Raw genomic sequence first — 71,417 nt, 5'->3', positions numbered from 1 at the left:
CAAGGTGCTGCTATTGGAAACTCGACCTGCACTTAGAAACCAAGCTCTGCAAGCCTTTGCAATAAATTGACCTAAATATCTACTGGCATTTGCTAAGGCAGGTGACAAAGTTGAGGGCTGCAACCAACAACTGCTCACCCTGGAGACTAATAGCTGGGGACAGCATGTGTGGGAGTCCATGAGGCTGCCCCGTGGCCATCCACTGCAGCATGAACGCAAAGAGATGGGATGTAATGAGAGGTGTCAGAAAGACAGGCAACCTTCTGCCTCCTGGGGAAAAGGTTTCTCCTGGGAGGATGGCATTTCCCAGGGCAAGGGGAGGCAGCTTCTTTAGAGAAACCTGCTGAACTCCAGCAGTCAGGCTGGCTCCACGGACCTGCCTGAGCATAAGGCTGTGTCTGCTTTTCTTTTTGTTATTTTTTGATTGCACCAAATAGGAGTTTGAGAACACTGACTCTCCCTCAACTGGAAGAGTCAAAATCCCAGTCGTCAAGGGACCCCTGTACAATTGGGCATTCAAATCTTCTCTGAAAGGGGCTTGCACCCTATCTTAAAAGGATTGTAGAGGCATCCCTTCTCTCCTGAAAGGCATGGTACCTCCTTTTGTCTACGTTTGGAAGAAAGCTTTTGGTACCTAACTTTAAGAGGAAGTGGAAGGGTAAGGGCAGTGAATCCTGAATGCAGGCTCATCTCTCCCTGTGTGAGAGTAAATCTGGATGAGGGGCAGGATCCAGTCCCAGGAGCTGTTTCGCATGTTTTCTCCTGGCCACCTCTGGGGAGCCCCTGCTTCATTTTGACAAGTTACTGTTACTGGCATTGGAGTAGTCACACATTGTATCTTACATTCCCGACCTGGATGACAGGCTTGCAAAACAGAAGATTAGCAAGTGACAGACACTAACTTGTCCTGGGGATCCTGCTTGGGGCAGTCTCCCTCCCTGCCAGCCTGAAAGAAGGTAATCAGGGAAACCAGAGAATTGTAAAGAAGCACTGTGGGTTCAGGATGTGTGATTTCAGCTTTCCCACCCATCTCCAGAATGGGAGCGGGATGTTCACAGTGTTGTGTGCCTCATGTACATCTCCTCCAGTTTTTTGAGTGAGATAAGAGCAACATGTTTATCAACAATACTTGCTCGCTGTGCTGGAGTTAATGTGAGCATGTTCAGTGCTGGGGACCCTATGTTTTCCACACAGGACACCACACTCAGACCAGCTCAGATAATTTGTCAGGAAATACTCCACAATCCCTTTTTGCAGCTATCATTCAGCTCAGCCTGCACCAACACCCCGAGGCCTTGAGCTGGGGCTCTGCATTGCTGCCAGGACTGAGTCTGTTTTCTCCTCCTTTGGAGGAACCCTTTCTAAGCCTTGAACACCTGAAATTCCATTTTTTGTCACATTAATCCTGCTGTCTGCACTGGGTTTCAGCTGGATGATCAGCTGTCTTTCCGGAGTTCCACCAGCACAGCTCTCTTTCACTCCCAGGCTGAGCCTTAGTACTGCTGGGATGCAAGAAGGCACTTGTATCCCTTGGGTCCCAGATAGGTTTCTGGAGATGTAGTTTTCCTTCCTGTCTTTGCCACACAGCATTAAGCAGATGATCTGCAGTCAGGTTTTTCAAGCACGCAGCATTCATTGGGTAACTGGTCAGAGCCCGGTCTTCAAGGCATGCGGGTCTTGCAAATGGACCACAGTGAGGGACCAGAGTTTTAGAAGGAGACTTCAGATACTGTTTTCTTTTGCCAGCCACAGAACTGTGATCCTAGAGCAGCCCAGCTCTTTGCCCAAATGGAAATTACACTCTTCCTGCCCTGAGCGTCACTTTCCTTAGGCCTCCGTTTTCCATCAGTGAAGCTCCACTGCAAATTCCTCACTGGCATGTTTGTAAGACAAAAACATGGGCTTTTGAGGGAGTGAGCCTTGCGAACTAACACTGGGGCCTGTCCTGGGCACTGGAACAGGGTGGTTACTGCTGTTACACTGCTTGAATGCTCCCTGGCATGCAAACAACTTCCCAGATGTAGTTCAGGCCAGGGACCTCTCCTGACAAGACATGTTGTTGTGGAGGTTGAAAGGGTTCAGTGAGTGGGATATGGGTTGGCCTCAGGGCCAACAGAAATGTACCCACAGAAATGTCATCCCAGTTGCTACAGTACAGGAGAACCAAAGAAAATAAAATGCATAATATGAGCACTGCTATTTGAGAGGCTGGTGTTTCAATTTATTTCACTGATGGTTGAAGAAGTCATATGTTTAACCCCATGCATAGACATGGACACTTCACACTCAGAATATGAAATAACACAGAGTTAAAAACACAAGTTTGGACTTTGCTGGTTTGAATGGTGCTCTCAGGCTTTCCTGAATGTAATTGTTATTTGCAAGTGTTCTCAAACACTTCAGAAAAAAAACATTTTTATGCTGTGGGCTGTCTGCAAATGTTAATTTTGACAAGTTGCTGTCTGTTACTGGTATTGGACTAGTCACACAGTGTATCTTATGTTCCCTAACTGGATGACAAGCTTGTAAAACAGAAGAATAGCAAGTGACAGATACTAACATGATTTCTGGTTATTTTTTATAGTTCCTGATTTCATGGGCACTGGAAGCTGTAGGAATATCATGAGCAGGATATTAGTAATGAGAAGGTTATTGGAAAACATGCCAGCATGTGCCAGCAGTGGCTAACCTTGTCAGAAAATGAAAGGCTCAATGATGAATCATGTTGCTTCCCTTCATACAATTAGCATTCAGTTGGTAAGATGTACAAGGAAGGGTTTATAGGAAATAATCAATAGGACACGGTAAGTAAGGTTTGATATGTGAAAGACTTGTCTAAAAGCTCCTGGCACATCAGAGAAAATGTTTCACAGGCTTTTCACTCATATTTAAACACAGGGGAGAAAAAAGGGAAATATCCTTAAAGCTCAAAACAACAGTTTAGCAGCCCAGAGTCTAATAATCTTCTCTCTCTCTAAAGATGTTCTTCTTTTTCTACTTTAATGAATTCAACATAGTTTCAAGCTAGAACAACAATTGTACTGAAGCACTTTGTTCTTAGGAACTTCTACCTAATGTGTACACAGCAAGCACCTGCTTTCCCAATTAATTCTCACATAGAACAGCAATAATTAACCACCTGATTCCTGGATTACAGCTCAGTGTAAATTACCAGAATAACAAACGAACATGCCATTCATCAATGAAACAAGTTATTTAAATTAACCATAACAGCACAAACACCTCAGGTTTTTAACTGTTTTTTTAATATATTTTTTAATAAAAATATGCTTTAAATATTAATCTTTAGCTAAAAGGATTAGAATTTGTTCCAAAAAAATACTGCAATATAGGGTATATGGCTCTGGTAGCTCTCTTCAGCTATGACAAGAGCCAAGAAATTCTATAAGGTATTTAAAGGATGGTAGGATATTTCTCTGGAGTGCCCTTTGCAGTTATTCCACAGACTCAGTTCTTCTCTGCTCAAGACTTCATGGTCTAAACTGTCAGACTTACGGAAAAGGATTTTGAAGGTGAAACATGACCTTCAAGTGTGTGTCCAAGTTAGGAGGTGGATGCTAAAGGAAAATGTTTAATACAGCCCCCTTTTCCTTAAAGCTCCTTAAAAAGAAAATAGGCCTGCTTAAGAGGCTTTGGATTATAGTATCAGCACAAAGTCATGTGAACCTTTTGTTGGTACCAGTTGGTCCAAAAGGTCTAATGTTGTGCACAAGCCCTTATAACCTATATGGCAGTAACAGACCTGTCAGGGGACCAGAACAAGAAAACTGTTACCACAGTTAAAAGGCAATATCCATATTAACCACACAGAATAAGAAGCAATCTTCCTATCATCCATGCAAACAGGTTTTCTGGAACTCAAACTTTGTGCCTTTTGGCAGTTTATTGGAGATGAATATCAGGTAAGAATACCCACAAATGTCAAAAAGGTATTTAAATGAGTAAATTTGTGACCATAGTGGTGAAGGGCTTTGGAGAACCTAAACCAATGTAGCTGAAGGGCAACACAAGGCACAGAAAATGCAATGCAGATAAATGCAAGAAAGTACCTGCTAAAAAGACAAAAATCAGTGCCAGCTACACATTGCAGAGTCCTAAATGAACCCATTGACTCTGCAAAGACATGTGGGCATACTGCTAACTTTAAGCAGGGGCCTAAATGAAAAGAGAAAGTCTGCATACAAATAGAACATGGTTCACATACCACATCTCTCCCACTGAGTGTGATGGGAACCAAGATGAAGAAAGGACCATGAGCTCAGCAGCAAAGGCACCCTCCCTCTACATGGCAGGCATCAGCAGTCTAGAAAGGACTTGCAAGGCCCCAGTAAAGAGCAGGTCTCTCCTGTAAAGACTTTCACTTTAACAAATACTTCCACAGGCAGCTCTTACGGGTTGGACAGCACAGGCTTAGCAAAATGAAGGGATTCAAATTTATCTATAAATTGTGAAGAGAAGTCAGATGAGAAAAGAGGTTCTCTGAGGAACTATTTCAGCTTTAATGCTATCATTAAATTCAAATCTTATGCCAGCCATCCAGGTTTAAAGACAGAATGACCCATTTCTGATGAGGGACTGCAAGTGTCATGCCCTTGCTGTAAAAGAAAGACAGAAAGGCCTGAAAAGTACAAAATTTATCTAAGTTAAGGTAGTTCTGGACCTCACTCCAGCAACCAGTGGCACCTTTATCACCCCACATATTCAAGAGGGAAGAACAGAGATGTTATTCCTCTCTTGCTACAACCACGGACAAGGTGGAGTCAAACACCCATCAGCTGAGTCAGAATTCACCCAAGGCCAATCACAGGAAGCTGGGTGGCTGCTGTGTGTCTCCATCTCGTCTGCAATCAATGGAGAGAGATTAGGCACCCTCAGGAATGACTCACCACCTCCTAAGTGAGATGCTATAGAGTAGGTGGTGTGACTCATGCTTGGGGTGGTCCTCTCCACCGATGTTCACAGCATCCTAGATCACAGCATAATTTATATGCCTGCCTTTCAGATAGGAGGCAAAATGGATTCCTGTCTTACATGACAAGACATTACTTTCTGTGTTTTCTTGCACATACTTATGACCTAGACCTTCTGGAGGAATGCACGACTTTGGGACCTGACGCATTCAGTTACGTACACAGGAGGCTAAAACTGTAAAAAGGTTTTCACAACTTTAGACAATTTGTGCTTCAAGTTTATATCTCAGAGCCTTTCTTTGTGTGATGGCAGTATCGTAAAGGCCAGGTGAGAGTAAGGTCCAAATTCTGGCAGGTGACCAGTGTAGGCAGCACTACACTGGTTGCCATGTTGAAACCAGCAATGCAGAACATTTTATCACTAAGGTGGTAAAACATATGGGACATTAAACACAAAACATTCTGACATCCTGTTCTGTGTTTGCCATCTTCCCATGAATCCACAGCATCATTAGCAGATACGCTGAGGAGAGGATTGTCAGAAAGTCTGTAGTCTTATTTAAGAGCTCATTATGTAAAGACCAAAATTGAATAAATTAGAATAGCTTAATAAGCAGCCACAGTGTAAGGACTTTGTTTTTCTTGTAATAATAGAACCAAGAAAAAAGTTCTTACTTTCAGTCAGATGCAGAGAGAAAACCAGTGATTACGTGGAACCTGCACCAAGCCCTCGGTGTGCCTGGGCACCTGTCAGGCAGCTGTCTCCTCTCTGCACGGGGACTAACTGCAGTGCCTGCACAGGACCCACAGTGTTAGGATTTCCTTTCAGGGTGATCCAGAGATCTGCTAGTGGGCCACCTGGGATGCCACCTCTGCTCTCTGATCTCTGTTAACACATCTCTGGATCAAAAATATAAAGCCCTCCTGAAGGCAAAAAAGAAATTGTTTGGCTTCATCTTTTTGGAGTCAGGCCACAGAACAGGATCCAAAAGCTTTTCTTTGCATCCAGATGCACTTTTTGTTATCTTCCCTAAGGGAAAAAACACCTTCCTGTCTGTCAGGCTGTGGTTATGTTAAATGCTTTAAAGCCATGTCTCATAATGACCACCCCTGAGAGCGTCAGCTCTGTAGAGCAGATGGCTGTAGAACATGAGTGTCCTGAGAAATCCAGGGGACAGTCCTGAGCTGTGCCTTTATGTTATTTGCCTTCAGCTGGCACTGAAAAACCCAATACATCACTTTGACACTGAGGGTGTTAAGCCTCCGCCAGCGTAACACCCGAGCAGAGGTCCTGCCTTCCCTGAGGTGTAAAGTTTGGAAGTGTGATTTCACTTCTTGTACATAGAGTGTCCGTTTTACACGTGTAAGAATACCTTTTGCCCCTCTCATTGCTAGCTGCTTTTTTCTTGACACAATTGGAAATGAGACCTTTCTGGGCACCTTGGAAATGTGAAGGAGTGGATAAAATCGCCTTTCAGTAGAGGAACACAAGCTGAGCACTGTATTTCAGAACTGGTTAATAATGTTCATGGAGGGCTTGATTCCACCAAAGTTAGTCATGCCGAGCAGTTTCTTTTTCCACAAGTAGCCTATTCATCTCAATTAGATTAGTCACAGCACAAGGAGAGCAGAACTGGACTCTGAATATTTTCAATTAATTTTCCACTGTAAAAAACACTATTAATTAATATCTCCTGTTTCCTTGGCATTTGGCAAATATGTTTTAACTGTGCATAAATATTACTCACTTTTATACATTTTCTTCCCATGAAACACATGTTGATGCTTTGTCAAGTTCCACTTAGCTTTCTAATACAGTTTTTGTCTAAGCATAATTATGTGCATAATCTAAACAAAAGTGCCAGGCCAGAGCAAGCATAGCTTCATAGCTAGAGGTTAGGGTACTTGCAATTAGGGCCACAGGGAGAACTATATGAATGCTATAATGAAATTACTGATATTTAATAGTATCTTTTCTATGTAAGAAAGTGCTTAGTCTTTTAATATTATCTTACCTACGTAGGGAAGCACTAAGTTCTGCATTTATGCAATTGATACATCAAAACTCTCCTCCACTTCCCTGCTGCATTGGGTCTACTTCTTTGCAAGATAAGATGTCCTCTTCTGATAACTATAGTGTGGGTGAATACATTGCAAAGTATCTGTATGCATTTATCTCTAAATACATGGAGGGAGAGGGAATCTAACGGAGAGGGGCATCTTATGGAGATTCTAAAGCATACATATGGCCTCAAGTTCAGAGGCTTTGCTCCAAAGTACAACTGAAGGAAGGAGCTGTGCTTCTAGAAAGAGATGCTACACCTAAAGGAAGTCCATCCACCATTGGAAGGTAGTGCTTCCACTGCACCCAGGTAGGAGAGTAGGGGGCATTGGCCTCCAAGAGCAGGGGTGGGAGTTTGTTCCCGAGTTTAGCCCTGCTGGTCCCATGTGCTAAGTGCTCAGTTTCATGATCAGCACTGCAGATCGTAAGCAATGACATAACCAGTTTATGAAAGGTTCAGCATAAGCTTTCAGAGCGAAATGGAGGGACAATAATCTGCCACTGACACCACCAGAAGGAGGTTGAAGAGGCCAGGGCAACTGGGTAACCTTTGGGTTTGAGGTTCACTAGCTCCAGTCTGACAAATGTTCCTGAACCATTTGTACAGACAGAGCTGTTCTGTGACTCTGCAGATGAGGAAGGGGCAGAGACACTGTTTGTTTCGCTGATCTGCACCGGGTAAATGCCAGCACTCACTGGCACTTTGACAGGTTTCCGTCAGAAGTATCTTTAGCTGACAGAAATATCTGGCTAGCTCTGCCCAGGGGAGGCTTCCGCGAGAGCCTCTGGAAACATGTGAACAACATGTTCCATCTGCTGGCCCCCATATCCACAGTGGTTTTAGGTGGCATTTGATGAGGTCCAAATCTGTGCTCATGTCTAAGAGCTCATCTTTGACGTGCTACAAATGAGCTATAAAGGTTAGAAGAAAATCTGGAAAAAGGGAGCATCTGCATCTGGTTTTGCTGGATGCTCAGAGATTTCTCTTTTTCACTTCTCCTGTGAAACTGATACCTGTCAGAAGTTTCACTCTGTAGCCTTACATAACTATACCCATTCTCTCCCCTGTAACACAGCACCTGACAGACATACAGTTGCCCCCTCCCATACAGGCAGCTAACAAGAAAATTAAGGAAAGACATTGAGAACCACAAAGCAGACAGATGCCTCGCTTCCACTAATTGCTATGGGTATTAGGCTGTGTTACAGACTGGGACCTTTGTCATTCTGAACACAGAATATAAGCCAAAGAAAAAGTAATGTTATAAATGTAAAAGAGGTACATTTGTTTCATGATGCTGCACTGGGTTATACAGACAACATTACATAGGAGTAGCTTTGGGGAAAACTATGCATCCTTGAATACTAAAAACCCATGAGCAGAGAAACTCTAGAGATGATCGGACCAGTCATCCAGAATGCAGCATTAATTTGCTGCTCTACCAAACCCTGAAATGCCATCCTTAATAGACAGGGACTGATGTGCTAAGTTTGGTGTTATTTGCCTCTGGGATTTATAGGGATAACAGCCAGATCAGATAGAATTAACACTTTATCCTATAGTATCTCATTCCTCTGAGAGCATCTGAAAACATTTTGGAAATAGCAGTGATCCCCCACTGAGGGATGGCATGCCAAGTACACTGCCAGCTCAGAAGAATGGATGGAAGACCACTGTTGCTCCCCTCCCTAGCAAATATAATTATAGGAAAGAACCAATGACAACTTTCTTGACTGCTTTGCTTCACGGACATTTCTTCTAGAGCACTCCTTGTAAAATAATTCAAAATAAATGATGCACATAGGTACTTTTTTCCCTTACAATAGAAAAGATCTTCCCATAGGACCAGTAACGGCATGGTACAGCAGCAGTGCTGGTTCCCATAATCTCAGGAGCTGCATTTTCTAATTGCTGACACTGAACAGCTGGTCTGATTTGTTTCACATAACACAGACGGTATAAATTAAGTTGCCATGTGAATCAAGAATGAATCCCCCACACAAAGAGATATACAATACCTTTTACTTAGCTTTGTGCACTAGAAGTTTTCACAATACTGAAACCTACTGTCCTGCAGTGAGGGAAAGATACATATTGTGCCATTTCTTTGAACACTAAAGACATTCCTTTAGGCTTTGATTTTATAAGTAGGTGAATCCATATAAAATATCTGCATTTATTTTCACAGCTTTAGAGAAGATGTCTGCAGTGTGGCTGTGTTTTTCTTCAACAATGTAGGGGTTTTATCCTATTTGGCATCCACACAAATACAGTTACATACAGGGGTTAATGAACACCCAGTTTGCTGGTGGTACCCCAGGGATCTGTGTTTTATTCTCATGATGGAACTTTAATAGATATCACACTTACCTGTCAACCTGGAGGTGTGAGACTGAGGATTTCTGCATTCTCACTTCACTCATAGAAATACTGACTTTAAAAGAAATTGTTTCTGGCAGTGGTCAGCTGGCATTTCTGAATGACCTGGTTCCCTCCTGAAGGATGAGTCCTAACGCCACTTAATTCAAAGGCAGTGATGCTTTTTTTATTGAAAAACACTTTGAAACAAAAGAGTTCCAAATTCAGAGTTGTGTTTATCTGGCCAGCTCTTCTGCGCTGGCTCAGAAATACCGTACTTTCAAGAGAAAGTTCATTTTTGGCATAGCCAATCTAGTAAGGGTTAGTGCCTCTCATGTGTGAAAAAGATCAAATAGGCAGCTTCAAAGAGTTATCCCACCATTTGCCCATTTTTGCTCTAGAAGTATTGGCCTCTGCCTGTCCTTCCAATGGCCAGCAAGGGGAGGCAATGGGGGACCTTGCCAAAAGGGCAGATTCAGCCTGGCTGGGCCTCCTTCTTCTTTCTCTTTTGAGCAAAATCCTCTCCGAGCCCATTGGAGGGACAGGCCGTTTTCCTGGTTCAGTGTATCTCTACATCATTTCCTCTTCTGGAATAATGCCATCATGTTTCCCTCTTGGAAGAGTTTTCCCAGTATGCGAAGGCCCTACCAACATGCAGCCCCCAGAGAGGGCTGAAGGCTGTACTGTTTGAGGAACAACACCACTGCAGTCTTTCCTATAGCTGTAACCTGCTGTACAGCTGCCCCCAGCACCCTGCAGGATCACAGAGAGCTTTCATGGTGTGAAACGCTCACTAAATCCTGCTTATCTAGCAAGAAGATTTGCAAAGAAGGGAGCCCTCTGCCCCCTCATCTTGCACAGACAGTCTGACTCACTGGACTCAGGATTCCCATCTGGATGCATCTTTGAAAGATGGGTGCAAGCCAAGGAGTTTGTCTATTCTTAGCCTTATCTGTTATAGTTTTCCCCATGAAAATCTCCTTTCATTCAGCCACCCCAGAGAACACCTGTCTGTAAGGAAACACAGCAGCCGTAGCACTGTGAATCCTGTTCCCTGCTCATTTTAATGAGGTGTTAACATCAGAGCCTGCTAGAGATTATGCAAGTGCTAACATTGCTAAGCAAAACTGGAAAAGAAACAACAATAAATGGAAGTCCAATCATCTGAACCCTGTCACCTTGCCATGCCAGCTGCAGGGACGCGGACGGCACTTTGAGGTGGAAAAACCTTCTGACATCTCCTGTGCCCCAGAAGTGACACCGTTTGCTTGCCAGCTTCTCCAGCCGCATCTCCCCGCTTTGCCCCATGCTGCCAGAGGACATGGTGTGCTCCGGCTGACGTGATCCGCAACACTCCCGTTCCCTGCAGCCCTGCTCTGCTCCGGATTCCTGCAGGAGTTCGGCACCCGGCAGCAGTGCAGCAGCAGAGAGGAATGCCAGAGGGGGCAGTGTCTATTAAAAAACAGCCTCGCAGCCTCTCAAACCGCCTGCAACAAAATTTTGCAATAACTGGCTTGTGCTCCCATGTGATCTTATCACTGTGAGCCAGGGTTTTCAGAGGGAACTGAAGGGAGCGAAACACCCACTGGATTCTGCTTCACATCATCTAAAAAGCTCGGCTGTTCCCTTCATCCTCCTCTCTTCGCATTTCACATTTGCTCACTGTGGTATTTCTCCCTGGGAGCGCCTGGGAGGCCAGGCTCCTTGCCAGGTCTGTTTGCACACAGTCCTGGGGTAGGTTTGGGTTGCTGGCTAGTTTCCCTTGTGTCCTGGCTTTCCCTGCAGCTTGGAGCTCAGGCAGCCCCAGACATCTTCCAGCAGGAGGCTGGTATGGCCAGGCAGGGTCAACCAAGTGTGGGGTGGATTGGTCCAAGCTGCCACCCTAACAGGGCTAGGGGTGCAGGAGGACCGTGAAAGGTGGTGCTATGGGATAGACAAGATGTGGAGGCTGAAGGCCAGAAGAGAATAAGAAAGAGAAATCCTCATCACTAAATAGTTCAGACAAAAAGAGATCATAGTCTGTAAAAAGGAAAAAATCATAGCATACCCATACTAGTGTGTTGGGTGGTTCCTGTGCTAAGTTTATGAAGAACATTGGAGGCCACTGAGTTTCTGATCCCTTTGATGTCCATGGCAAATACCCAAGCCTCCTCGTTTCCCACAGATGTACCTTGCAGCATGCCCCACCTTCAGGTGGGATCTCTCGTTGCAGCACTCTGCCTATTAGTCAGGATTACACTATGGGGCTGTGTTTTTCTGCCCACAAGTTCTCCCTGTGGATGATCAGTCAGGGATGCAGAGAGACATGAGTGATGCAGGGAGACATGAGTGACTCAGGGAGCAGGAGGCTGGGGTACTGGGGCAGCATCTCCAAAGCAAAGTACTGGAATCCTCTGATAGTCTGTGGTGAGAATTGAACACATCTGGAGTCTGATTCCTCTTGTCACCATCCAGATGTCTCAAGAAGATCAGGCAAAACACCTTTTAAGTGCCTGCTTTCTCTGACTACAAAGGGAACCCAGTTGCGTGCGACAAGAGGCATGGAAAGCACTTAATTCAGGTGATACCAACCCATCACTTCTTTAGAAACCAGGGCAATTTCACAGAAGGTCTTGTTATATGGCACTTATATGTGGAGATACTTATACACTTGCATGTATAACATTATGCCAATGTGTATGAGAAAGTATTATCCTTAAGATAATACATACAGTACCCTTAATCCTACAGGCTGATAGCTGTAACATCATACAGCCTTTTACTGCTTTGAAGTGGGGAAAATACCAGTCACCAGGAAAATGCCAGAACTGGTTTGGGAGCAGACTGATCTCAGAGCTGCCGAGCCCCACATCAGCAGTGTGTGACAGTGGGCCTCATCCAGAAGTCATGCATGTGCCACAGGTTTCTTTCTTTCTAGTGCAAACTGCCCTTGATTAGTCACTGACCTGGTTCAGACATTGCACCATTATCACTCAGGCTGCGAGTGGAGTACTCATTTAAATATAACAGGCTCTGCAATCATTTTAAAAGTGGCCCAGATCTAAGCCCACGGGGGTTGTAACTAATTTGGTAGAAACTGCAGCTTCTAAATAGAACCACCTAAGACCTCTCAAGGTCCGGCTACAGGGTTCGCTGTCCCAGCATGAAGTCTCCATTGAGGTGACCTGACTGCTTCACAGCAAACTGAGGCCAGTCCAGGGGGCAGCAGGACCTGATCGGCATCCTTCCCCGTGGGAGTTATGAAGCAGATCATGGGAGGAGAGAATTATGGTTTCAACTCCCAAAACCCCTGAAAAGCTGCATTTTGCTCAATTTTGAGTCAAAACCATATGCAGCTCTATGGTTTTGGCTGTATGTTGCCTTGGGTTTTTTCCAGCTAACTGCAATAGTCATTGATCCAAAAGGTAGGAGTAAGTAAAGTCACCGTATGTTTTAAACCTTCCATACTGGAATGTTTTCATGCAGTATTCAAGTCCTGTTTTTAATGTCAGAAGCTCTTCCCACCCGAGCTTTTAAGTTCTTCAGCATTGACTAAATTACCTCTGCAAACTCAGGACTAAATACCTGCCTTTTATCAGCAAGCACAACTTTATCAAGCAAATAGGTATGTGTATCTGTAGCGAATTTGCATTAGCATATGCTACCTTTTTCCATTAGCTGGTACTCCTGTAGCCTCCAGACCACAACACTACAGGTACTGGTTCTACATAGGCAGGGAACAAAATGTTGGCTGATGGTGAATGGCACTTAGGTGCTACTAAACTAAAAGAATCGGTCTTCAGACAGTACCACAGCTGAGATTCCCTTGCCCAGCTGTGATACTGCTGAAGTGGAAATCAGCCATTGCCCCAGGCTCTTCTTCAAATTTCATTTCTTTCAAATTTCATATCTTCCTTCTCTAAAACAAGACTGTAATGGAAGCTTTGAGATGCAGTGCTATAGCTGCTGTGTTTGCCTCCAAATCACTTTCCCACTTCTGTAATACAGCACAAATGCCATGAAACCATGATAAAAGGGACATAAAGCAAGTTTTAGTGGTACTGAGTTTCAGGATCATCTTTACTTATTGTAGATGATAATACAACAGGCATTCTGAATCCAGTGCTACTGGCAGGGGGGTTGGAACTAGATGATCTTAAGGTCCTTTCCAACCCTAACTATTCTATTATTCTATGATTGTATGATTATTCGAGACCAAATATTCCAGTGTAGGTAAGGACCACCTGTAAAAATGTAATAAATACCAACTGCAAATTGTTTGCTAAACTAACTTTCTTGCATTCAATGAATGCAGACATTCCTCGAATGTTTATTATTTTCTGCCTCCTCCACACCAGCACAATCAGCATTGCAGCGTCTGCGACATCCACAATGAACTCCACATTCCCCTAGATCCCAGTCATTAGAACTATATCGTGCCCTTTCTTGCCTAGGCCACAGGAATAATGTTCAAATCTTGACCATCCAAAGGGAGTCTTTCCCCCAGGATTTGAGCAGGGAGGGACACAGCTCCTCCTGCATGCAGACAGGGTTAATTTTCCCTTCTTCCTGCATTCTTTGCACAGCCATCCCAGAGGAAGTGTCGTATTACCTCACCTCTCATTCCTAGGTTTCGAAGTTGGACCTGGATTTGAATTTCCCTGGCATTAGAGAGGAGACTCATTTGGTGTTCTGGTTTGGATCCATCTTACAGTGGTATTTGGGACCTCCACACAAAGCGAGTTTGATTTGCTTGTTCCTGTTTCAGCGCATCTTGTTTTGCACAAATCCTGGTGTCCAGTCTCCCCCCTTTTGTGAAGCTGTAGAAGATACTGGGACAAAGCACTGCTTTAAAGAGGAAATAAAGCACTGTCTTCCCATGGGAGAATTCCTGGAGACAGAAAGGCAGGGTGGTTAGCACTGCAGCCTTGTCCTGGCTTGTCTACACATGAAAGTTACCCCAGAATAAGCTAGGGGTTGAATATAAAGCTGGATAGACATTCCACAACTGCTGTGTCTGCTGCGAGATCTCAGCAGGAGCAGTGGGTCAAGGTAGCTGCCTGCTGATTCAGTGGGACTTCCCCATGCTTTCTTTAGCTATGACCAACAGAAAGAATCAGGCAAGGATTTTGAGGAGTTTTCAGACAGTATAATACATACAAAAGCAGAAATAAACTAGTGCAGAACAGCCAGAGTTAAAGAAAGGATTCGTATTTTCCTGACTTCATAAAACTGAAGCAATAAAACATCTCCAGGGCTTCTTTTCTTCACCTTTCATGTCCTTTAGCTTGGAGTAGGATGAGAAAGCAAGGCAAAGATGCATGAAACCATTCAAACCACTGTGTTCCTCCTGGGTCTCACACCAACGATAGCTCAGCCCTTCCTTCAGCTGCACTGTGCAGCTCCTGAGAAGTTCTTCACCACCTGAAAGGCACACTGCAGCGCAGGATTGTTCCAAGGAGCTGGGTCCCCGTCCAGAAACATAAACATCTGCTCCATTTTCCACACCAGCACAGATGCAATCTAAAGACAAACACCGCCTGGCATTGGTTTAGCCGGATTTCATCCAAGTACTCCATTACCCCTAAGCACCAGCAATACAAAGAAAGGTTCCTCTCTATGGCCTTTAACTGAGACTTCTCGAACAGCCTGGCAGTATACCTTTGGCCTCCACCTCCATCCCTCCCAGCTGTCCACTGCAGGACAGAAGCAGGGCAGTCAGACCAACATAGACCCCACCTTGAAGGCATCAGCTGCCCACCTTTTTCCAGTGCCATGAATATCTTCTGCAGTGGTAGGCGTCAGACCTTTTCTGAAGCTAGATTCTGGTGACTGTTTGCACACTCATTAAACACTCACTAGTACACCTTGTCTGACAATGACAGCACCCAAGCATAACGATCATGCTCTTTATTAGACTCTGTTTGCTTACTTAGGGTAAAGATCTTCTTGGAGCACATGCTACAGTTCTACTGTCTGTTCATGCAGTGTCCCATGGAAGTGACACCTGCATTATTTGGCATTAAACGAATGCCAAAGGTTTGAATTTTGGATTTGCTCTTTAGATGCTGTGGTTTTTCCCAGCTACCTGTGCCCACAGTTTGCTGGAAAACTCAAATGTACTTCTGTAGGGAGAGGGCAACACCAGTACTACATCATGAGGCAAAGGAAAGGAGGAGGAAGATGCATTTTAGCTGTTTTTCTCTGTGTGCCTGACAGCAATCTGAAAGCAGTTTTACTTCTTGGTCCCATACATATGAGGAGTTGCAAAGGAGAGGTCCTCACACATGCCAAGGCCATTTGAACAGCAAGGCACAGGCTTTCCTCTGCTTCTCAGAGACCCCTGCAGCCCATCGCTCCCCATTGCCACATCCTTCATGTCTCCACTATAAAAACACAACCCAAACCTTCCTTCCCTGCTCGTTCAGCCCTGCTGTCAATCCATTCTGCTCAGTGCCTTCCTCCTTCCAGACACAGGATGTCTGCCTGAGGTGGAAAACAAGCAAAAAAACAAATTGTGGGAACTGGGAATGAGGGTGAAAGGTATTGTGTTTTATTTGGGGAGATAGGCTGATTTATACTAAATTAAATGTAGGTAAGACTTGAAAAAGCTTTTACACATGAAAAAAACAAAGGTTCCGTTTTGAATATATTGGAATAAAATGTTTTCAGAAGGATGACATCTGAAATGAACACAATTCAGTGCATTCAGCATAGATTTACTCTTCCCTCTGCAGTGTGGTGGACTCCAAACTCTCCAGTTAGCCAAAGTGAAAACACTTTATGCCCCCCAGATTTAGGGAATATTTCCCTTGGATTTAAAAGGATGCATTCCCTAGAACATGATGAGAGACTAATGAACAAAAATTCCTGTAACAGTGGCTTAAATACTTCTTTTGTTTTTTTATCTGACAGTCCTAGGCTATGTCCTTATTGTGAAAAAAAAAATGTATCTTAATGTAGCCATGAAGTCCAAGTTGAAACAGACGTTCTACTGTTCTGCCACAAACTGACTTGACGGAAAGGGATTGGGTTCAATTTTCAGAGGGTCTTTGCAGAAAATCACTTAAGCATTATTTTGAGCTTCCATGGAGAAATCTGGGAAACTGCATTATATTACCTGGGCCTCACTGTGTGAAACATCTCCAACTGTGAGCCATGAAGTAAAAAATGTATTTGAACAGACATAACATCTTTGGAGGGGAATGAAAGGAAAGCACAATAAATCACATCCATTTGGTAAATCTGACCAACACTCCCCAACTCCTTTCACCCTGTATGTTGGCAATAGTCCTGACATTTTCTCCTCTCTGCAGTGAGCAGCTCCTACCCTGTCCTCTCCCTGCTTTCCACAGTACTTTTCCCCAAGCCCAGAGGAATGCAGTCAGGGAACATGCTGATGTCTTGCTCCTGTTTTCTTCCGCAAGGATATAATTCTTTAGTGAAACACATCAATTCTATAGAGGTAAAGCTTCAAAACCAGACAGATGCACAGTGCTCCAGTGAAGAGTTACCATCTGCCTTCCCCGCTCCTCCTCCTCCTCAAAGGAAGGAAGAAAGAAATTTAGCAGGGGCTTAGCTCTTCATTACCTGCTTGCACTGACATTCATGAGGTTCCCTGCAGGATTTTTCTTGCTACCCAGGCAGGATGAACACCCACAAAAACTGGCAAGGAGATGACTTTTAACTCATTGCAAAAGCTGGCTCTATTTCAAGTAGACAGTGTCTCTCTGGTATCAAACCAGGGAGAATTTGGGTTTGCTTTTCTCTGAAAAACAGAAAAGGCAAGTAGCCTTCCTACTGGTTGCCTTGAATACTAACAGAGAAATGCGATGTTTCAAGGATTAAAAGGTATACAATTTCAGCTGTGACAGCCTAAGTTCTGCATTTGCCGGATAATATCTTTCAGCTGAGCGTCCTAAAAATATAAAGCAGAGTTTGCTTTCTGCATCTTCTACTCCCCTGCCACTACCCTAGAGATGCAGGTGGTATTGGCTATCACAGGGAACACTCAAATGTCAAACTCAGAGCTTGGCCATTGTGTCAGGAGAGAGCTGTTACTGCTACACCAGTTGTTACTGTGCGACATACATACAAATGATACTTGTATGCTGGGAAAAGTTGACTTCTGGTACAGAAGCAAAGAACTAATTTTGCTGGGATAGTGTTCTTAGAGTGACAAAAGTTAAACCAGCTTCCTCAGCAAAAAACACAAACAAACAAAAACCTCCAACCAAACTTCTTTAGCAAATGTCCCTTGAGTAAGGAAATGCACTATCTTGACAGAACTATACAAGGCTTGACAAGGATTGAGACAGACTCGACACATGATTGAGAGTTTTAACAGAAATGCAGAGAAGCAGCGGGTAAGAAAGGACTGTTGTAGAAGTGTGGCTGCAGAGTTACTCAGCATAGGAAGGCACATGTAGTTTCAAACAGTATCAATCTTAATAAGCTTTAATTTAAGACAGTTTTTTTCTGGGTACTACTAAGAAGTGTTAGCCCTTACATGTTATTCAGGGGGGGAGGAACTAGATGATCTTAAGGTCCTTTCCAACCCTAACTATTCTACGATTCTCTGATAGTTTCCTATCTTGGGCTGGTTCCTTTTGGGCTTTGAGTTACAACTCAGCTGATTTGAGTTTCTCAGGGCAGTGAGGTCTGCGTTTGTACATACAAAATGCTATGTTTGAGAGACAACAACCAAGCTCTGCTTGAGCCACATGGAAAAAGACAAACTTGCTATACAGTTCGTATGCTGCAGATAGGGAATATGTTTCTTTTGTATGTCCCCTACTGCCAGCTCGGCAAGCAAAGCACTGTGAGGAATTAGCAACCAACAGAATTACCTGACTGAGGCTTTTATCACTTATTGGAAGTCTTCCACAGCCCGATGAAACTGTTGCAGTTTATTGCATCGATAAGAGTGCTATTTACATTAGAAAGTATGAGCGCAGGTTTTATTACAGGAAATTATTGCCATAGCTTGATGCCACTTATTACCTTGAAGGTGAAGAGCAATAGCACTACTTTGTAGTCATTAACAATAATAATGAACAGCTCATCAACCTTAATACCTCCTGTGGCAGACAGGGAAACTTTGATGCAATCTCTACCGTCTACAAGTATAGAAAGCAAGTAAACTCCTGAATATTTGCAGAAATGGGACGGATGACACTTTCATATTGCCACAAATACATGATTCCTAGTACATCGCAGGAGCCAGTTACCTTCCACCACTTTGTCTTGATCAAGATTTCTCATAGGCCAAGCATGAGATTTTTACTTGCCATAGGAACCTACGTGATTTCCTTTCACCCATGCTTTTCAAAAGTATCACAAGAAATACTGATATATTTTACTTCCTGGCTTATGTTGGTCCAATGCTATGTAAGGAATGGACTCTTGCTCCATGTTAACATCAGCTGGATCAACTTTTCTCGAACATGCTTTAGGTCTAGATTGTCCTGTCACTGCATGTGGCTGTTCTTCACTTCAGTTTCAAGATGGATTCAAGATAAATCTGTTGTTCAGATTTACCACCACTCCTGTTCTGGACACGGTCTAGCAGGAACAAGAGGATCCTTCTGTTTCATTCACCTGAATGAAAAGTCTGACCCAAGCTTCAAATCCACACACTCCGTTCACTGTAGATATCTCCATTTTGATCCTATGCTACAGAAGTTTTGCTAATAACTGTGCACATAAATCCCCTGCTCCCCTGGCAAGAGAAAGCCGTGGAGACGTGTTGTTGATACAGTTAAACCACCTCACCAAAAAATTCAAGCTTTCTAGACAAAAGACTCTTCTGCTTGTATGTGTTGTGTCTGCTTTGGCTGTGCGTTCCAGGAGAGGGGCCGGCAAATCTTTGTCAGTGAGTATATTCATTTTCCTACTCCTGAGCCAGTGGGGCTGTGCCAGGAAAACTTGGTATCCAGGGCCTGCCTTGCATGACTCCAGTCCACTTCCACCTCTCTCTGAGCTGACTTTGCAATGATGTGCAATATCTCACTTCAGGCAACTCACCAGTTCTTGCTCCCCAGATTGCTGTAGCTGCAAGGAAAACCAGTATTCCTCAAATTAGACACCTACTTGAAAGAACAGCGTGCCTCACAGTAACAGACATGATAAATGCTATGAGTAATGACAGATCCATGTGTTAACAGTACTCTCTTTCAGCCACCTACTGGCTCATTTCTTCTTTTGATAAAGGCTTTTCTCCTCAGGTTATGTATGAAATGCACACTTCTCATGTGAAGGTGGATCTCTCTGCAGAAGCAGTGGAAGTAGGAGGCAGAAGTTCCCTAGTCCTGGCTGCGGCTGTGAAGCAGACTCAGTGTTGATCAAACAACTGGCGCTCTTTGCCTCAGTTTCTTCACTTGCAATATGAATCATGTCTTTGTCGTAATCATGCCACAAGGCGTAGTTAATATTTACACAGTGGTGCTTTGGAGATGCTAAGCATCAGATAATCCCAGGAGACACCAGTATTGTCAGTAAATCAATTGTATCTACACGGTGAACAAAAGCAGGCACAGATGCTACCATAATCTTATGTATTTTGGTACAAAATGAAATAAAAATCTTGCCTTCTGACCTCAGATTTCTTGTCAAACATTCATTGTTTCACATGATGAAGCAGTTAGTAATACAACGCATATTTCTATCCTACTTCATTTTACATAAAAAAGTGATTGAATCTTAATACAAAAAAAAGGGCTGAAGTTACATTCTCCTGGGATCATCTGTAGCAAAGCATAATAAGTTGCTCAATATCTGACCTAATTATATCTGTCCTTCTAAGTTTTGTTTCCCATAAGAGCTAAATGTCTATGGTTAAAAATAACATTTGAAACTCCTCCAAGTTCCAACAGAACTTTTTCAGCCTCTCTCAAATTTGATATCTATTTTTGTTCTAATTTTTCACCAACTCTAAAAGTTCTGATTTTGAGGCTGGCATTCTGCTTTATTATCCAGCTCTGAAAAATGTTTGGGTTAGATAAACTTGAGAGCTGGGTGGGGGGATTATATTACATATGTTTATTTCATGTTCGAAGAATACCATAGCTATCGAAACTAGGGACAGAGAGGCATGGGGAAGGAAGGATGCCTTGTGGTTGAAAACAAATTGACTCTGTTAGAAATGTATCTTCTGGGTCATGCTGAGTTCTCTTGACGGACAGCACCAGGCAATGGCTGTTTGTATCATCTGTCCCCACCTGAGCACCCAGTTTCAGCACTGTCCAGAGCAACAGTGATGGAAGGTGATACAGGCCCCAGCCCCTGTGACCCACTGGTACTGCTTACTGCTCCCTGTATCTGTGCAAAAGCTGATAAAGTGTGCTACTGTTGGGATGGCAGAATCCTTCATACTCATCTCTTCCTGCTGGCCCTGTTATTAGAGAGCTGGCATAGGCCCAGTGCTGGGATACCTCGCATCTGGATCTGCTTCACATATCAGTCAGAGATCCCAGTGGCCATTTAAAACCTTTGTGCCTCAGTTTTCCACCCATAATTCATGGAATAACAGCACTGACCTTCCTGAACAGATACTGTGAAGGTGAAGTCCTGAAGTTTGCGAAGGGCTAATATATCAGGTATAAGGTGTTTAAGAAATACACAGGATTATTATAACCGGTCATACTCCATTGCCAGGGAACCTGATAATAAATAGCATTTATACAGCAGCCTCCATTGCGAAGAGGCCAAGAGAAAAGGGAGCCTGCAACCAAAGAACCAAGCAGGATTGCTGGATGGGAGAGTCAAAGCAAACCTTCTCTGTTGAGAATCTTTTCTGGCCCTGTGGAAGGAAGAATCTGGAGATCAGATTGACTGTTTGAATATCCAGCCTTGTGCACCTACAGGAGTCCTACATCCATCACTGCAGACAGGCCATAAAGCCTCGTCCTGGAGCTTTATAAATAGTGCTGCCTGGTCACAGGTGTGGAGCTCCATTTTCATGGTTCAGCTCACGAGAGAGGGGTGCAAGCTTAACAACAAACGCAGTGTGTAATTGCCTGGCTGTTCTGCTCCGAGGGGCTGAGACTTAAATGTCACAGTATACAAATGGGAATTGCTGGGAGAAATAGAGCAATACAAGACTTAAAGTGATTTCAAAGGCATGAGAGCACAGTGCTCTCTCTAGTTCACAGCACAGGTTCAAGGCTGGAGCAGATAGCTGAAATTCCCTCAGAAAGAGGCAGGGAAGAGCCAGGAGGATGAGACGGCAGCTCCTCCGTGGGTCCAGTTTTGTTAAATGGGTGACAACACAGTTTGGTGGTTATGGTATTCCCGAAGGATGTGTGCATTCAGATCCCTGCAGGCTGAGATGGGCCAAGCTCTCCAGTTTCACTGACCTTGCCTGAACGGTGAGGTTATTCTGCTGGTGCAAAACGTGATTGCAAGCTTTGAGTCCTAATTTAGCTGAAGCACCTGACTTGTTCCTAAGAACCCATGTGAGGGACACGTTTATACTTTTCCTGTGGACTGCCTTAGGACCACAGGCTGCTTGCTGCAAGTCCCCAGCTTCAAATGCAGCCCTCTGCTATAGGAAATTCAAGTCAGAGCCAGATGAAGACTCCTCAGAAGGGCTGGTGGCACTGAACATTGCCATCTTGATGACAAGGGGCCAGGGGTCGGTTGCTCCTGCCACAGGAAAGGGGAAGGAAGGGCAGCACTTTGGCGGAAAACCAGGCTTATTACCACTGCCTCTACTGCAGAGATAGGAAGGGTGAAGACAGAAGTGCTGTTGCAGGATGGGGCCCCCCCTTTGTCCCTGACAGCAACTGTTACCCTCGCTATCCGTGCTCCTCTGCGATGTGAGCCTGCATTCGTAACACATCTGCATTCGGTGGCAAAACACCATCAGGTCCCTGCAGAAAGCTTAGCTAATACCTCATACCTAACTGGACTAGGTGATCATGTAGGTTCCTTCCAGCTGAACTATTCTATTCTGTTCTACTCTGCTCCGCTCTATTTTGTTGTGCTTTGCTCTGTTGTGTTCTATTCTATTCTATTCTGCTCTGCTCCACCCTATTCTTTATCAGAGCCACCTTACTCTGGCCAGTGGTGGGATCCCATTCAGCGAGTGTTTTGCAAGATGTCTGGAGTTAAGGCCTCTCCTCCAGAGAGGGGTGGCTCATTATGGGGTGGCTGGGGTTGGCAGCAAGCAGAGCATCCCATGTTTATACCCAGAACACCAGAACAACCAGGCAAAGCAGGAAAGAAGACAAGATGGCAGAGCTGGGCTTTACTTGCCTGGGAGTCCAGCTACTTTAGTTGTGGACTAGAATATAGCTCACTTGCAATGCAAGGAAGGATTTTACACAGAAATTAAATGCAATGTGCTTCTGTTCTCCATTTTCTAGCTTTCTAAAGTAGAAATTAAGGCTCCCAGACAATTCTGCAAGCTCAAACAGCCCCAATTTTGGAAAACGGTTCTTTTTTTCACTAACATCTTTTCTAATAAAAAATGCAAGCACTAAGCACATGACATTCTTTAATGATAGATCACAGCTCCACCTCAACCACACTAGATGGGAAGAACCGCTATTACAGAAAATCCAGTGTAGCTTTATCTTGAAATCAGGAGTCTACAGATTTACCATTTGAACATTAGGCATCCTATCTGGGGAGAAAAATGAAGAGAGGATTGGTTTTTTTCCAGAAAATATTGACATTTCCAAAAGCAAGTTATTCATAGGTGATGAGATTGATTTACAGCAATATGTGCACACAAACACTCACTTGCTCTTAAGACTGCGAGCAGGAATGTCAGAGACTCATTTCTAAATTGGGCACTTGCACCTGCATGTGCAATATTCCAAACATAGTAGGTGCTTCTGACTGTTTTCCCATGTCTGATTTTGAAAAATCTGTTCCTTGCTAGATTGAACTCATTACTTCCCAAATATCTCCCTAAATATGAGTTTGCATGTGATATTCATCCTGGAGTTCTCTGCAAGATCAGTTCTGATGTTATGCTTTCAGATGTTATTTGTTTTCATTCTGCTGTAACATTTTTCTGTCCTCACTTTCATCTCTATCTGATCTCCCAGTAAACCTTTATAATCCTGATATTCTGTTTCCATAGTTTCTCCAATAAACTTTTTGAAGAGACTGGGCAAGATAGAGCATCCCTCAAATGTTGTCAAACATTTCCCTAATGTGGACATTATGTGTGCCAAGAAATTCCTGACTTAGTTTGAGTGTTTCCATACTGCGTTCACGTATGTCAGCAGCACTCACGGGAGCTGTCTGTCCTTGCTCATTCACAGAGAGGCTATTTTGCACCTCTAGGTCACCACATCTGCCTCTGCCAGTCCCAATACAGGGTTACCCATCCCTCACAGGAAATACTCACCCTCACCAATCGCCTGCCCAAAGCCCACCATCACAGTCTTCAGCATCCTGATACACAATTCAGATAGCCAATATTAGTTGATGTTTATGGCTAAATACTGCCCAGATGTCTCTTTTTAAAGAATGACCTTTTTTTATTTCTTCTTCTTTTTTTTGGTGCCTAGAGAGAGTTCTGATTGCCCAAGCAAGGCCAAAGCAAAGACACTTTAAGCAGAGAGACACAAAACCAGGATCCTCTCCCATGGCAATTTTGCATTTCCAGCAGAGCTGCTCTTCAGTTCTTGCAACAGCCTTTACACAGTCAATGCTCCCCCACCTCTGTAGGGATATTTCAGGCTGCTGAGCTCAGCACCATGCCTCCCTTCAGCGTGAAGGCCGTGGACAGGCGGACAGACTGGTGTGACAGCAGCCAAGGTGCAGCTCAGTTGTACAGCTCACTGGGAGGTCGGAGCCTGCCCACTGTGCCCCTTCACAGCCTTCTGACCCCTGCGTGGAAGGACAGGGCTCCTCTGGTTTCCAGCTGCTGAAGGCTTGCTAAAGGGAATGAGGGTTTGCTCTTCTATCTCCATTTGCGAGAGTGTTCAAATACCGAAGTTAAATCCAGGCTTATCCTCTTGTTTCTTTACAGAAAAGCTTCCACTCAAAGCAGACATGTTCTCAAATCTATTATCCTCTATATTGTTCATAGTGGTTCTAATTTTTCCCACGTTGCTCAAAGCTCTATCCTCAGGTGACTGTTCTCTGAGCTTTTGCAGTTCAACTTTACCTTTCAAATAAGATTTATCCATTAAAAAACAATTCCACTGCTTTTTGCAGCTATCATTTTGTCACATATGGATTTATTCAATAAATGCTTTTAATAGCAACATTTCTAGGCTTTGTTTGTCAAGGGCTGCCAGGCTTTTACACGCATGGGCTGGCACAGACGCTGAATTGCCCCTCTGTACCCAGGGGAGAGTTCCCTGCTGGTCATGACAGAGGTCCAGCACATGCAACTAAATGAAAGAAAATTAAAAATGCGAGCATCTACATAATTCACAGCCAGTAAACAGTGGTGAGTAGCAGGCTTCCAGCAACTTCTGGACCTCAGCAAAGCTTCTAATAAAAGCAGAGAAATGTGATTTTAATCTGCAGTTACCCAAAGCCCTAAAAGCCAATCTTCAACACAAGAATCAGGAAAGGGAACTATATAAAGGCCATCAGCAAGAGCAAATCCAGCCAGCCCAAGGGCACTGGGAAGTAACAGCTGACAGGAGAGAGGGGAGAGGTCAAGATCAGTATGCCAAAAATCTTCCGTTCCTGCGACAGCCTGAAATGAAGCAGCACTACTGTTGTCTGTCTGTTGCCTGTTGCAATGGGTGTCCAGCACTTGCCTCTCAGTGTGTGTGGCATCCACCCGTGAGGATTCACACATCTCTCCTGAAGAACTGTAAAAGGTAGGGATTGTTGGAACAGAGACTGGGTCTCTTCTTTTTTTCTGCTTCCCCTGCTTCTGAGGTTTTCAGATGTCTATTGCTAAATCCTTGGCCCAAATTCCCCTCTTTAAAAGTGGCACAGTACTAAGTTTGTCTAAAGCAAAATTGAAAGAGAAAAGAGAATGCATTGCCTAATACTCTTTTGTTTGTTTTCCAAGAATTATAAACTCCTTTTGGTGCCTCTTCCGCTTTCTTTCAATGAAATATTTAATATACTCAGACATTAGGAGGACTTCTTTTTGCTCAACTTCCTCCATTCTTTCCATAGTTACCCAGTCTCACAAGGACTTATTAATTAAAATCTCTCAGTACAGTATTATCTTTCTCTGTCTATCTCTATTTTCTGTACTGCAGCTTGGGTACATTGTTGAGAGGAATCAGAGAGAGCAAAGAACCAAATAAAATGATCCCTCCAGGACTACAGTGTTCATTATACAAAGAAAACCAGCAGTTTAGATTGCTCATCCTTATTTCCCAGAGGAGGCCTCAAATGTCTTTGTTCTTTGGCTTTTTAGACAGATTTTCCTTTTCTGGTAAAATCATGTTACCTGTGAAGTGCAGGGCAGGTTTCTGGTCACATTTACCTGCTTTTCCATTAGTGGCTGTCACATACTGTTCTTCCTCATGCTCTGCCTCCAACAGTTTTGGGGTGTTGTACAGCACTCCCTGCCCATGGCTCTGTGCCCAGGCTCCAGCTCTGGGTTTCCCAGGGCAGCCTGGCTTCATGCGGACATCAAATGACAAAGTGCCATAAATGCATTACTGCTGACAACACTGATGATGAGATCCTGAAGAGGCCAGGGAAGGAATGAGCGTGGGGCTCAAAGCCCTCTCTCATCTACTGAAGTGCTGTACCTGTTCTAAGGGCAAAGAACAATTTCCTCTCCCAGAGCTGTCAGTCAAAGCCAGCTTCCTCAGTGCTAAAGTTACTATAAATATCAGAGTAACTCTTACAAACACAAATGGGGCGTACAGTGACATCTCTAGTTTATCAGGTGTTGCAAGCTGTGAACATCCTGCCTCCTTGGAGTCCACAAATTCAGATGACTCACAGACAACGCACCTATGTTACGTGTGCATGCATGTTTTATATGCTCAGTATTTTGCTCTTATCTAAACACAAAGCTGTAAAATGGAAGGGGGGAAATCCTTTAGCTGCTTTACACTTTATGCTGAGAACCTGGTATTACCTCCAGTTTGCCATCTTCCCAGCTGGCTAGATATTGTATCGTTTACGTTGGACCTCCTCCAAGATTAATGGCATCATCTGTGCAGTTTTAACAGTCTAATCTCGATAAATCTCTTTGCTTTGAAATTTGATTGTGCCCGATCTTCATTATTTTAATTGTTTAATTCATTATAATTAAGGCCCAATTAGATCTAACAGATTCCAATTCAGCCCAATGTATTCACATCTGTCTGTGAGCTGCGGGAAGAACAAGACAAACTGGGCTAATTCCACACTGGTTTTTCAGCCCAGGGACCAGGTACTATTTTTGCCACTGTGTTATGTTTGACTGCAGGCAAGTCATCTATCTTTCTGTTCCTCCAAGGGGTTGCAGTGTTTATAGCCTAACTGGGTCCCAGCACAGGCTGACATCTTTGCAAGCATTATGGAAATAACGAAAACAACCCAAAGCCCCATTCCATGCACAGCTGCCTCCTGACTGGGATTGACTCCTGCTTGTGAGGAGCACCTCAAGAAAGACTGCAAACACGGAGGCTTGTAAATACGCATCTCAGCATAAAACATGGAAACCTCCCTTCCCACCCACCTCATACCGAGTTCTAGCGAGATTCTGGTGCTTCCCAGGGGACAGGCTCTGCCTACATAGAGGGATACCTTTTACTTGCTGCGCAATTCATGAGAGTCATCACCTGAGAACTCTGTGGCTGCAGCATGCACAGGCCTGGCTTTCAGATCCCCTCCAACAGTGCATCTTTATTCTGCCTGCATCCAGGTTGCAGGGAAGGAAGGATCTCTATTTGCCAGGAGTTAAGAGACAGTTGCTTCTTCTGAAGATGGAGCAAGCAGGTATACTGTGTTCCTTTCAAACAGTGAACAAAGTTGCCTACCTTCACTTCCCCATTACCTTAACCCAGCACTTCAGTAGGAAGAGCACTCACCTAGAGCACAAGGGCCCCAGATTCAATTCACTTTTCCATCTAAGAGAAGAAACCCACTTCTTCAGGGCACACACTTGCTATCAGGCTCCACAAAGGGACCTTTAGCTCCTGATAAAAATTTGTCACATTTGCCCCAAAAATTAATGATATAACATTGATCCTGAGAGCAATCACAGCCTGCTGGCCGGCTGGCCAGAGCAAGCACCCAAGGGCAAGGAGATTTGATTCTGCCCCATGCCCTAAGGACTACTTCTGTGTCTTATCTGGTGATTATTACTGTGTAAAATAAATAAACTCAGACTACCTTTCCAAGGAGTATCAGGGTTCCCTAGCACCTTCCTTGCAGCAGTATGGTGAAAGACCAAAACCACCACTGATAACAATCAGACCTCGCCTTTCTTCACCATGAAAATAAGTAGGGAAGAAACAAACGTGCACAACCTGCCCTTTTCATCTCCTTGAGAAAACCACATGTTAACGCCCCCCAACCTGATAAAAGACATTCCCTTTGGCACTGCAGGCCACCAACTGCGCGGGGTCACTAATGTGACAGTAATGGACATATGTTCCCAAGAGGACACCACAGGAGTGACATAAAAGGACTACATGCACTTGGTCCAGCAAAGATGCCCCCCATGAGGTTACAGAACAAGCCCCCACTGGTTTGCAGTGGGGGGTTTGCAGTGAGGGTTTGCAGTGCCAGGGGTTCTGTGGGCTCACATCCAGCCTTCTCTGAAAGTGTTTTGGTCAGATTGAGACCCTCCCTCCAAAAAAAACCCCAAGGAAAACAGTATCTTACTTGGGAAACTTGGTCTAGAAGCAGCAGGAAAAAGGCTCTCCAGCAAACATGGAGCTAGAATTTACATTTTCAGCCCTAGGAGGGGGGAAAAAAAAAAGAAAGAAAGAAAAAAAAAAGAAAAAAAGTGCCTCCTTTCTTTTTAAATCCCTTTGAACATTTTCAGATCTGCAAAAATATTCCGTTAGAACAGCTGTAATCAAAATAATATACTGTGTACTTCTGTGAGCTAGTTTGGGGATTCTTTCCCACTCCCAAGACATAACAGGTTCGGGCTTAGGCAGAGAAACATTTTCATTTTTGCAATTCATTTTTTCTCCGCAGAAAACGCGCTTTCAAATTCCACGCGGGACGGGGTCAGGAATTTGTGGTGGTTTGCAGGCTGCTGGAGCTGAAAAATACTTTGAGAGTCTGCAGCATTTTGTCGGGGTATTGTGACATCCATCTGGCTCTTTCCGTGATGCCTGGTACAGTTCAGCTGATGGTGACTTGCTCTTTGTTACACTGTGAGCGGAGCTGCCGAGCGTTCCTGACTCAGGTGGGCAGAACACTTCACACGCCGGCAGCCATGACCACAGCCTGAGAGGAGCCTAGCAGAAGCCACTGTTCCAAGGGAGAATCTGTCAGAGCAAGGATCTCGCTGGGAAAAGGAGGAGCAAACCACCAGCAAGGCCTGTCTATGGGGAGAAGACCATGGCAGGGAGGGAGGATTCCTGGTTGGTGGCATACAACTTTAAGTGGCACATGTAGCTAAATGAATGCATCAAAGAGGCCTCTGAACATCCTGTGAGCTGCCATGCCTTAAGCACTTGGAGAGGTGATAATGTTGGAGATCGGTGCTGTGAATGTCGGAGTGGTGCCAGGGGCAGGACATGCCCAGCAAACTCCCTGGGAGTGCCAGAAGAGGCTTCATTTACAGCTGCGGTACAGGAACATCAGCTGAGCTTGGTACCTGAAAACCTGCAGGAAAAGCCTTCCCCACATTTGCACCCAGCTGTTTGAGGGACAGGTATTGCATACCAAGCGCCTGTACACCAAGAGCTTAAAAGTTTCATCAGAGAGAACTTCTAACCGTGTTTGCCTCATCACCAGCTGTCTGTAGGAGATGGAGAAAAATAGTTCAGAGTTTCCTGATCAGGGCTGAGTAGTTGTAGCACATACCACGCTGACTCATGGATTTAAGCATGCTCCATGGAGTTCAGGACATTTCAAGAACTTCCTGCCTGAACAGCAACCATAGCTCTAGCTGGACACTTCCAAATCTCCACCTTGTCTTATAATCTGCTTATTAACACCCTCTCACCCCACGTGCTTTCCAACAGTTGCAGGTTGCAGTACAGATCTTTCCATCCTTTAACCCTAACCCTATGATTTCACCTGTAGTAGTGATTTTTAGGAGCGCTTCTTTTTCTTCAGCAAAGTCCTGAAACTAGATACACTTCATACTTTTATTACCCTCCTTCCTTCTTCTTTTCACAGAGGTGGAACCTTTCCTACAGTAGGTTTTGGGGGTTTAGGTTTTTTCCCCAAATCTCATCCCTCCACCTGTTGTCCTTAGAAGAGCACCCAATCTCTGCTTTTGAGTTCTGAGCTTTCCTTGTGCAAACCATCTTCCCCGAAACTTGGCATCTTAATCCATGGCCTAGCAAGTCTCCCTGTGCACTGTTGTCTCCATACAACTTTTTTGCATTTGCAGGCGTGAGCTGTAACCAGCTCTGGTGACAGTTTTTCTCGCTAAAGAATAAGAAGGAAAATGACATTGTAAAATCTGGAGCTGATCAACAAATCTGTTGGTGAAGCTCAGAGCAACTTGCAGCATTCTGCAGTTAGTCTGCTGCTATTACTGCAGCTCGCATGCTGCTTAAGGTAACATAGAGATCATTTGGTACAGGCTAGTTACACTTCTAATGAGCCTGGCCAGAAGCCTGCCAAGTTTGAAAAAAGAATGTCTGAGAAGTGAGACATTAACTACTTGAGAGACAATAACATCCATAAACTTGGATTTTCAAGTTAAGCAAGAAGAAGAAGAGAATCCAGAAGCTGAGGGACAAAAAAGAATACCTGCCCTGTGAGGCCATGGGTCTGGAGTTTTTGCATCAAAAAGCTTTCCTCAGCACGTAAGTTTCAAAGCCTGCCCTAATAAATGCTGAGAAAGGTTGATTTGGTAACTCTGGCCCTGGCTTGCAAGTGACCCGGTGGGATCTCAGCCCCTTCTTAGGCCTCACATTTTCCATATGGCCAGAGGCAAATCATGCAGACATTCACCTGAGAGGTTTGTCCCCACAGAGCCTTATCCTGCAGGACTGGGTGTATATGTCAATTTGCTGCTGACCTTTAAACGACTGTAAAACTGTACCTTGGCCACACTACAAGCACTCCCACTAACTTTATACTTCCTGGGGCTTATTTATTATGCAAAACCAGGCAGGTTTTGCAAGCTAGGAAGTTGTGCAGAAGAGCAGCTTTTATCACAGCCCAGTGTATTCTTTGTTTTGACATCAGCTCAATTTTGTCCTGTTTGGATAACTGACCAGAGAAGAACTACAAAAACTTTCCATGCTAGATAAGGTTATCCATCTTGAGGAAGAACCTGACAGCAAAAGACAAAAAGGAGACAAGGCATGTTTTCTTGCTTCTCCAGCTAAGCTGATTTGTAAAATATACAACTTTCACACTGCTTTTTAGAGTTAATACAGATCCTTGGAGATCCTATGGAGTTGTAAGCCTCCATAGAATATTCTAAAATCTTACAGAATATTCTAAAAAGACTGCAATGTTGGGTTGGATATACTATTTGAAATGTGCATATAGATTACAAAAATAATTGTTTGATTCTAGTTAGCTTCTTTTAAACAGGATTCATTTGTCCTACCACACAACAGCTGGGTCTTTAAAATGTCAGGTAGCTGTCAGGGGGCACAATAAGAATCCACAAACATCTGATGAGTATAAATATCAAAGCAGGAGATTCTCCAGTCAGGGTGGAAAGGGGTCAGTGCTGATTAGTTTTGTTACAGCTACTGACATCAGCACATCCTAACAGCCTGGTTGAACTTTTTGGATGAAGAAACAGACATTAACTGGCTCCCAGCAGGGTATATCTGCGACCTCATTACTAAATCAGACAGAGTTCTTAGGCCGGTTAAGTTACAGGAATTGATTCTGAGCCAGAAGAGCAAGGGAATACAAAGATAGCAACAGACTCTGAAGATTCTGGGAGGAAAAAGGTGTTTGGGGTGGGAAGGAGGAGGAAGAGGCAGGGCAACAGATTCGAGTTGCTCTGCAAGAAATAAAACAAACAAGGTGGGGTTTGACTGACTGTTTTCGTGGATTTGTGGTTATCTCCTAAAATCTCCTCTGCTGTAACAACCTTGGGCTCTCTCCCGAAACCCACTCTCCATATAGGGCACATGCTATGCTCAATCAAAAATGTTTGAGCATACTTTGGCAGGCTGGCGGCTCTCAACCGCTATATAAAGGCTGGCTTCCACCTGCCTTTTCCACAGCACAGGCATTTAATTACCCACTTTGTCCTCTGTACAGCTGCAGTTTTTCACAGACCTTATTTATCTTCAGATTTCAGCTCATCTTTCAAATTTGGTTGAAAATGGGTCCCAAAGTTTTAAGGGGAATTGCTGAATGTACAGAGAGATAAACAACACAATCTCACAAACCTCATTTCAAAGGCAACCAGGGCTAAAAAAAATGGCAGTTTTTAATTCCTGATCCTGTTCATGCCAAATGTTGTCTAACATTTCAGTAGCAATCTGCGGCCCTGAGAGCCTCTTTAAATATCCTATCAAGAACATAAAATAAATTGTGATAAATGTAGTCAGTATAAAATAAAATGAATTGAAATTGGTTGCTGGGATGCAAAACTGAAGTTGACAGGCAGTTGTGAGGAAACTTGCAAGAAAATGCTTATTTTATGTATTTCTTTGGGGCTTAGCAGCCTGGAGCTGTCAAGATGGTTTTGCACATGCTCGGCAGCAAAAACAAGGGAACGGAGCAATTTTACCAGTGGAAAATGTTAAATTCCTACTGCATCAAGCAAACCTTCAAGATTAGAGATGCTATTAATACCTGTAACTTAAATAAAGTTACTTACATATATATGTATTTACGGGCCTAAGATGCCCTTGTAAAACCCCATCTTTAATATCTTTAATAGCTTGCTGTAATAATTTTACCAAGGACTTGTGAAAATCTAAATAAAATACGTAAATTCACCTTCATCCATACCTATATGAACCATCCAGATAGCAGTAAGAGATTAATGAGATTTTTCTGTTCTATATTGTTTCTTAGACCACCTCATAATATAACCTTTGACATACAGCATCATTTCATTTTAACTTTAAATGAACATCTAATACATAATTCACTTTATTAATAATTACTTGGATTACTTTATAAAAATACAGGTTCAATACATTACCCATTGATCCTTTTAGTGGCAAATGTTTAAGGTGAGAGTTTGCATGTATAACAGCTACACTGCTTTGTTTTTGAGGTCCTCCAGAAAACCTCAGTGTGTTCCCTATAAGACTGGCAATTTGCACCTTAGCAATATTTCTGATGTATTCAACTCTAACAGCTATGGTATATTTCTAAAGACTGTAAAGCAAATAAATAATTTATCATTTAAAAAATAAGAGACAAACTCAGGATAAATGCATACAAGACAAGAAGCTCTGAAATTAAGTGGCAGAACTGATTTGAAGCAAGACATTATAGAGCCTTTTTCCTGACAATCAACATTAAAATAACATTACCTAGTAAGCTCAAATAAATAAAAAATAAGTCCAAAAATAAATCAAAGTAGGTATAATAGAATGACATTAGTCTCAAGTTTGCCTCAAGACATTCTGTCTCTTCTGGTAACACTTCTTAAGTATTATCTATCTTGCTCACTCAAGAGCGGTTACACATCATAGAAGTGAATACAAGCTGAAAAGAGTTCCAAGTTCCCAAATCCCAATGATTATTATTTGCAAAAAGAACAGAACTCTTTTCATCTACAAACCAACATAATTACTCTAGATTCCATAATTCAGTCCTGTGTGGAGGATCAGGATAAGACTAATGCACAGTGAATTCATCAACACCAGATTAAATTTGCTTGAACTCATACCTCCAGCCTGGGAGGACCTGTGTTTAGCCAGTGTTCCCAGCAGACTGGGTAGCCAACTGCCTTCATGCACCCAGGGCAAAGCACGCTGGTTTCAGCATCATCCATCTTGCTTCCTGTAGAAGGAAGTGGAGAAGAAAACATATGTGATATGCTCTTTCATTTTATCTTTGGAAGACACACAAACACCTCAGCACTGGGCCATCAGTTAGGAATGAGAACATAATAAAATCGTAATGTATAAACCATAGATTCCACTTGCAGGCCTCTGTCTAGGCAACTGCTTTCAAACACTCAAACCTCCTTTTTGTTGCTGATGTTGGGGATATTTCATTTGATTTCTTCATGGTTGTGATGACTACAGCAGCATCCCTAAAACGCTCCTTAGCTGCATCTCAAAATAGTCTGATTAATCAACCTGATTTAAGAGTGATGAACTTTGTTCTTCTGCACAGCTTTTGATTTGCATCTAATCTTTTTGATTTTGCATCTAAGACTGTAAAATCAACTCGGGTACAGAAGCAAACTGAATTTTCCCTGGGAAAGTAAACAAATGCAAAGCAATGCCAAGGTGCCCATTTTCAAAATCAGCTGTCAGCAATGCAAGAATTTGCACACTTTTACATTCAATATGTCACTAACACTTAAATGCTACAGTGAAAACACCCATATGAGATCCGTTAATAAACCTATTTGTACATGACAGCTTCACCACCCAGCCCTATCAAACCCTCTTTCCAGCTAACCAGTTACTGAAAGTTATTGCAGCCCTTCAAGTGCAGCCAGATCCTAATGTCCTCCCCCATCTCATATACTAAATGTCAGGAATTAAAGTTATTTAGATTAAATTCAGCCCTTAGTGACCCCTGTGCAAACTTTTAGTCTTTCATAAATTTTAGAACCTTTTTCTAAACAAGCAAGAACAGCATCCAGCTTCCTTTCTCAGAAAGGTCAGTAGGAGGTAGAGAGCAGTGCTGATTTATCTTCATCGTTTGGTGACAGGTTCTGTAAAGGAAGCTGCCTTTTTACATTACATTTTTTTCAGAATTGGGCAGGTGACAACTTACAGTTCGTCACTTCTATGCCGTTCATTTGGTGGGCATCCTTCATCCATACTTGTTACTTGGGTGACAAGATGTTGGCAAACGTTTTAGAGTTATTGTTGTGAAAATGAACTTTGCATTTTACCAGCAGTCGAATCTGAGAAGTCATCCTTGGAGACACTTCCAACCATGCATTAACTCTCCAATATATATACTTAAATCAGTCCATATACAAAATCATTTGAGGATTTTAATCCAAGGTACAGGAATGCTTATGTGGGATTCACTGGTACTTGGATTCTTCAATGTTTCATTTTTTATGAAACTAAACTATGGACAGAGAGGTGAGGTTAGAGAAGGTTCTCAGGACATCTTCAATGACACCAAGAGAAAGGCAATGTGAGGTCCAGCAGCTCCAACTACTTTCCACTCCATGATGGAAAATAGCAGCTTTACCCACAATTTGTTTTATCACTGGCAGCTGACTGAGAGTCAGAATCTGACTCATTTTAGACTGGGGGGAAAAAATGGAACAAAAAGAAAATAAAGGCCTAAAATGCATCCATCCTTCACTGAAGTCTCTCAGTTGGGTCCACCTGCAAGAGTGTCCTGAGGACAAAGGATGTCAGTTGATCCAAAAGCACAATCAGACTACAAAGGAGAAGAATAAGAGATCTCATTCCCTTGTACAAAGCTTGAAGTTTGGCTTGAAAATCACAGGCTGTGGGCAAGGAAAGAAATTAAGACAGCTAGGACACATTCCTAAGAATGCTAATAAACGTTTTATTCCAGAAAGGTGGTAATATTCCAAAGATCTTGCTTTTGGTGTGTGGGGGGCATGAAGTTCAAAGCCATACAAAAGCACACAAAGGCTGCATCAGAATGCTGCTATATACATTATATATATGTGTAGCCTGAGGATCAGCACATAAAGGTATGTAACAAAGTCACAACAGTCAGGATTTTGAGCAAGCAGCTTTTGGAAAAGTAGCTCCTGACAGCAGGAGAGCACACAACAGAGCTGCCAGCTCTTCCTTTTTTTTTCCCCAGAGGCCATAGATTTGCAGAATCATCTCTGGTCCCCAGAGAAATGCCCTTTGCTAGGCTGCCTTTCCTCATTTTCCTGTTCCCAGGAAAACAAAATACAAAAACCAAACCAGTCAATCAGAGCATCTCTATTTTCTAGCAGCACCAAGAGTAACCACCGCTGCGACTTCCAGTCCTGACAGCATGTGCTGACTTTCAGGAGCTATTCCTATGGACTTCCTGGACTTACTTCCCCCCCAAACCCTGACATCCTCTTCTAGTGTGTGGATAACCCCTGCCTTGCCACTCATCCACTTTTAATTAAATACGGTTAAGCACAGGGAAGAATAGCTAAGCACTTACAAGAGAAACGATGGGAGGGAAGAAGAACGAACTAAATGCTGTGCTAGAGGGAGAATAAAAGATATCGGGGGTCATTTTCTGCCCCATTTCCCTCCATTTCTTCCTCTCAGATAAGAAAGTAAAGTAAGAATGTCTGTAAATAAGCATACATTTATGTGCCTTTATATGCAAATGTGTCTAACGATACAAATGAGTTTTTGCTCCTAGCTGCTGACAAGTACGCCTGACAGTCTGAGATAGTGAAAGTGCAAGTCACCGAACAAAAAGCTGTGTGGAGAGCAGCAGAGAAAATGGGTCTGAAGGAAAGGGAAACTGCTTAAAGCCTATCTTTTAAAATAAAAACATGTTCCCTGGTCAAAACAGCAACAGGCAAGACAAAATAAAACATTCCACACTGGGGAAAAAGTGCAGGAAATATAAGAATAGAAGACAGCAGGAGAATATCTGTTCAAGAGACAGCATATGCAAAGGTGAGTAATGTCTAATTCCTCGGATCTGTTTCAAATGGCAGCGTTCATGAAATCCAGAGAAGTGGAAATGGTGTTTGGCAAAAATAGCCCACTTAAAGGGGAAGGAGTGCAGTGCCTATTGACATATGGGACTGTTAGCAAACAAAAAGTATGGGTAGTGGCAATTAGGGTTGTGGCAGGCGACATTCCATTCACTCCAAAACCAGAAATAATGGAAAGGACTGACTGGAAAGGCTGATGTTTCCCTTCCATGAAACTATTAACACTGCCTACAACATTTCAGCCTACTTCACAAGGGCTTCCCCTATATTTTCCTGGAGATATCAAAAAGCAATACATGCGCTTCATCTAACGTATCATCTGGCCTGGATTCCATGTGCACTTTTAAGGATTATAAATCAGTTAATTTTGCATCATGCTACCGCAAAATATTCAAGCACCTCTGAAAACATATAGTCTACATTTGGGTGGTTGCCATTTCAATGAGACTCTTCTACAAAATAAAGGTTTAAAGCTTGTGTTAAAAATGAACTCTGTAACATAACTTGAAGCAAGTTGCAGCAAATGCTGTGCCATCATACCATCTGTGTTCAAGTACAGCTCTCAAGCTCTCCTCCTATTGCTTCCTAAAGTGGAAAATAATGGTAAAAAATAAAATCAGATAAGATGAAGAAGCATTGTGCATTGGAATATGTTATGAACCTGAGCCTTACAACGCTTGTTTCAAAAATTGACTTCTCTGTATCTGTATACCCCAACAAAGCATCATTGTGGAAGTAAAAAGGAAGGTTATACGCTTCTTCATATTTAAATTAAGCAACGTTTTCACCTGACACAGCTAGCAAATTCTGGTGAGCTTTGTTCTACCAGATACTGCTGGCTTTGCTTTATTTTAGCTCTCTCCACAAGTGTTCCAGCAATATTCCATGGGAACGTGAGTGAAATTTATTAGATCTTGGAGTAAATGGAAGGCACTAGAACTGCTGAGAAATCAAAAAGAAAAAATACCCCACTGTTAAATCAATGCCTAAGATAAGAGGAATTGCTGGAGAAAACTTACACGGAGAAAAATGTACAAACCCCAACATACATCTTAGGCCATGAGGAAGTGTAGTAGAAGATCCATAAACAAACCCTAAAGGTAAAACACTGAAAGCCTAACTGTTCTTTATATGATATAATTTTAAAGGTAAATTAATAAAAACCCTACCCTTAAAAAATCAACTTTCTCATATGGAGCTTAAATTAGCACCTTTCTGACAGTGAGTCAAAACACAGGATCATAGTTTTGAAGATGCAGAAATAACCCCCCTGTTCTGGTCACTTTATCACACTCTCAAGGTCTCCAGTCACTTCATCACTGCAGAGCAGAAGGAAGACAAGGAACATGCTGGGAAGCTATCCCAGAAGTGCCTCAAGAAGACAGAGAGAGGCATGCAGGCAAGACCAGGAGGCACAAGGCAGAAGGCAGAGCACCTGCAGAAGAACTTGATGCTCTTTTCTCTGGTACCGTATCAACCTGGTCCTGGCCAGTCACTCAACAAGAACACAAAGACATTCGTAACTTCCTCTTGATTTCTGAGAAGCAAGCACCTCGCTCTTCCTATGCTATTCTCACATACTGCTTTACCAACAGATTTTTATGACTGCCGACATAAATATGTGTCCGTCCTGTGCTGGTGGCTACGTCTGCATGAGCTGTTCCAAATGATCAGTAAAGCGAGTATGTGTGACCCAAGCAGGAGCCACTCGGAAAGCTGCTGCCACTTGATTTCCAATTAGGCTGTGCAGCTGGGACACCGTAACTGACACTGTGAGAAGGGCCTGAGGCTTCATATGAGACCTTGTAGTGGAAAGGAACAGGGTGGAGCGCTCAGTGGAGTCTGCCATAGGCAGCAAGCTCCTGGGAGAGGGTATGTCCTTCTCCCCCAGGAGATGCTCCTGATCTGTGGAAGAGAAAACCTCCCTACCACCACCCCTGTCCTACTTGACCCTTTCCAAAAAACATACCAAGGTGCCTTCTCATCTTATTTCTAATTCTGTGAGATAGTGCTGATCCCAGAGACCAGGAAAAAGCATGAAAGAGGTCCGCACACTTGAGGCAGGGATTCAAGCTGGAGCATGCTGCTCAAAAAGGGGACAAGGGAATGCAGGCTTTGATCACCTTTGGGAAACACTCTTCTCAAAACCGAAAGTGTTTCCAACAGCAGCAATGTTTATTACTTTTACACTCTTTTCACTCCTGTCAGCACGTTCTCATCAAGGTTTGCGTGGTGCTCACCGCAATGCCCATCTGCCTTTCCAAGGCTCAGGCTTGCAAAAGGGCTGGATGTTTGTCATCTGCGTGGCCCAGCAGCATGTCCACCCTACTGGGCTCCGCCGCAGCTGCCGGGCTCCTGCCGCGATTCCATGTGCCCTTTACGGGTCTGTCCTGCCAAGCCCACACCTCCTTCCCACTCCCGGCCCAGGATGGGGCTCCCGGCAGCAGCGCGGTGCCGCGCTCGGCAGGGACGGGCCTCACACGGACCTGGGAGCACCGGGACCCAGTCCCCTCGTGTCTCACCCACCGACCCGGCACAGCGGGAGCGGCGCTGGACAGGCTCTGGGGAAAGGGGTCTGACCGGGAGAACTCGGCCCCTGCGGAAGGCCCAGCGGCAGGAGCAGACCCTCAGCGGGTGCGGTAAACGGTGAGGGATGTGTGACACCGTACAAAGCACAGGACGCACCGCGTGGTGCCGCCACACGCCCCCTCACCCACTCGGCACCGATGCCCGAGACCCTCCGCCACCGCCGCTCACCTCAGCCCACCAGCGGCGGGGCAGAGGCGGGTGAAGGGGGCTCAGCTGCAGGGTCAGAGGCCAGTGTGCAGGGGCGGCCGCCTCGCCTCGCCTCTGCCCTCCGCGGCCCCGCAGCGCACGGGCCCCGCCGCTCGGCGCCGCAGGCGGGGGCAGGCAGAGAGGGAGGGGCGGGGGAGAAGCGCGCGCCCGCGGGCGGGGCCGCCGGTGTGAGGCGTGTCCCGCGGCCCGCGCGCCGCCCGCGGCGGTTGGCGACTGCGTTGCCATGGCCCCGGCTTGACGTCACGGGCGGTGCGCTGCCCGTGCGCTGCGGCGCGGTGATTGGCGGAGACGCCGTGTGTGGCGCTGGGAGAGAGGCTGCAGCGCAGCGAGCCGCGACACAGGCACAGTCCGCGCCGCCCGCCCGCCCGCCCTGAGATACCCGCCGCCGCGCTCCCGCCGCGCACAGGTAACGGGGCCCGCCGCGCCGCCCCTCCTCCGGCCCCGCGCCGGGCGGCCGCCCCGGCACCCTGCCCTCCGCCCCCGGGGAGCTGGGGGGGGGGGAGGCGGGGGCCGAGGCGAGGCGGCCGGCGGGCAGCGCCGAGCAGCTCCTTGCCCGCCCCCACCCGCTCCTGCCTCGGTGGCAGAGAGCGGGGCGGCGGGAGCAGCCTGCCCCAGGGGGGCCGCCGGGGAGGGCGGTGAGGGCCGCGCAGGTGAGGCCGCGTCTGCCCCTCCCCGCTGGTGAGGAGCGGGGAAGAGCGGCCGGGGGCGGCGGGCGGGGGAGGGGGCGGCAGGTGAGGGCTCCGCCCGTGCGGCGGGGGCGACCGGGCGACCCCGCTCCCGTGGGCGCGTGGAGCGGGGGGTGGGGGCGCCGCCGCCTCCGGCGGGCGGGGGCGCTGGGTGTGGTCTGCCGCCGGGAGCGCTGCCCGGGCGCGGAGCAGCCGCAGCGGCCGCCCCTCGGTCGGTCTTGCTGCTTCCGCCCGCCCTGCCCCTCGCCCCCACCCATCCTGCCCGCCCCGCCCGAGCTCTCCGGCGGCAGCAGCGGCTCCCTCGGGACTACAGGGGGCTCCTCCTCCGCCGCCCCCTCTCACCCCCCTTCTTCGCATCTCCCTGGGGCTGGGCCCGTGGGCTGCCCCTCGTCAGGCCGCTGCCGGGGCGGGGACGCGGCATCCTCGTCCGCCGCCGCCCCCGGCGTTGGGCGGAGGTGAGCGGGATTAACGCGCGCTGAAGTGGGCAGGGCTCCGGCGCCGATCCGCCATGACAAAGGCGGCCGGCGAGGCGCTCCGTGTCTCCGTGGAGGGCGGATGCGGCGGCCGCAGAGCGGGAAGGGGAGGCGTGAGGGGCGGCCCGAAGCGGGCCACCGCGCCTCGGGGAATCCTGAGGTGCTGCGCCGTGCCGCCTGCTCCTCCCTCGGGCCGCTCCATTTTCTGCTGTCACCCCGCGTGTGGGGGAAGCGCAGCAGCGCCCAGCCCCGCCGCGGGCGCCCTCGGCCTCGCAGAGAGGATGCTGCCGTAGAACTCGGCGCACGGGCTGTGGGGCTGGAGTTTTAACGACGCTCGTCCTGCTCACTCCCGGTGGTAAATAACCGTAGCCAAAAACCTGATTTAAAATGGCTCCTTAACCGCGCTGTTCATGGTGCGGTCAAGTTTTCAACGCATGTTTGCAAACGCTGCTGAGTTTCTGCCCCGATGGTGGGGGTAGCAGATACGCAATCTTTCCCTTTCAGGGACTGGAATGTTAAACATAGGGTTAATTTATACCGAAATGGAAGGTAGAGCTGCTATTGTTTGTGGTAACTTCATGCAGAATGGCAAAAATGTTAATGGTTAAAAATTAAGCTGCTGGATTGTTGTGTATGGAACATACAGAAATCCATAAAGCATACATGACCAAAATAATTCTTGCTTTAATAATATAATCGAACTTAAATGGAGATGGTGTATCCCAGAGTGCATTGCCGGGGCCTCGAAATGATCAAGGTACATAAAAGGATGGGGTATGAGGGAGGAGTAATCTTTGCTGATGTACCAAAAAAAAACATTAACTGGTACTTACTTTCAGCAGACCTTGATTTTTTTTTATTTATTTATTTTTTTTTAAGTGCTGGTAAGATGCAGGTTCTGAAGCATCTCAGCCAGGTCACACTACCTCAAATACTGATGAAGTAGTATTTTTGAATAGTAAAATCTCCTTTTGTCTCTGAAAGCATAGCCTCTCAGGTGGAGCAGCAGTACTTGGCTCAGGAGGTCTACCGTATCCCATTTTGGGAGAGGAGGTTAACTCTTTTGAAGGGTCTGCACCTTCAAATTCAGATACTTAGTGCATTCTGGCTTTTTAACAGCCAGTGTGGGATTTGATTTGCAGATCCCTATGCCAAGTCCTTCTGCATGTAACTGTAAGATTCTGATAAGGCACAGAGTTGGCTGGTGTTGTGTGCCTAGCCTTTATGTGGTCTTCTTCTGTGAAAAACTTAGGAGTGAATGTTTTCTTTCTCAATTTTGTTATATTAATAATTGGATGCAGTTGGTGCTGCAGCTTGAATATGATGTGATGAGAGTGATGGCAAAGAACTAGGATCATTTATGTGCATAAGACAGGAATGATTTGTTTTCAGTTCACCTCTGGATGCTTTTGTTTTTATTTCTTAACATAATGTACTTTCAAAAGTTAACAGTTTTTCAGAAGGAAACGGTAACTTTAACTCTTCACAAATCTGCATGTTTGAGCATCAGGTGCTTTGACATCTTGTAATGCTTTTACACGTTGTGCCCTGGATTTCAATTGTACGTCTTGCAGTTCCAAACTACTTAAAGAATGGTTGCTCTGCTATGCAAACACCTTTGTCCTTGATCGTTGTCTGAATAATGCCTCACTATTTTTCCTCTTTAGAAATATCAGCATGGATAAAAATGAGCTGGTGCAGAAGGCCAAGCTGGCTGAGCAGGCTGAAAGATACGATGACATGGCAAGTTGCATGAAGTCTGTGACTGAGCAAGGAGCTGAGTTGTCCAACGAAGAGAGGAATCTTCTCTCTGTTGCCTATAAAAATGTTGTAGGAGCTCGTAGGTCATCTTGGAGAGTCGTCTCAAGTATTGAACAAAAGACGGAAGGCGCTGAGAAAAAACAGCAGATGGCTCGAGAATACAGAGAGAAAATTGAGACTGAGCTAAGAGACATCTGCAATGATGTGCTGGTGAGAAATAATGAAACTGTTGATCCGTCTTTACTTAGGGTTGCAGGGTAAATGGTGCTGGGCCCTCTGGGACTGCTTCTAGTCTGTCAGTAAAGCTGTGCTCTCCTATGCTATTTCTGAAGGACAGTATTTAAAGAATGTCTGACTTTTCTCTCTCTGTAATGTATTGATTATTTATATACAAATCATCATAGTATTGAATGCTACAGCATTTGGAGAAATGTTGAAATGCTATATAAAGTAATAGTTACAAGAAATCAACATATTTCTTTGAGACTGAACTACATACAGGTGTAGTTTGGGGTTTTCTCGTCTGCCCTTCCCCCTCAATGCAGTATTTGTATCTTAAATCACTGACTTCTGCAACTCTAGTATGCTGCTCTAGTTGTAAGAGTTAGTTCTTACTCTACGGAAATTGTGCCCCTCCCTGGGCAAGATGATGTAATGTTAGTTATGACTCAGCCATGCAGAAAATTGACTGCAGGAAGAGGCAGTAGAAATGCTGTAATACCTTTTTAAACTTAATTTTTTTAACAGCAAACTGAAAGGATATTCAAGTTGGGCATTTTCTGTGGCTTGTAGTTCTGTCAAAATGTGCATGTACCTGGCAGACAACCCTGTATTTTTGTTAAGAGTCTGGTTTATGAAATCCGAAGCTTGTTCCAGAAGCTTTCGGAAGATTGTCAGGGTTTTTTCAACTGCATGTGCCTGTGGTGCTTCAGTGAACCCATGATTAACGGATGCCCAGGCCTGTGACCACCTGTGAGGTAGATATTACTGTCAGCAGTAGGGTTGTCGACTGGACTGTGGGCACTGCTGGTGTGTCATCCCATATGTGACAAGGGATCACATACCTGAAGGTGACAGAATGACATGTGATAGGAGGGAAGTGTTAAATAGCTAAGCATGCGCTTGAAGATCTCATGTCAAACGAAAATTAAGATCAATGAGTAGCATGACTTTTGCTTGCTGTTTAACGTAACTAAAGGACAAGTGTGGTGATCACTTGTAGAAGACTGGTTCTTCAAGGGCGTGTAGAAGTCGGTGTGGATAACTTCAAATCTTGGCTTCCAGTTCAGGCTGGCTTCCATGGTTATTGTGACACACCCAGTTTCATGTTGTGTTATCTTGTGTAAGGATAACTCTTAAACTTCCTCTGTGAAAATGGAAATGTCAAACTTACACATAGGAACGATGGATTTGCTAGTTCTTGGGTTAAGTGGTGGGGCATTTATTTAAGCCAGGGAAGTAGGGACCCAAATCTGGCATTCTAATTTATTGCCATTTCTTCTTTTTTATTTATTTTTTTTTAAATTATTGAGCATTTCCTCAGGGGTGGATGCTTTCAGGTCAAGAGTGATCTGAAATTCTTTTGTAAACTATGGTTGAAAATCATTTTAATGAAGTCACTGGGCTCAGAAACCCTGTTTTAGAAGAACTCAGTGTTTGCAATTGAATTTCTTTTTCTGATAATAGAAACCAGATCGAAGTGAAATTTTATTATACATGCTAAATACAAAAACTAAAACCCTGAGCTTTTGAGTTTGCTGAAGCAGCTGAATTATCTAGGCAGGAGGGAACACAGGTAGGGAATGTTGTTAAATCTTCCAAATCTCAAAATGGTCTTATATTTCTTTTTGTGTTAATGAGAGTTACATATATAATTCAAATAAATTCTTATTATTTGCTATGTTACTACTTTTAGGAAGCTAATGTCTTACTAATCTTCAGTGTTGCTAGTCTAATTGTTCTTAATAGATTAAGGAAAAATGACTGTCCAGAAGAACAGTGCCTTAGGGGTGATTAGCAGTAATAAAACTACTTTTTTAGAGTTGGGTTTAAAAAATAATAATAAAAACTTGTTTTATTGTTCAAGGGATAGGATTTAAAAATGCCTTCAAATGTCAAGCACTACCTTTGACACTGGTAATTGCATTGAAGAATTAGATTTGTATTTAAAAAATACTTTTGTTTTCTTTGTTGGAATGTCCTGTTCACATATATTCTACTCACCTAGAAATGTGACTGACATATTGCTTTATTTGGCATTTTAATAGAGAAAAAAGAATTGTGGTTGACATATGTGAACAGGAATCTTCGCAATGCTGCATGCAAACATGGTACTAGGAGGTGGTTTAATTTTTTAGTTTGTTTGTGTTTTTTTTTTTTATTCAGGAGCTCCTCTAATTTTTGTATGGCATAATCTAGACTACAGCTGTTCACAGAAGTGAAAAACAAGGTTTACCAAGTCTTGATTGCAAAGTATACCAAAGTATACCATTAATAAGACCTGAAGTGCTAACAAATCTTCAAAGCTTTTGGTCAAGAGCCTCAGCAGTTACAGTGCAAAAGCAGCTCAAACTTACATCATTTATTAAGACTCTGAATCTTTTTGAGCTGTTGTTGTGTCTTCACTTGCCTGCTAGGCTCTTAAGTAATGTATAATACTCTGGGGTGTTACGTCACAGCTGAGCGTGGAAGTGACTGATGTCCTAGCTTGTGTTGAAGGGAGGAATCCAATGAAGAGCATGTGTTTGTGACTAGCAGAATGTAGCCAGAGCTGGCTTCTCTGCTGCTTCTTGCTCTCTTCACTCATTTCTTGGAATCAAATTACTAGTGGATTGGAAGAAATAGCTCCTGTAATCCAGTAGATGCAGAGTATATTAAGCTGTGTGTGGGTTTTGTTCCCAGCTCTTCCACTGACTTATGGAGTGAATAAGAGCAATTAGTGCTGCACTTTTTTCTTGCTTCTTAACTATTAGACTGAATGATAAAAACTGTAGCAGTTATATGGGTCAGGTCCGACTGTTTATTTTTCTCCTTTGCACTGACCTTGCAGCAGGAAAAGGCAGCATCGTTGCTGCTTCCTAAATCTTCCCTCACTTGAGCCTGCTGTGGAGTACCTCTATAGCTCTACAAACAGCTGAACCCATCTTTTTGTTTGCTGCAGATTCAGAGTGCTGCTGTACAAAGAAGGGACACCTAAAATCTCTTTGTTCCGTCAGAGATACACCAGAGGATATTCAGGTGTAATATAACCAACTCTAATTTGGAGTTGGTCTGGTAGTGCTGATAAACTGCAGATAATTGTGACATATTCTGCGTAGTACAAGTTTCTTGCACTGCACAAATAAAGACTGAATTTCCGGATTCTTCAAGAATGATACAGTGTGTGTGGGTCAGTCCAGTGCCATACTTCAGCATCTTAAATGTGCCTGAGTAGTATAGAAAATCTCCAGCCTCAGAAGTTTTGTAGTGATACAGGAAATTGAGTTTAAGTACTTTTCCTCGTGTTAGCCAAGTTTGTGCTTCACATCCTGTTTCACTTTCTGTAGTAGAGGGGAGGATCTGCCTAAAATGCCAGTATAATGATCTTTTATTTGTTGTTTCAATAATAAATATTATTATTAATCTAACAGGTGTGTATTTTCTTCAGAATGCTTTTTGCAGTTAATTTAAAACAGAGCTGTAACTGATGTGGTTCAAATTAAAATCTGTAGTAAGATTAAATTTTCAGCTAATGAGAATTCTGAAATAACGGAAGAAAGTATGGAGAGGTCTCTAAATGGCTTAACGTCTGATCCTGCTTGCATGTTAGAAGTTCTCAGGAGATTCAAACTGCTAGTAACTTTCAGGCAGTTTCTGACATGAGCTAAATGTAAACTAATAATTTAAAAACAGAACTGGCTTCAGTATGAATGTAATGGTAGACAGTTACGCTCTCTTCCTTAGGCTGGTACATATGGCAGTAGTCCCCTGCACATCTGTATGCGACAGTTCCCATGTTCTTTCCCTGTGCTCAGCCTTCTGGGTGATGTCTCTTTGTCCCACAAGTTCCCCCTGCCCCGAATCGTATCTTGAGTAAATCTCTTTGCTTACAGTGCCCATGTGCTGTTTCAGTGTTTCTCTTCGATTTTGGTTGTTCTCCTAAAAGTGTAGAAACTCCTCAAACTTTGTCTTTCAGCCTTCTGAAGTCACTGTTGCACTTAATGCTATACAGCACTTTTTTCCCCAGTCCCTGCCAGAAGAGCTGCAGGTTAATGGTGCTGTTCAGGACGCTCTTAATAAGATGGAATTGTTTGTTTTCTTTGCCACGTTACTTCTTCCTAAGTTCATGCTCAGAAGCATAAAGTGGTACTCCTTGTGTGCTTCTACTATTTAGATTTCTTTGCACTTGTTACGGATGTTTTACTTTTTAGAAGTTGTAGTTGTTGGGAGGAGAGAAGGTACAGTAAAACCACAGTTAAATGACTTTTGGCTTGTGATTCTTTAATATACTTTAATTAATATACTGCTTGTGGGGGAGTAGCAGAAAGTTTAGTGACTGTCATGGGGCTGCAGTTCACTGGGGGAAGGGTGCGTAATTCCATTCAGAATGCATCTAAATGGCTTTTTAAAGAACATGCCACAGAGTTAATGCCTATTACCATCATACTGAAATCACTGTGGGACTATTCCCTAGTTGCCTGCAAACATCTAATAGGTTACTATGTTAACATCTGTAAAACCTGTTCCTGCACTGATTCTCAATAACAGGGTTAGAAAATTAAGTCTTCTCTCCTATATGAAACCATATGCTTTTTGATATGCACATGTGTGAGGTATTTTTAAAATCAGTTGTTGTATGCTTAGTGTGTCCTTCTGATGGTCAAAAAGCATGGCTAGCCTATAGAGTGGTGCTAACATGCTTGAGTGAGTGTACTGTACGATCCTCTATGCTATGAAGATACCTGATACTAACAAAAAAATTAATGTTCTGACTGAAAATTGCTACCTGTAGTTCTGTGACTCCTTCAGGCTTGCTTAGTTTTTCAGTTCTGGCTGCACTTTGTTTCTGTCTTTGAGATCTGTGTCCTTTATTCGATCTTTTTGGAAAAGAAGGGGAGGTGTTTGTATAAGCTTTTATTTACAGAATGTTGATCACAGAAGGGGGCTGGTTAATTTGTTGGAATCTAGGAGCTAGGTGACCAGAACCCTTGTTTCAAAAAACTTAGTTCTTATTAAGCTGTTTTAATTGAGTAATTTAGGTTGGAAGGAAGGTCATTTAGGTCAGCTCTGCTTAGATACAGTTAGATCACAATGCTTATGGCCTTGTCAGTCAAATTTGGAGTGTCTTCAAGGATGGAGATTTCACAGCCTTTCTGGGTAAGCCTGTCAAAGTATGTGGTCATACTTAGGTTAAGAGGAAAAAATAAACATAAAAATCCTTTTATGTAATCAGAACTTCTCATGTTTCAATTTGTCTGCTGCCTGTTGTCATTTTACTTGTAGACCTCCAGGAAGAGTCCGTCTCCATCTTCTCTAGGTAACTGTACAGAGCAGTGAGATCTGCTGCTCTGCTCCAGGCTGAAGAAACCCACCTCTCTCAGCCTTGCCTTGTACACCAGGTACTCCAGCCTCATAATCATGCTGGTGGCCTCCACTGGACTCACTTGAGTATATCCATGTGTCTTATACCATGGAGGCCAAACCTGGATGTAGAACTCCCTATGCTAAAATTTGTATTAAAAGATGGTAACTGGTAATGTGCTAGTGGTGTATGTGAAAATACGTGGGTACCTCTGGTTCACAAATGCTTCTCTGAACTTCTGTGTATCACAGAGCAAAATATAGCCAGGGTTTACTAACTTCCCAGGATGGTTATAATTTAAGCTTTTGATTAAACTCTCCCAGTCTGGCTTGTTAAGTTAGGGTTTGGCTGGTATAATTGCTCTCTTATATTGAAGGTAGGAGGCTGAGGCAATTTGCATCAACCTCATCATTTCACTTTGTTAATCCTTTAATCACTTCCCTGGTTGTGGCTTACATCCCTTCAGGGTTGGCGGGTTTTTTTGGCTGTTGGGTTTTTTCCTCTCTTTTTCATGTAGTGAAAGCACTGCCTAAACTAGAGCAATTTTCTTAATTTTTTTTTTGTTGTTGTTGGTTTATTTTGTTTGGTTTTGTTTTTAAAAATGGTGGGGGTTTTTTTCTTAGGCAAATTAAGCTGTTGAAAAATTATTGAATCTTGGAGAATTAAAACATCATTCATGGATCCATTCAAATATGAGATGACTTGGTTTGGTTTTTATTTATTCTACAATGTTCATGTAAATGCATGAAACTTCAGCTCGTGTTTGACAGGATTTTAAATTCCAGCATATATAAGAAATGCATTGGTGGTTGGGCTGCATGAGCAAAGGAGAGCAAGTACTTATTAATCTTAGCAAGAAGTTCATCTATAGTGTTGATATGTATTTAATACACCTGCTTATCATAAAACGAGCTAAGGTGCTCTGCATAAATGCAAAACAAAATTTAAACATCCAGGTACCACTCATGCTTTCTTTAGCACTGCACACTTGTGTATGTACACATACATACAGATGTCTGTGTCCTCTTGCATTTACTGGAAGTAGAAAAAATCTTTACTATAGCCTGTAGTCTGCTGTATTAATTTCAGTTGGCATTAATGTTTAATGATAGGCTTTGATTTAAAAACAAAGTACATAATGCTTATGCTGTTCAAAAGTATCCAAGGAACAGTTTGCTTTATCTGACAGCCACCTTTGGTGTTCAGGTACTTCATGCACTTAATGCTGTTCTAAGCAGCAAAATAAATCTGATCAGTTTAGTTGCCTGTGACAGATACTCTCCTTCCAAGCTCTTAGAAGCAAGAACTTCAGTGTGTGTACTTGCAATTTTATGACACCACCAAGTGTGTTTGTTACACTGGTTGGTTACTTAAAAGGCTGCATTGTTAAGGTACCAGCTTTTACTGTGAAAGCCTTTAAGTGGTAGAAATACGAAATCTAGGATATGAACAGAATTGGTGTGTACATCTGTATAAACAGATGCCACACTATTACTGGTTTTATCTGGAAACTTTTGTTACCATGTCCTTGACAGATGTACATGTTTCTGAAACAAGTTCTCAAATGCTTTACTTGATCTTTGCTGTAGGCAGACACAGTGGCTCCTGGCTCCAAACCTGAAGTTGGTTCTGCATCCCGGCAGTAGCTGGCTGCCCTTTTGCAATAGTTTGAGAAAGCTTCTGCTATTAGAGTTGATTAAAGAGCATTTATTGTGATTATTTCTTAAACTTGTTTTTTTGCTCTTATGTAGTTACTAATTTTTCTTGAAATATGTCAGAAGATTGGCAGTGCCTCTCCTAACGAAAAGTAATAATAAGTCATGCTGCTGCTGAGGTGAACAGGGAGTTCTTAATTTTTTTTAATCGGATCTAATGCAGTTCAAATGAGCAGAGAGTAGTTGCGGATTGGTGGTGGTTTTTGTTGTTAGTTTTTTTTCTGGATGTTGCTACCTTTTGTGATTATGTGGGTAACAAAATATTTACCAATGGGAATCTGACCTCTAACTGATTGTGTTCTCCTAGTGTAGAGTAGGCTTACATTGAGAAAGTGGCATTTTGCTAACAAAATGCTTTTATTAGTATTGTATGCTATAATGAACTCCTAATAGGATACATAGTCTACTTCGTGAGATATCAGATCTGCTCAGAGTGTAAGCTGCTAAAGATAAATGGTTCTTACTTCTGGTTCTTATCAAGGATTAAAAGAGTTACATCATGTTTATGGGGGCATTCTGCTAATATTTCTTCAGAGACCAAAACTGTAGAGTTGTCTTGAGAGAGCTAGAGCATGCTATGCTTTAGCCACAATGGCTATCACAGCTCTCCAGGAGAAATTCTCATCCAGCTCAGCTGGTTTCAATTTTATATTAGCTCAGGTTTCTCAGAACATGCTCTGTTTCTTCAAAGAATAATGATCCTTGCATTTGGCACCATTCTGTTTTGTTGCATGGTCCCAAATATTCAAAAAAATAGGTTACTGAGGTGATGCAAAAAAAAAACCACAAACCCAGGTAGGAATTGTGTAGAATCATAGAATGGTTTGGGTTGGAAGGAACCTTACAGTTCCAACCACCAAGCATATTGGCTTTGATCTTCAGTGGAGACTGGTTGGTATATTAATGTCTATAGCAATGCCTCAACAAATGAAATACTGGAATACTAGTTATTTTTCTATTAAGTGTCTTGCTGGGTGCTGCCTTTTGTATGAGTTTTCTCAGAGTTTGTTACTAAACTGGAGAAGTGATTTTACCTGTGCTTCAGAATTTGGTTCCTTTTCTGTCCATGTGCATGTTAAGTGTACTTCAGTAAAAACCTGCAGTGATTCACATGAAAGACCTCAAAAGTCTCTTGAATAATCTTCAAGAGTATATCCTGATACTACATACATTTGCTTCCCTTGCCATAATTGTGAATTAGAAAGCAAAGTGATAGAAGGGGCAAGGTAATAAAGGGTATAATAAGTCTTAAATTGGGGAGGATAAATCTGCTATGAGAGGAGACACGCATATGACTGTAGAAGTGTAAACTGAGGTGCTGTTCCTCATTGCCTCAATTCCCATTCTTTTCTTGTTATGCAGACCAGTGGTGTGTCTATCCATTGGTGCCATGTCTTCTAAGTACCCTATAGGTATTTTAGTGCATACACCTGCTTCTCACTGACTTAGTTCTATCCCCAGCATACATGTCAGCATAAAGATGATTTTGCAGGGTATCCTACTTACTCCATGTTTCCCCTTGCCTGCCCGTGTATATGCAGCTGCTTTTTTCTAAAGAAACACTTTAGACCATTCTAGTAGTATTTTCTTGCATAAGCTGAAATTTCTTGCCATTCTGTGTCACAGTACTCTCTCTTCTCCAAGTCCTTTAGGTTTTTTTTTTTTTTCAGTTGCCATCTTACTACTCAAGGCTCATTTCCTCCATTTCCCTCCCCCTTTCTAGATCTTTGCCAGATTGACTGCTGATCAAGTGTATCTTCTTCCTGTTCTTACAAATCCTGAATGTGCCTGTGCATGTCACATCTCCCACTGTCCCAATCAGATTCTTCCCTGCCCCCCTGAAGGTTCTTTGTCCCAGATTCTGAATTCTTCCCCTGCTGAGGCTCATCAGTTAGCTCATCTCTTCCAACCAGCCTTCTCACCTTCTTCAAACAACTTCTGCTGTCTGTGTGAGTGGGCAGCCAGTTTGGTGGGAAGAAAGAATAACTGGTACTGAGAACAGGCAGCAGGCTTGTTTCCTTCTTCAGCAGATGATGTACCACAGAGAGCTCCAGTGCCACAGCATCTACTAGTACTTGACAGATTTTCTTGTATTCCTGTTCTAGTGAGCAAATGAGAACATAGAAATCTGTAGCTGACATCAAACAAGTGGCTTTGGTTTTGGCTGGAGTAGGCTGACAGTGGAACCGTCTTTTTGGTTTTCCCCCAGGAGCATTGTGATGCAGCAGTTGCAAAGCTCTTACCCAAGCTCTGGATAGAACTGTAATCAGAAGCAGCATAATGACTGTCTGAAAACAGCCTGGGTTTGGAAGGTGTTGTCTAAAAATATTTTCTCCAACAGTTCCTAGAGACATGCGTAAATGAAATTTCTACTGGCTGCAAATAGTTTGGTTAAACCCTTTGTAGCGTGTGTGTCAATCTGTGCAGTGCAGCTAATTGCACGTGTTGCTTCATAACCTGAGTAATTTTCCAAACTGTGGTGCTAAGGCAGAAAACACATACATCGAAAATCACTCACTAGCTTTTTGCAGGAATAGTAGGTGTCTTGAACTTGTCTGATCCAGGTGGCCTGCTTTGATGACTTTGTCACTTTAATAGAGTTCTGTAGAAGAATAGCTTAACAGAAGTGTGCTACAGTTACTGTGCTTGTTGGTTAGTGGTTCCGCTTGAAAATGGGATATTATGTAGCTCTTCCCACAAAATACATATCTGAAAACATGGTCCTAATATGAAAATACTAGGTCATTGTGAGTGTGAAAGAGGTTTCAGGTGGAGCTGAAAAAGACTTTCAAATGTTACATGAATTTAAAAAACTATAAAGAGTTCTTCCATGTCTTCATCCCTATGCCATGTTCCACAGATGGGTGACAAGTGAATTAAAGTTCAACTAGTATCCTTGTGTAATTTATCTTCAAAACCAGAAATAATGTCTTCACTATGTCAGGTGTCTTTCAATACTGCATGAAAACAAAAGGACTAATGCTTATCAGTGCATTCTTTTGTATTTTTACCATTCTACAGCTTGTTTTTTTTTTTGTGTGCAAGAGCAATATCTTTCTGTTTCACCAGTAGTTCTGGAGTTTTTACATATTTAAAACCAAAGTTCCTTGTTCTCGGTACTTTATGTATTACCTGCTCATTTACAGCTATGTTGTTCTAGAATCTGGTGATTTTAGTCTCCTGTTTGTCAGGAGGGAAAGATCTTAAGTAGAAAACTGAGCTGTTGATGCCATCCTGAAGTGCATTAGTCTACAGTTCTCAGGCTGTACTGAGATTTAGCCTGTAATAAATGAAATACAGAACTACAAGCAACAAAGAAAGACTGAGGCATTGATTTTAATGCTTTTATGATGAATTTGGGAATAGTCTTCTGGCCCACACAAGTAATTTTCCAAAGATGCAAGCAAATGCTTTGGAAAGAAGGGTAGTTTTAAGCTTCAGGTGTCAGGAAAGGACTGTTTAAGTCTTCATAGGTTTGCTTTCTGTCTTCAACTGCAGTTCTCACCACAGCTTGACAAACTGAAGCGTGTCTGCTTGCAGTAAGCAGCAGGCAGACTTTTTGTAGAGGGCTGGGTGTTGGAGTTTTTTGGTACACAGAATTACTGCTTGTTAAATGTCCTTCTTGCTCCTGAGTCTGATAACTCTGTCTTATAGGCTTTATGTTACAAAACCACAGGAACAAGCCCATAGGGCCTTTCATCAAAATGGGGTCATGGTGTGTTGTGCTTCATGTTGGCGTCTGTTGACTGTGTTCTGCTCTGGCAAAAGAATTTGCGTAAGAGTGAAGAAAGTAAATATCTTTCCAGCTTAGTGTTTAAAGTAAGCCAGGATTGAAGTTCACCAGTACAATACTAAAGTTGTGTGTGTGCAGCCTCTGTTATGTCTTTGGAGACAAAGGGTTTTCTCTGGTGCATGCTTGCTGGAGATGAGGGAATGTACCAAATCTGAGATTCTTTATCCATGGTATGTGTTAGCATAGTGTTGCAAAAGCTGATGTCTCCAAGGCTCAAATTGTTCTCTCCCAGTCTAAAGTACCAGAAAGCTGTTAACATAGGCGTAATTGCAGTTGCAGATGTGCAGTGTTGAAGCCTGATTTTTTTAATGGCCAGCATACTAGTAAGAGTTGAGATTCAAATTTATTACAGGCATGCTTTGGTTGATTTTTTTTTTTTTTTTTTTTTTTTTTGTTGTTGTTGTTTTTGTTATGGGGTTTGGAGTTTTGTTTGTTGGGGGGGTGGGTTTTTTTTAAGCAATAATCTTCTGTTAAGTCTTTCTGGAAGGACTTTGTATGACTTCGCTATGAAAAGCATTACAAGCACTTGTACAAGCTGTTCCAGGTTTTGGCTGAAAAGTGCTCTTAAGATGCTGCTGCATCTGCCTACTTGACTACAGTGCTATGGTTTGTTTCACAGCAGTTACATTCTTGCTATAAAATGAAAAGCTCTGACAATTACAGCTGGGTAGCTGTAAGGTTTGAGGGGTGGGGAGTGGTGTTTTGGTTTTGTTTAAAAAGCTGCTTCTACCAGATTCTGATGAAGGCACTGTAATGAACTGCCCATCAAGTTGGAGGTAGTGCATATTGGTGTATTTCAGAAATGGATGGGAATTCTTCATAATACCAGCAATGTCATCAGTGAGCATGAGGCCTTAACCACATGCCATGTAGCCATAATACACCAGTGTTGTGCAGACTTCAGCTGTCAGAGTGTTGTACATATTGCAGTGGTGTGAATTGCCTGATAAACTTAGTCATTACACATCATCTTACTGGTCTGGTCTTGGTCTAGCTCTTAGCACTTCAGTGGCCTGTATGGGGATCACCTCCATACTGATAAACATTGCCATACCAACTGGTAAAGAAGAGAAGGTAGGCATGTATTGGTGGTACTACTGAAACAGTTCTTGTCTCTGTTTCTTCTGCTTTGGACAAACAGTGGAAGGGTGGAAGGAAGGTAAGCAGTATTCCCCAGTGTGTTGGCAGGTAACAAAGTGTTAGATTGGTTATACCTATTGTTATGCCTAACTTTATCTCCTGTAGCTGAGCTCTAAAAAGTCAGTAGTTTTATGTGTATGGCTTCTGTAGCCACACCACCTCCATGCAGATTGAGGCTTTCACAACCATACACTAGGATAAATCAGTGTACTCGGAATCTTCAGGCTGACTTAAAGAAGTGTTTCATGTCAGTAAAAGAAAATATATCCTGAAATAAAAAGACTAATATAGACAGGAAGGACTGAATATATAGTACTAGATAAATAACAGGGAAGAGATCTCCTACTTTTAAATGTTAATCTGCTTTCAGATCTTGTTGCTCTTGATGAAGGATTTGGCATAAATAAAATTCTTCCAAAAATATGTGGCCTATCAGTCGCTTGTGTTACGTATGTAGAATAAGAGTCTTTCATCGAGATACCAGCAAGCTACTACAGCAGTCTCAGAGTCAGAGCTTCTTTGCATGGGTTATATTCTATGAATAGCTGATTAAAAGTGTTTAAAGGGATTCTTTTAGTTCTCTTTTAAATTTGACATGGGTTTGAAACTTCTTTTCAATAGAAGATACACCATCCACTGCTGTTGCCCTGTTACCATGTCTCTGATTAGGAAGACTCAATTGGTTAGTCTTTCTTTAAAACTTAAACAGGGGAAGTTTAGATTGGAGATAAGGAATAGTTTCTTCACTGTGAGGGTGGTGAGGCACTGGAATGGGTTGCCCAGGGAAGTTGTGAATGCTCCATCCCTGGCGGTGTTCAAGACCAGGTTGGACAGAGCCTTGGGTGACACGGTTTAGTGTGAGGTGTCCCTGCCCATGGCAGGGGGGTTGGAACTTGATGATCTTAAGGTCCTTCCCGGCCCTAACTATTCTGTGATTCTTCTGTGTCGGCTTATGCCATTAACCCATTCAGTTAGGTGTCTGTAGACATACTTGCCTCATTTGTGACCTAAGTGAGTTTAGGTCTGGCAGTTTGGTTGCTGCTGTAGGAGTGAGCAGAGCTGTGCTTTTTGATTGAACATTGTTCTGCAGGGATGATGAAGAATTCCAGTTTCTAGAATCACTGAAATGACTTTGGTCTGACCAATTAATGGAGGGTACAGGAGGGCAGCTCACCATGGTGCCAGAAGGGTGGGTGCAAACTGACGCCTGACCTAGCTGCAGTCCTAAAGAAGAAATCTAATAGCCTTATTCTCTGTAGCTGATAACCTTTAGTTGTCATTGAAGTCAGAGCTTCTTGGCACTCGGGAAAAATGTCATAGCTGTGAATTTTGAAGCTCTCTAATGGTGAGAACAGAGCATGTAAGTAGTTACAGAGAGCTGAAGCACTGACCCATATACTTCATGGCCTTCTGCTTTGTTCCAGCCATGCTGGGGCAGAGGTGGCTCTGAAGCTTCTCCTGCATAGTGGTACACCTTCCAGAAGGGTGCCTTTGGCATGGGGCAGCTTGGAAGTCCATTTGGCTGGCTCCATAAAATACTGCTGCCACCAGCTTGCTTGTGTTGTGTTCGCTTTGTGCCAGAGGATTGTCTCTGCTATCATTTGGATGAGAAGCAAGGACACACAGTATTTTTTGATGTCTCCCTGCATGGTAGTAAAATGAAGCTGTATACCAATCCCCACTGTACTGGAAATATCTAATATTAAAGATTGAATAAATACCTTATGTTGAAGCCAACAAAGTAAGTCCACTAACATGTTTAATCTCAATGGAGCATAGGCATAGCTGAATCTTCACTGACTTTGCTTTCTGTCAGCTGGATTTCTTTATTACCCTGTCTACTAAGATAGAAACGAGGGAGTGCTGTTATAATGGGTCACTTCATTTTGAGGGGTTTCACATAAGTTTGAGTCTACCAAGCTAAATATTCACAATTTGCATAAATGAATCAGCAGTCCTGTAATGGGGGAGGAGGGGACACAAACAACCCAAATCCAACCAAACTTGTTTACCTGTTCTTTCTGTGAATTAGTCTTCTGTAGCTTTATGTCAGTTGGGATGTTGAGCAAAGCAGGCACCACGGGTGTCTCTGTCACAGTACAGTGGTTACAACCTACTGTATTCAGGCTGGGCTTGTCCCACGGGTATGTCGTGCAAGATCCTTGCTTAACCCAGAGGGTGCTATCTAGAGAGAAGTACTGTAAAGGGCCATCATTCTGTGGGTTGGAACTAAATTAGGATTGTCCATTTCTGTGGTGTCATTGGAAATATGAGCTAAAAACGGTGAGACAAAACCAAAACATCAGTCATCTAATCTACAGGGGAAAAAAGCCACACAGAATTCTTATTAAAATATCTTATAAAGAATCATGTGCTACATAGTCCTAGCAAAGTACATGTAACAGCTTCTGATTTCGAGTGTTCAAGTACTTCTGTACTTTTTCTGCCTTTTAAATAACTACTTTTCTTTCAAAGTCTGACTTTAAGTACTCAAGATCAAGAAATTTGACAAGCTTGTGCCTTAATTTGACTAAACATGTTGGAGCTAATGATTTTTTCTTTTCCTATTTTCATCATAATAAAACTTGCTAAATTATACAACTGCCTGGCCTGGGAACTTACTGTGTTAATTTAATAAGCAGTTAGAATAATCCAGAAAAGTTTGCTGTTAAGTGGGAGCCCGCAGGAAGGATTTGGTGGAGTGACTCCAGAGTGCTGCCTTTGCTTTGGAAGATGTAGGGGACACCTGTTAAGGGAGCACATAAAGGCAAAGAGAGGATCCTTTTCAGTGCTAGAGAGTTGCCTGTCAGATTGTCAGCTGTCTGGAAATGTGAGAATCCAGGTTCACCTTGCAGTTTCTTGCAGTACAGTATTCCGGTTAATGGGAGCTAGGTTAATGAGGCTTATTTAGTATCTGTGTATGTAAGATACTCGGGTCTCTGATCTGGCAGCTGATACTTCAGATCCTTTTATTATCCATGGATGCAGACTTTCTGCCTTTGTGTACCCTCTGCCGAGACTTTTTGGATTACATTCTTTTTATTAAGGTACTGTATAATGGCTTGTAGAAAGCCATCCGTTGGTCACACAAGACTCATCTGCTACATGAACACAGCCTTCTTCCCATCAAGTCTTGGCATACAGCATTCCTTTTTGTACCTAGAATTGCAATCCATAACACGTTCTCTGTAGCTGAATTCACTATGTAGGATGCAAAGAAAATGGCAAAAAGTAAATCTGTCTTGACTTTGAAATAGATTGTGATATAATTGAATTGTTGGTTCAGCATGTTGCAAAAGTATGTTTGATCAAAACAGTGTGTTCTTTGTTTCTCTTTTTAGTCTCTGTTGGAAAAGTTCTTGATCCCTAATGCTTCGCAAGCAGAAAGCAAAGTTTTCTATTTGAAAATGAAAGGAGACTACTACCGTTACTTGGCTGAGGTTGCTGCTGGAGATGACAAGAAAGGTATTGTATGTCGGCTTGTGGCTGAATCTTGTCAAATTAGATTGCCTTTGGTGGGATGGTGACATGACTCTAATCTAAGAATAATTCTGATTTGGATGTAAATTTCTTTAGTAACAGGCTTTCTGTTTGCTGAAGAAAAATCATGGGTCATTGGCTTTCAAATGAGTTCTGAAAGTTCCTATGTACCTGCTGTTTGAAGCGGGTAACGAATGTTCAGTCATGAAACCTTGAAATCAACCCTAATGCATACATGCATGCATGAATATAGGCTTATGCATCTTGAGCCTGGCTGAATATTGGGTTTTTCCTCTTTTTAGGGTCTCAGTCTTGTATCTTTTTAAAGCCTTGTTTGTGCCATTTCTCCTGCATCTGTACAGAATACAAAAAGCCTGCATAGGTTCAGGAATCAGAGAAACTAGAAACCACCTGGAGAAAAAAAGGAGTGATGAAACTCATCTTACTGTTAGGAAAATTTCTTCCATAACTATGGTAGTTTAATGTCCAGATGTTTTTATTTCCTCAAATTTCTTGTATCTTCATATGAACAGTTTGTAATAATTGCAAGTTGTCTTAATCTAAATATAGTTAGAGAAGTCGATATAAGGCACTTAATATATTAGGTGGCTTAACTGCTGTATGTGAAGAAACATCCTAACAACATGTTGATGCCATACACAGTTCACCTTCCATTCAGAATGGTGCATAACATTTAGATACAGCTTGTTGCAAACAGTGCAAATCTGTTTCCTAGAGCCAGTTAAGACTGGTGCAGCATGTCGTTAAGATCAGCACACTTCAGCACAGATTCCCATCTGGTAACATCCTCTGACTGTTTTCATGAAGACTCAGATTAGTCTGCACTCAGCCTGCAGACACAGGGGATGCGCAATCTGAGTGCATGGACTTGGAAGCCTTGGGGATTACTGGTGTGCTCAGCTGTGTTGCTGATGCTGTGTGGCACTCTGCCCTCCTGTAAGACTTGGTGTGTTCTTTGTGGTGCTGTTGAACATGTGGTGCTCCTGTGAACTTGTGTAGCTCAAGCTAATAAGCTCTCCCAGTATGATATAGAAAGACTTCTGCATGACTTGACAGAAACAGAGGTGAAACAGGCTTGAAACGTGTCTGCTCTAGCTTTGTGGTATATGTATTGTTTCCACCTTACAGAAAGTAGCCCCGTTTCCCTGATACACTGGATAATAGGGAGTTGCATAAAGATGTTAAGACTTGGCATAGCGGAGCTTGATTTGACTTCTAGTGCTTACTGCATGCAAACTGACTCAGTCTTGGTGACTGCAGAATTGCAGGTATAACCAGTTCTCTGTGTCTGTTACTGTACAGAGTGTAATTGTATTTTCCCTTCGGTAATCTGTATTCACATGCATAGAAGGTAAAATATTTTGAGTCCTGAAGGTTTCTTTTTCTGTTGAGGATTAAGTTGTAGGCTCTAAAATTAGACTGTGAAAACCTTCATTTAAAGTGGTTTTGAAGTTAATTTTTGTTTAAGCCAGGTTCTTGGCTGAGCAGCTTTTAGTGGGTTTCCAGGTGAAGAAAATATTTTTGAAAGCCCATCTAGCTCATAGTTACTGTGCCTCCTAAAATTATTCTCTTTCTCCATCCAAGTGTTTCATGTCACAGGCTTTTTCTTGTATGCTGTCTGTGACCTTGAAGAGCAGTTGATAATTATTGTTTAGGAAATAATGGCTGTTTTGGTGGACAGTATTCTCTCAGCCTTTTACAGTAAATACAGCAACAATATAAAGCTCCCAACTGTAGAAACTGGATTTTTATCTTCATAAACCAGCTTGTTTATGTTATCAAAGAGGAGTGTAGTGGGCAGGAATGTCAAACAGGTACCTCAGCTAGCTGTTGCAGCCTTGGAACTGTAGAACACTTTCTAAAGAATTCAAGGTTAAAATCTCGCTACTTTTATATGCTGGGTGACTGATTTAAAACTAACAGAATACATCAATTTTGCACCTTTTTAAAATTTATTTACGTTAAGGAAAAATTAAAAAAAAATGTCAGCTTCATTCCTTGAAGTTAACTTGATTTTTATGCCACATACAGGTAAATAGATTGCATAGACATCCTGAATATTGGTGTTAGTTATTTTCAGACTTGGAGTACTTGTGAGTTAAATACTGATGTATTTTTGAGTCCTTGGCACCTAAAATTCTTTATTTTTGAATACATGTGACTGTTTCTTTTGCAGAGATCATGCTGGATGCATTTCTAGTTTGATCCAGAAATGTCAAGATTGTAGCCCTTTTGCATCTGAATTGAATGACTTCCTGCCCACCTTCTTCTCAGATGCTGTTAACAATCGTGGAGAGTGCAGGAACAATGGTCCCTTTGTACTGGGTGTCTAGCGCCTCTCTTGCCTCCTGCAGTCATCAAGGACGTAGCCCAGCTTGTGGGCTGTGCTGGGCCATGATCTCTGACTTGTGCAGGCATAGTGTGCTCCGAAGTTCAAGTGTATTCAGTGAGAAAAGAAACTGTTGAGCTCCTTAATCTTAGTATACGCGTTATAGTTGGGTATTTTTCCACCAGGAGTTTGGAACTTGTACAGAAGAACCAATTAAGAGTGGCAAAAGATTAGTCTCTAAAAAGAGCCCAGTTGTTATTTTTTTCTGCCTTACTTCAGAGTTTATAGGTACTTTAAGTATCTACATTGGAAATGGAAACTTTAAAAAATATATATCTAGTTTGGGTTGGGGTATGCCACACTGTCTTTGCCAAGCAATTTGAATGGAAATTCATAGATGACTGTTACCGAAAGGCAGTGATAAGCAAAGGTCATCAGTGTGACTAAAATGTGGATTTGTAATGCTTTGCTGTGTATAAAGACATTGAATATTTGGTACTATATCAAGCTAGTGTGTAGTAAAAACTTTGATTTTATACCTTTTATATAGGTGATGGATTTTGTATTCCTCAAATGCTACAGAACTGCTGCAAGCATTTGTAAATACAAGTGCTTAAAGGGTGGCAGGGAGGGACTCAAACCTGTGATTTGGTCCATGACAACTTCCTTTTCTTTATATATATAATTTAATAATAGATTAAGTAAAATCTTCATAAAATAGCAACTTCTTTGGTGAAATGCTCATTCACAGACATTGACTCTTAACATATTTTGTTCATGCAAGCACAAGCACAAGTCCTGATTGTATGTCTGAATACAGTATGTGAATTACTTACTCGTGGTTTTTGTGTGTGTTTTCCCCCCAAAGGGATAGTGGAGCAATCGCAACAAGCGTATCAAGAAGCTTTTGAAATCAGTAAAAAGGAGATGCAGCCAACACATCCTATCAGATTAGGTCTGGCTCTGAACTTCTCCGTGTTTTATTATGAGATTCTCAATTCCCCGGAGAAAGCCTGTTCCCTTGCAAAAACGGTAAGTCTAAGGTAGGCAAAAAATCCATTTCAGTTATTGGTTATAACCCTTTGTCATATGGCCAATGGAGTTTTTTGTTTTTGTAACACTAGGCTTTTGATGAAGCAATTGCTGAACTTGATACATTAAGTGAAGAGTCATACAAAGACAGCACGCTAATAATGCAGTTACTGAGAGACAACTTGACAGTGAGTATCATTAAAGTTTACACGTTGTTGGTAAGAGGATTGGTCTTTGGGGCACTCAGAGTTCATTCTTGGCTGTGGAGATGTGTCTGTCATTTACTTACAAATGAGTAAGCTCATGTTTCTGAGCTACATCTTTTTCTTCTGCCTAGTCTTTTTTACTCCACACACTAATTCAGTTTCTGAGAGATGACAAATTGACCAATTTTTTTTCCAGGTTTTCTTTTTTTTTCTTTTTTTTTTTTCCCCCCTAAACGCAAATCTAAAGCAAATGGAACAGTAAAAGCAACCATGCAGTAGTGAAATTAATGGCATAGTTCACACCCTGGTCTTCATGATGGTAATCACTGCAAGCAAAAATGCAACCGTAAGAAGCATCTCTTGTCACCAGTTGTAGCCCCTGTAGTCTGATATCAGTGACCTTTACAAAATAGCTGGACTTTTTTTGACAGAACCAGAAGTAAAGCTGTACAGCTGCATAACACCGGAGTTGCCGTATTTTCTGGTTTTGTTTCTAGCACTTAATTTCCCTATTCCTTGCAACCTTTTCCACTGTAATAGCAACTTAACACTACTGAAAACACTATTTGTAAGCAACAGCTGGAACAATCACAAAACAAATGTAAGAGATTTCTTAGGATCTTTACTGGAGACAGATACAGGGCTGGCATTGCTCTCAGTGTCTGTGTGTACTGTCCCCTTGAGTGAGATTGCTCAAGAGCTGTCCTGAATAAATGATATTGAAACAGAGAATAGAAGCTGACATTAATTGCTAGTTTCCCAGTAAAAATAATGTAAAGCTTGTCATATGAGCTGGAAAGCAAATTGCTTCATACAAGAGAAGTTGGACTGAGCTACCATAGTGTCTGAATTACAGTAGTAGCCCTGATAATTGATGGGAGCTTTCTATTATAAGGGAGAAAGCTGTAGACAGCTGTAGGATTCCTTATTGAATGAATGATGTCTTTCCTTAAATGCCTAGCATGACTTTTACGAGTATGTTGATTCCATGTTTTCCACAACTATTTAGAATAGTCATAGAATGCTTTGGGTTGGAAGGGGCCTTAAAGGTCATCAAGTTCCAAACCCCTGCCATGGGCAGGGACACCTGCCATTAGACCAGGTTGCTCAAACCCCCATCCAGCCTGGCCTGGATGGGGCAGCTACAGCTTCTCTGGGCAACCTGTGCCAGTGCCACACCACCTTCAATAGTGTAGATTTTTTTTTTCCTAGTATCTAATCTAAATCTGCCATCTTTCAGCTTAAAGGCATTCTCCCTTGTCTTGTCCCTAAATGCCCTTGTAAAAACTCCCTCTCCAGATTTCTTGTTGGCCCCTTTTAGGTACTGGAAGCTGCTGTAGGGCCTCCACTTGAGGTAGCAAACAATTTTTGGTGTGTGTGTGGCTGACAAAGACTGCAGTGAATTCCATAAACTAAGAAAGGGTCTGTTTTGCTAGTTACGCAAATCTGTTACAATCTGTTAGGAAGCTTTTGACAGTGATTTAGCATGTTGATCAGTATGTGCAAGGTGCAGGTTTCCTCAGTTGTCAGTCCTTTTATGTTGTCTTTGAATGGCTGAAGAAGCTGAGTGTGTGTGTGCTCGGCAAGGACTGGAGGCAGGGAAGTGTTCAGAGGGTTGTTTAACATGCCAAGTCTAAATCTGTTTAACTGAGAATGCTGGATAATTCCTTTTTGCTCTTGTTACGAAATTCTTTTGTTTAATTAAAAAAAAAAACCAAAAAAACCACATCCCTTGCCCCCGAGGGCCTTGTTTTCCCCAGCAGATTTGTTAAATTGTGCTCTCAATTGGTAATCCTCCCCATAGCAGTCAAGCTCTTTTTATTTAATGAACAGAGGTATATGTTTAGATTGAGTACTGGGAAAAATTTCCACACTAAAAGGGTTGTCAAGCATTGGCACAGGCTGTCCAGGGAAGCGATGGAGTCACCCTCTCTGGAGGTATTTAAATGATGTGCGCTTAGGAACATGGTTTAGTAGTGGACTTGGCAGTGCTGGGGTAATGGTTGGACTTTGTGATCTTAAAGGCCTTTCTAACCTAAGTGATTCTGTGAGTCTTTATTCTAGAGGTTAGGATTTAGGGTAGAAGCCTCTGATAAAGCTGTTCTTACTGATGGTTCCTTATAAAAGTAGAACTGAAACTGAGACTAATGCAGTATTATAATAATGTAGTATAGAATATAGTGCAGGAGGTAAAAACAGACTGTTGTCTCCAGTATGCTATTGTCTCCAGTAAAATAACTGTGCTTAATGCCCTCAGTAAGGAATATTGAGCACAGATATTATGTGTGATGTTCAGAGCAAGAGCAAGGTTACTGGTCTTTGTAGAATCATAGAATGGTTTGGGTTGGAAGGGACCTTAAAGATAATCTAGTTCCAACTGCCTGCCATGGGCAGGGACACCTTCCACTAGACCAGGTTGCTCAAAGACCCATCCAACCTGGCCTTGAACTGCCAGGGATCAGGCAGCCACAGCTTCTCTGGGCAACCTGTTCCTGTGTCTCACCACCCTCACAGGAAAGAACTTTTTGTAGTATCTAATCTAAATCTGCTAGCTTTCACTTTAAAAGCCATTCCCCTTTGTCCTGTCATTAAATGCCCTTGTAAAAAGTCCCTCTCCAGATTTCTTGTGGCACTCTTTAGGCACTGGAAGCTGCCTTAAGGTTCCCCCCGAAGCCTTCTCCAGGCTGAACAAGCCCGGCTCCCTCAGCCTGTCTCTACAGCAGAGCTGCTCCAGCCCTCTGGTCATCGTCATGGCCTCCTCGGGATGAGATCCAACGGGTCCACATCCTTCTTTTGTAGGAGGCCCCAGAGCTGAATGCAGCTTTTTCTATTGTCCTGTATTCCTGGAAAGGGTAAAATATTTCTGATGATGGGGGGTTTTTGGTGTTTGTTGTTTTTTTTTTTTGTTGTTTTTTTAAAGTGTCTTGTAAGACCATAGTGATACTAAGCTGTAGGTAGAGAATTATTCTTAGGTTTTACCACCTTAAGCTATAGAGCATGAAGGATTTGGTTAATGCTGCTGGAACTCCGTAAAGATTGCAAATCATACTAGGCTGGTAATAGTTGGGAAGCATCCACTATGGCAAAATACTTGGTTCACAAAACAATTTCTTTGCCCTGGGTGTTGGTCTGGAACTGATGCTCAGTTTCCTTAGTTGGTACTTAATCTTGATATATGGCTCCTTAGTATGATTTTATGGAGCTGAAAATGAGATTTTTTTTTTTGTGCATACTGCATGTTTATCCTGATTTTCTTCCTCCCCTGCCCTGCTCTTTAAGTTTGGAAGCTCTGTATTCCAGAAGTTGCTAGAGGAACGTGACTGACTGAATAGAGCCAAGGGATAGAGATTTAGGTGAAATGCTTTTGGTTATAAAAGCAAAACAAAACACTTGAGATGCCTGTTCTGAAGAAAAGGATAATGTTGAATGTGAAGGAAGAGCTTTACTGAAGCTTTTCCCTCAGAAGGATGTACAAAGCTGGCTTGAGGAGAAGGTACAAATCCACAGGAAACAAAGAATTGTTTGTTCCTGATTCTCATATATCTGTTCTGTAGGTCTGATTCTTGCCTGTTTATATTGTGTTTTAGTGAGCTTTGTGGATATGAAAATTTGGTTTTGACTGTTTATGAACTTCCTCCTTAAATGCAGCAAAGGGGTTGGGTCATCTAGGGCTAGATTTCCGTTTTGTAATAGCCAGCAATTATATTCATGTTAAGGGTGCTTAGTAGGACCTCTTACAAAATTACTGTTTAAGAACTAGGCTTTCTTTCTAATAACTGCTTATTAAATGTTAGTCACTGATGTCAGTATCTTACATATTTTACTCTGTTTTCTTTCTCAAACAGTTGTGGACATCGGATACCCAAGGAGATGAAGCCGAAGCAGGAGAAGGAGGGGAGAATTAACCAGCCTTCCAACTTCCGTCTGCCTCATTCTGAAATTTACACAGTAGACCATTTGTCATCCATGCTGTCCCACAAATAGTTTTTGTTTACGATTTGACAGGTTTATGTTACTTCTATTTGGATTTCTATATTTCCCATGTGGTTTTGTTTAATATTAGGGGAATAGAGCCAGTTAACATTTTGGGGAATTTATGTTTTCATCTGAGGTGGCCAATATAGGGTTGTGACATTTTTATACAAGTTTTACATGTTTGGCATAGTACTTTTGGTACATTGTGGCTTCCCACAAGGCCAGTGTTAAAACAGCTTTCTATGTCAAGCAAAAACGAGTGCTTGCATATTGGTCTGTCATGATGGAAAAAAGGGATAATCAGTTGCAGCCACAGGTGTAGTTAGTATGAATATTCAAGCTGGAGCACACATGGCTGTGAATCTACTGATGTCCCATAGATATTGCATGTCAAGTCAACATGTGAAATCTGTGGAATATGCCAATCAAGTGTACATCTCTGATTGCAGCTGAAGTGTTCCTTAAGACAGTTTGCTAACCCAGTCAACTTTCTCTAGAGAAGGAAAGAGAAACGGTTCACATTCCATTATTTGTAAAGTTACCTGCTGTTGCTTTCATTATTTTTGCTACACATTTTATTTGTATTTAAATGGTTTAAGCAACCTAAGAACAAATGTACAAGTAAAGATGCAGTAAAAAATGAATTGCTTGATATCCATAATGACACTGTATATCGAGCACAGCAGTACAACAAAAAACCATGTATTTAACTTTTTTAGGTTTTTTGCTTTTGTGATTTTTTTTTTTCTTTTTGATACTTGCCTAACATGCATGTGCTGTAAAAATAGTTAACAGGGAAATAACTTGAGATGATGGCTAGCTTTGTTTAATGTCTTATGAAATTTTCATGAACAATTCAAACATAACTGTTCAGAACATGTGTATTAAGTTGATGTAAGTGGAATAAAAGTTTTATGAATGGACTTTTCAACTACCTTTGGTGTAGATTTCATGTCATGTCTCTTCCCACACCTTTTGGAGTTATGGCAGCAGTATACACAAATCTAGTATGGAAGTTATTTTTATTATGGAAAAGCTTAATACACTTCTAGGCATTTAGTTAATTTCAGGAAAGCCAAGATTGAATACTTCATGTATTAGGCAGTAAAAATTAGGATCTGATTAAGAACAGGAAGCAGGGAAGAATATGGAGGGCAAAGGTTAATGAGACTTTCTAGGGGAGAACTTCTATATCCCTCAATTACCACTAGGAAAAAAAAAAAGCAACAATGACTTCTTTAATACATGAAAGCACTTGTCAAAAGGGAAAAACAGTCATCAAATACATTTACAAAACAAAGGGCTGAATTCCAGTCTGGAGGCAATGCAACTTGGCAGACCATGACTAAAAAATTCTTTTGGGGGATATTGGATCTACTTTTAGAAGGGAAAGACCATCACTCGCTCTATAGCAAATGTGAGTTCTCTCTTAGACTTTAATGAAGATGTTCCCTGCTTCCCTTACTGCAAAGATTTGACTTTCAACATGCATGATAAACTGCTTTAAACATTTCATTTTAAGCTATATGAAATAATATGACCTGGAAATGACCTCTGTTTTTTTAACCTTTAACTTTTTAAGAAAGTTGTGAGGTAACAGGGTTCTGAAAAGTTTCTCTATGTGCCTGGTGAAATCAAGGTATGACTGAAAATTTAAAAGCACATAATCAAATGAGGAGCAGTGGAATACAGTAGAAGAGGTATTTTACTCTTATGCCTTTAAAGGCAAAATATGAAGGTATCTTTACATAGGATTTTTTTTGCTGTGTTTTTTGTTTAAGAAAGCTGCCTCTTTCTTCAGCACCTAAGATGACCTTTTAAATACTACATCAGGTTCACCCCCAAGTCTTCATTCCCCTGTTCCTCCACTAGGGTGATGTACAGTGTTGGATCATGACAGAACCTTCCTGTATTGAATGATCAGCCTCCTCTTGTTAAGAAGACATGAGAACATGCTTGTAGTTTTTGTTCTGACATTGAAAACTGCTAAAACATGGCAGTGTTGCTTTGAACACGGCATGTCCCATTCTGCAGGGCATCCTCCTGCTTTGTCAAGCAGAAGAGGCTTTCAGGGGCCTTGAATTCTTGCAGCTTTTAGTGCAGCGTTAGCACTGCACCCATTTGTGATACAGAATGCTGCTTCTGCTGGAGTTGCATTTTGCTCACAGACAGGATGAGGCAGCACAGGCTGAACAGCCCAAACAGTGATAGAGGCTGGGGGTGTTTGAGCAGCCTGTGTGCTGAGGGCACCTAGCAACCCCCCACAGCCTTTGTGCTCCTGGAGGGGAGGCTTACAGAATGCCTGTAGCAGTCTGACAGCCCAGTAAGCACCTGCCCCTTACTCATCTTGCTTTTTGCCTGAGGTCCCTTTGGAAGGCAGGTAGGTAGGTTAGCTACACCTTGTGTTGGTAAGCTATACATGCATTGTGTGACTGGCTGTGCTTCCTTATTCCAGTTATGTACATCTCAGTAAGATCCTGGTAGGCTGACACTTCCAGATTCTGAACAGAAGTGGGAAGAAAGGACAGCCCTATGGATAAGGAAATGGAAGTAAAGATTCAGCCTCTATTCCCAACTCTCTCCTGGGATTTTTCTGTGGTAAGTATCTTTATTTTCTTCCAAGGTGCAGTTAAAAGTTGCTGGATGGTACTGAATCCCAGCCATTCTGAAAATAGTCACTTAAAGTACCTTTCAAAGAGGGGAAGTCGCTTGCTACTGATGTGCTATTAAGGTGCTTCAAAACTCATGTGAGGAACCTGTGGAAAGTGAGAACTATTCTAAACAATTGCTGTAGCCTTTGAGCTGTATTCAAAGGCATTGCATGAATCTGGTGAATAATTTTTTTGCCTATTTCACCCTCAGAAAAATTAGTATTACCTGTTAGCTGTAGTATAGTTGCTGCTAGTTGTGATGAGTAAGAGCCAAGCATGCTTTTCCATTCTGGTTCACAAATTACACAGTAAAGGTTGCTTGATTTGTTTATTCTTGTATTCTAATGTAAGAAAATCATTTGCCTTAAAGATTCTTCTTTTTCCTATCCTCTTGTAGCCTAGTCTGAAATAACAGAAAAAAACCCTCATTTTAAACCTGCCAAGTGCTAATTGCCGTAACAACTACCTGCTCTTGAAAAAACTCAGAAACATGCATGACAAGAGACAACTTCAGTATGAACCCAGAAAATGAAGCTCAATTCGATGTTCCTTACATTGTGTCCCACTGTCCCCAAGCTCTGCTTTTGACAGATGAGTGACAGGAAAGTGCGGCAAAGACTTTCTACCCTGTGTAAATCAGTTTCCAGCTGAAAGCAGAAAAGCTGAGGCTGCTCTCCTGCTTTGGTCTCAGGGCAAGAGATCCAGCTCAGGTCAGTGTGGTTTTCCTGGAGTCAGCACTTCGCATTGCCGTTGTCAAATGCATCACATTGAGTTGTGGGTCAGTATATCTTCTTCCCTCTCCTCAACAAGGCTGATATGGAGATATAGTAGAAGCAAAGCAGAGCAGCCTTTAAGTAGGTGTTTGAAGCAGAGTCAGCTATTTCAGAGGTTTGCTTTTCAGATGACCAGGGACATTAAGGGGTATTAGCACTGGCTTGTGCAGGAGGGACTCTTGGATCATGGGTGAGGCTGTAGCTGTGCAGTCCTTATCTCCACCACTTAGACGAGGGATACATCTGCTGGTTTTCAGTGGGCTAACAGTTACTGGCAGTGAAACACGTACAGGGTAGAGCCAAGTCAGTCATGCTACATACCAAATTGGTTTTTTTAGAACTAGAAGGAAAATGGCAGTTTCAGATTCTGTTCCTAGGCAAAATACAGCAACAATTATGGCTTGGAAGTAGGAGCTTAGAAGGGCTTTGGAGGTTCCCTTTGGGAGGCATGCAGTTTTACTTGGCCTCTCAGGAATCCATGTTTGGAACCTCCAAGGTTCCTGCAGTGAGCAGAGCAGACTTAGACCCCTTTGGAGAACTTTCTGGTAGAGCTGTTCTGCAGAAAACTATTTTTTTAAGGAAACATTTCCTAATGCAGCTGCTGAGATGGATGCTCAGCCCTGCTGGCAAAGCCTCAAGGTATTACCAGATTGTGGCTGAAAGTAGCCTTGAAGGAAGCTGGAACATACAGGCCCCCAAACTCAACTGCTAGATGCAGCTCTAGAGCACTGTGATTGCAGATCCATTATTTGTTATCACTTCTGACTGGGAGGAAGAGGGAAAGACAAAAGGTTTCAAGGACAAAACTTCAAATGTCATCCCCTGGATTACACATATGGGGCTTATCTTCAAAAGGGCTTGGAAAATAGTCGGAGAAAATAAGTATTTTTAACCGTAAGTTACCGTTCTTTTGGTGTTTTTTGTTTGGGGGTGTGTGTTTTTGGGGTTTGCTTTGGTGGTTTTTTTAGGGTGAGTGTTTTAGGTTTGGTTTGGGTTATTTTCTTACTAGAGATGTGCTTCCCTGAAGCAACTTAGCAAATGATTTCTGTTGACCAGACATTTCTTGCCTGGCAAGAAATATTGTTTTTAGTGTGAGGAATTACTTTCTTAGAGTTTCTGTTTGCTCCTTAAAGGCAAGGCTTCTCCTTGCCTTTAATCCCTGACCATTGTATAAGCTGTGCTGGATTGCTTTAAAGCTTGGAGCATTTCACAGGAAATTGTGGTGAGCAAAGTGGCATCTGTATATTGGAAGTGTTTGTTTACAATTCCATTGCTGTTGGTGATTATTGGCACTTAACAATGCCATTACTGCTATAGATCAGAGTGCCAGCTATGCAGAATCTAAATATCGCACCCCTGAGCTGCCATTGCAGCAGACTGTCCCCAAGGACACATGGACCCAGGTGATGTGTAGGGCAAACATAACAGCTTGTCAACGTGTGAATTTGCAAAGCCAAGTCCAAAGCTGCTGAGTTTAAATTCCTTAAAGAGGAAGGGATCGTTTAGGTATAAATTTTTATCATGGTAAAATACCCTTATTCACAGATATATGTCTGATTTAATTCCATTGGGTTATTTCTTTACATCTTAATCTGTTCATTTTATTTCTTCACATTTCACAAGTAATACTTAGAATTATTCTCATCTGGATTGATGCTTTCTGCTGCTGTATAGCCATACACCAAGCAGAGAGGAAGACTGGTCCCCAGACTTGTGCCACAGAGCCTAGTCTCTGTCCATTGCACGAAGTTTTTTAAGAGGCTCATAGTTTAACCCTCTGGGACAGGATAGTTAAGCTGTTTTGCTGTTAATACCAAGCCATTTAGCATCAGCATATCTAATTCCAAGTCCTACTGCCAAAAGGAACTGGAGAACCCTTCTAGGTCAGTGAGGTTTGGATTGCCAGCAAGTGGCATTTCATGGATGAGAATTTTTCTGACCAAGGATGTACCATTGCCCCAGCTGATTGCTTAATGTGTCCTGGGAGGACCAGAGGTGACAGGCTGTGGGCTTTGTGGAGAAAACACTAAACTTCAGCAACACATCTGTATGTGTTTTGAGACATGACAGTGTTTCTGTACTCAGTTTCACAATTCTGTTCGAAGTACAGAAAGGTTGACTTAATAGTTACAGCTGAGATCTCATCTAAGCTAGATGTAAGGCATTTCAGTGTGAATCCAGACCATTCACCTCCTACATTCTCATCCTGCCATGTGTCCATGAGCAACAGGCATGAAGGGGTAACAGGCTCTTACACTAGAGCAAAGAATTACTCTGTTTCTGAAGCAAAGTGCTTACCTTTTAATAGCAGGAAAACAGAAATGTATTACCTGAAGCAGTGAACATCAGCAGTGAGTGATTTCCTCCAAGACAAAGGACCATCACCTCCAGTTTGATGGTCAGTCAGCAACTCTAGCATAGCTTGAACTTTAGTCCTGACCTGCCAAGGCATAAGGATGGGGTTTCCATCCTGCTCCCTGTCAGTAGTATTAGAGAAGTCTAACTTTCGTACAGCAAATTTTGTGTACTGTCCATCTTTTCCCAGTCTATTTTGTCAGGTTTGAAATTCATTCAACAAAACAGAAGGTTGCACAGCTGGGATTTAGAAGTAGCTTACTTTTAAGTATGAGGGAAGATAGGTCTGTAGTGTTATGTATTCTGGAAGATAAATAATTTTTACCAAGAATGCAAACAGATACTTTGAGGTGAGCAAAGAAAATGTTAATACTAAGACTGCAACAAAAGGAAATAAGATGACATGCTGAGAGAGATAGGGAGGTGAGGCAGCAAGAATCTAACCTCAAAGCACACAGGAGATTACATGACCCAACTTCCTAGCCAGCCCTCTGAGCATTTCAGTGA

The 71,417-nt window shown here is 42.7% G+C and overlaps 1 protein-coding gene and 1 long non-coding RNA gene across 6 annotated transcripts; one reads left to right on the top strand and one right to left on the bottom strand.

Annotated features, from left to right (window-relative positions):
- Nucleotides 1-29,506: 29,506 nt before the first annotated feature.
- On the bottom strand, nucleotides 29,507-37,387 carry LOC130606134 (uncharacterized). Of its 4 annotated transcripts, XR_008973865.1 has the most exons (5): nucleotides 37,334-37,387; nucleotides 36,953-37,106; nucleotides 33,225-33,337; nucleotides 30,356-30,680; nucleotides 29,516-29,820 (listed from the first exon to the last, which is right to left on the bottom strand). It is a non-coding gene; the product is annotated as an uncharacterized LOC130606134 (long non-coding RNA). The 4 variants fall into 4 exon arrangements; XR_008973866.1 differs by lacking the exon at nucleotides 37,334-37,387 and having other exon boundaries at nucleotides 29,507-29,820; nucleotides 30,152-30,680; nucleotides 36,953-37,246; XR_008973868.1 differs by lacking the exon at nucleotides 37,334-37,387 and having other exon boundaries at nucleotides 33,242-33,337; nucleotides 36,953-37,241.
- Nucleotides 37,388-39,207: 1,820 nt separating this feature from the next.
- YWHAZ (tyrosine 3-monooxygenase/tryptophan 5-monooxygenase activation protein zeta) lies at nucleotides 39,208-66,054 on the top strand. 2 transcript variants are annotated; one of them, XM_057422142.1, is made up of 6 exons: nucleotides 39,208-39,366; nucleotides 41,787-42,090; nucleotides 57,430-57,553; nucleotides 60,787-60,950; nucleotides 61,043-61,138; nucleotides 65,002-66,054. In XM_057422142.1, exons 2-6 carry the CDS (start codon nucleotides 41,797-41,799, stop codon nucleotides 65,059-65,061), a joined length of 738 nt encoding a protein of 245 aa, XP_057278125.1. In that variant the 5' UTR covers nucleotides 39,208-39,366; nucleotides 41,787-41,796; the 3' UTR covers nucleotides 65,062-66,054. The 2 variants fall into 2 exon arrangements, with proteins under 2 accessions (XP_057278125.1, XP_057278126.1); XM_057422143.1 differs by lacking the exon at nucleotides 39,208-39,366 and adding an exon at nucleotides 40,079-40,101.
- Nucleotides 66,055-71,417: the final 5,363 nt, after the last annotated feature.

Source organism: Pezoporus wallicus, unplaced genomic scaffold, assembly GCF_028554395.1.
Source record: "Pezoporus wallicus isolate ANWC-B61680 ecotype Strahan unplaced genomic scaffold, APGP_CSIRO_Pwel_v1 contig_13368, whole genome shotgun sequence".
Taxonomy (NCBI): domain Eukaryota; kingdom Metazoa; phylum Chordata; class Aves; order Psittaciformes; family Psittacidae; genus Pezoporus; species Pezoporus wallicus.
The sequence above is the reverse complement of the archived record's forward strand: the minus strand, read 5'-3'. Positions and strand labels throughout refer to the sequence as shown.

Excerpts from the sequence above, each read along its gene's own strand:
- YWHAZ (XM_057422142.1), top strand. The coding sequence starts at position 41,797 with ATGGATAAAAATGAGCTGGTGCAGAAGGCCAAGCTGGCTGAGCAGGCT. Across the intron at positions 42,091-57,429 it reads ACATCTGCAATGATGTGCTG|TCTCTGTTGGAAAAGTTCTT; the intron begins GTGAGAAATAAT and ends TTCTCTTTTTAG. Across the intron at positions 60,951-61,042 it reads CCTGTTCCCTTGCAAAAACG|GCTTTTGATGAAGCAATTGC; the intron begins GTAAGTCTAAGG and ends TTGTAACACTAG.